This window comes from Centropristis striata, chromosome 21 (assembly GCF_030273125.1).
Source record: "Centropristis striata isolate RG_2023a ecotype Rhode Island chromosome 21, C.striata_1.0, whole genome shotgun sequence".
NCBI classification, from domain to species: Eukaryota; Metazoa; Chordata; class Actinopteri; order Perciformes; family Serranidae; genus Centropristis; species Centropristis striata.
The window spans coordinates 26,852,114-26,924,202 of NC_081537.1; the positions used below are offsets into that span (position 1 = coordinate 26,852,114).

General features: G+C 39.0%; 2 protein-coding genes across 2 annotated transcripts; one reads left to right on the top strand and one right to left on the bottom strand.

The window, feature by feature from the left end:
* The first annotated feature begins 9,782 nt into the window (after window positions 1-9,782).
* Window positions 9,783-26,752, top strand: hs3st3l (heparan sulfate (glucosamine) 3-O-sulfotransferase 3-like). The gene is made up of 3 exons (XM_059324727.1): window positions 9,783-10,495; window positions 23,905-24,134; window positions 25,291-26,752. Exons 1-3 carry the CDS (start codon window positions 10,032-10,034, stop codon window positions 25,677-25,679), a joined length of 1,083 nt encoding a protein of 360 aa, XP_059180710.1. The 5' UTR covers window positions 9,783-10,031; the 3' UTR covers window positions 25,680-26,752.
* Window positions 26,753-28,322: 1,570 nt separating this feature from the next.
* On the bottom strand, window positions 28,323-60,568 carry gsg1l2b (gsg1-like 2b). Its single transcript, XM_059325415.1, has 5 exons — window positions 60,111-60,568; window positions 58,329-58,376; window positions 49,538-49,690; window positions 32,911-33,022; window positions 28,323-31,997 (listed from the first exon to the last, which is right to left on the bottom strand). Exons 1-5 carry the CDS (start codon window positions 60,409-60,411, stop codon window positions 31,697-31,699), a joined length of 915 nt encoding a protein of 304 aa, XP_059181398.1. The 5' UTR covers window positions 60,412-60,568; the 3' UTR covers window positions 28,323-31,696.
* Between the last annotated feature and the right edge of the window lie 11,521 nt (window positions 60,569-72,089).

Here is a 72,089-nt window from a genome sequence, read left to right on the forward strand (position 1 = left end):
AGACATGTTTAGATGCTTTATTGCTCAAAAACACTTTATTTTCTGCACCACCATCACTGCAACCGCTGTGGCCAGATGAATTACTATAATGGAGAATAGCTGCACTTAAATATATGCAATTGAACATGTTCCAGTAGCAACGTGAAAAATTGGGGAGAAATAAGATTACAGGTTTTGCCGAGGTTAGCATGTAGCTACATGTAGCAATTGAAGACTGTAGCTGCACTGTCTGCTGTGAAAAATCCCCATTATTAGCTTCTAAAATCAAAAGCTACACAATCAAACATGTTCTAGTAGGAATGTGATTCAAAATTAGGGAGAAATTAACAACACTGGCAACCAAGATCATGTTTCCCTGACATGTAGCTACATGATGTAGCAGTGGAATAATGGCACTGAAGGCCCCAAAGGCCATGAAAACCAATGACAGCCTAGAAACCATCCTGATGTTAGCATGTTACAAACATATAGTGGAATGGTTCAACACTTTAGTTGTGCCTTCTGCTATAAAAAAAACCCACCAAAAAAAACCCCTTCTAAACCAAAAACTACACAATTGAACATGTTCCAGCAGTAATGTAATCTCAAATTGGGAATCAACAACATCGGCAGCTAGGATTACAGGTTTTCCTGTCCTTAGCATGTAGCTTCATGATGTAGCATTGAAATAACAGCACTGAAGTAGCACTTTCTTCCATGAAAAAAATCCCCAATGCCAGCCTCAAAACCAGTTAACATGTTAACATGTTGGAGACATGTTAACAGAGTTAACATGTCTCCAACCACATCAGTGGAATGCTTCGACACTTTAGCGGCCCCTTTTGCCGTGAAACAATTAGCTAAACCAACCCGAGAAATCTTCTAAACCAAGAACTACACACTAAAAACATGTTCCAGCAGGAATGTGATCTGAGTAGCATGTAGCTACATGTAGCAATGTATGTAATGTTACCATTAGAGAGCATTCAGAATGGTGTTTTTTCTTCACAGGGACATAATATTTATCTCATTATTTTACACTTATATTACAGAACATAAGTCCACTTTTCATAAAAGGGTTGAATCAGACTGAGTGCTTGCAGAATGTATTCCAATATCTGAGAAATTAATATAATAATTCTGTAAGTTTGAAAAGTTCACGAATAAAACCTGCACAGCCTCCAGACTTACTTAATTGAAACAGCTCAAAGGATCATTGGACCATGACCTGTATTTTACAACTACACAATAACCTTATTGCAGCGTCAACATAGAGGGTCAAAGAAGCACCTTGCTCATTAAAACTAAAACCATATACACACGAAAAGGCCTGCAGGCTTACACAAAGGAATTGCTCAAACATACACACACAAACACACTCACGCACATGCATGCGTGCACACACACAAGCGAAGCCCCCTCCAAAGCAGCATAAGTAGAGCTTATCCCTTCTTGGAGTGCTCTGATCTGATCTGGCACCTCTCATCCCTGTTCACCCTATGGGTCAAATGCACACTCACACACACACACAGTCACTCATCATCAGGGCACTGTGTGGTTTCTTTGCCAGCGTGTGAATCAATGACAGGTGGAGAAGGTGCTGGGGGAGCAGGAGGTGCAGGCCTCTGATCTGGGTGTGGTTCTGGCAAGACAAGTCACCCTACAGGCTTCCAATCCAGGGACACAAGCGGGACATCAAGACTCTTCAAGGGAACTGTAGACTGTAATTAGGCCACTACGACACTACCTATTCATACTGGATCCAGTTGAACAGAAGCTTTTTTTTTTAATTTTTTAAACAATTTATTTATTAACATTTTTTCATACAGTTTACAGCATCAGTAATGGCAGTAGAACTTCAAATTCCACCCAAAACCCACCCCCCTTCCAAATCAGGCCCCAAAGGCCAACTGAACAGAAGCTTAAATGACATTACATCTCTCTCTGTCAAACCCAGATGGCCTACCGCTCAGAGTCTGGTACCACTCAAAGTTTCTTCCACCACACTGTCTCTTTAGCATGTTGAAACACTGTTAAAACCCTACATTTTTAAACAATATTGGAAAACACATTTGGGACATCTGGTTGGACTGCCCGGAACGTGCTAATAAATATTTCAGCAGTTAGCGAACAGTGTGATTTTGTCATTGTTTTCATGCCGATCATATGAAACACAGTAGACCTAGACCCCTCCATAATGTAGCCATAATGACATGACAAGACACAAATGTTCCTTTTATATATGTTTTTCTTTTATTACAATAAGGTTCAAAGAAAAACAGCATGGACATATTTGATTGATTTCAAGAATGAAAAATGAATGAGCATAGTCAAAAAAAGCCTAAATATACAACACTGGAAAACAACAGCCAAATAAAGGCTAATTATAAATAATAAAATTACTGAAGGCACTTAACCTAAACCTATACTAGGGCTCTGGAGGGTTAGCCTACTCCGTACCACAAAATGACCTGACAAAGTGAGACTGTCCTCCCCTGAAAAGGACCCATCTATTATTTGTACAGCAGCTTTAAACGGCCCATATACATTTGCATTTAGCAGCCACTTAGTTAACGCACCCTCTTGTGGTTGTAGTAAATAAGAAAGACCCAAATATAGAGATCACAGTGTTTAAAAGCAAAGTCGGAATTGAGGATAAGGGGTGTAAAGAACAACAAGGTCCGCTTTTGATGGGTCAAACAACACAGGGCTTTGACCCAGGAGATTGGTATTGGTGTCAAAAATTTAAAGTTACATAACATTCATACATAGCATAGCTAGTATCTACATCACGTCTAGGTCACACTTTACTTCACCCTTTATGTCAGACCTGGGCATTGGGCGGCCCGTGGGCCACATCCGGCCCGTTGGCTGTCCTTGTCGGCCCGCGTGAGGTTACCCAGAAACTATAAATCAATACAACCGCAGTGCTTTTATTTTGAAGGCCGTTTACGTACCCACCGGCAAAGACTCGACTCTTTGCATGGTGTGTTCACTTGTGTGTAAAAAAGGATGGGTTAAATGCAGAGGTTGAATTTCCCCATTGTGGGATTAATAAAAGTAATTATTCTTAATCTTAATCTTTAACTGATAGTTCACAAAATGTATTTAAAATTGTAGCTCCATGAACATAAAAATAAGACATTCCTTGGTCACCTTGTGAATCCACCGTAAGAGCTAACAAACATTAGCATTAGCACTTGAGCAAACAAGCACTTTTACTATAGTTAAGACAACAAATATAGCCACTAATATATATAATATATCCTGTCAGCCAGCCACTATAGAAGCCTTTTTGATACGTTCGTTTTTAATTTTTATCGTTCTATCTGTTATTTCCAGTCACTACCTTTCAAAATAAAAGCATTTTACACTGGACGACGCCTTTTCAAAATAAAAGCATCACAACATTTTAAAACACCTAGAAAATTTACAAACATGAAAAAACAAGCTATATAATACAAATACACCAATAGGAACCTTGCTAAAGGTAATTTACAGTTATTAATGGAAAAGTGATATATTGATTGGAGTATTAACTACTTTTTACTGCTATATTTGATTTACTCCAAATTAACAGTCTTATCATAACATGTATTCTTTCCAGTAGCAGCTCAAAACCAGATAATTCACTGTATTTTATAAAGTGATTCAATTAATATTAAGCAGAATTTAGTTCCGAGTTTTGGTCCGGCCCCCAGCAACCTTTGTGGTATTGGTCATGTGGCCCCTTGGGAAAATTAATTGCCCACCCCTGCTTTATGTCATGCTTTACATTACATAAATAACTAACTAATGTCCTGTTGTTACATCCATTCATTGACTGTTTTTTTCTATGCATAACCATGTATGTTTTACCACAAACCTTAAAGCAATGAGTATATTTGCCTAAACAGATCCAAACTGTGAATGTTTTACAGCATTAAACACATAGCTGGCAGCAGCTCCTCACAGGACGCTTATTTGCCAAACACATGACTGAACTGCTGGTTGTGTGACTCAAACTCATTACTTGGAGCCTGCAAAGATGGATTTGTAATTTGTGTTATCGCGAGAATAGAATGGGGGGTGATGGGTTGACATCACTGACCTTGCTCTTCCCTCCGCTGCCTAGATTTTCTGTACAGTTTGGCAGACAGAGAAAAACTTGCACACACAAGTTCTTAAAGTTTGCCATCACAGCCTGGCCACCAGAAGGAGCTGCGAGCGAGAGCCTTCATGCAACAGATCTCCCATCTTGTGGCCTTCCAGTAATCTCTTTCAATAAACTGGAGGTATAATGACTCACTGGCCTTGTTCTGTAGACAACTGCTGTCTGTGTATGAAGCAAGGCTGCAGTGCTTCGCCCTGCACCTACAACCCAGAGTCCAAAAAGGTTGTGACACTGTGAAAAACAGAATGCAATCATTTCCATCCACACCTAGCTCTCTCAATGGCTTTTGCACAAACTCCTAGTCCCTCTACAATATCATCATCATTTTATTAATTTAAAACTTCAGAAAAAACCCATTGAGGGAGAACGATGGCATCGCTCGGAAATTGCTAATATCTGCTCTTGTGGTGGCACAGAAAGATTACCAGCATTTTAAAGTAGGTCATGTCAAACGGGATTGATATATATATAAAAAATACCAAGAGCCATGAGTGACAGATTGGTTTTAAAGGGTCACTTCACCCAATTCACAAAATTTCCTCCCAATTTTTGGTATCTGCACAGCTTAAAACCACTAGGGATAAGTAGGACAATATGCTTTTTCAGTAATTTGGGTGAACTGACCCTTTAAGATCCCCACAAACGATCCATGTTGGCTTGGCCTGGTGCTGAGAGAAGTTAATACGGGGTCTTTATGTTTGAAATGGATGGGGGGGATCAGCGGTCAGTGAATGTGGTTCATTAGTTTTTGTGTGTGATTGGCTTCCAGGTATAGGGCTCTCCACTGAGTGACTTATGACTGTAATTTAGCCTTGATTACATACACCATTACTTTAACTCTAATTAGACTGTCACTCAGGAGAGGGATGAAGGATGCACACAAACTCCCTGTAAGAGATTCGTAGATGAAGGGTTGATGACGAATATGTTAATTTTTAAAGAAGGTCAGAGTATTAAAATAGAGAAGCTTCCAAAAATGTATGACATAGACTGGTCATTACAGACAAAAATAATATATGAACCAGGCATTAAAATAAACAAGAAACTGAAGAAAATAAAGAAAAAGGATACACACACACACACACACACACACACACACACACACACACACACACACACACACACACACACACATATATATGTTCATTTTAATGCCTGGTTAAACTAAAGGTACATTCGTTTGTACAAATATAATGATAACAACAAAAATAGATTAAAATAGAAATTTTAGAGCTGATATCTAGACATTTTTCATGGTGTTCTTCATAATAACCAAAATGATCATCAAGAAAACCATGGAAAATATCTAGATATCAGCTCATAAATTAAACTCTTATGAGATATTTTTGTTGTTTTTGTACAAACAAATGTACCTTTTGTTGTACCAGGCATTAAAATTAACAAAAAAATGAAGAATACAAGGTTAGTCTAATATTTTTTCCATGACTGTGTACTTAAAAATACATTAATATTTAAAAATATACACATTTCACAAACCTCCTCATTTCATACATTGTAATGCAGGAGTGTATTAATCAGCTTGATCCGGCCCTGTGTCGGATAATGAATCACTGGCCGGGCTCCGGCCCTGACCCCGGGGTCACGCTTTTATAGACGACCACTTCATCACAGAGCAATCTGCTGGGCGACTGCAGACAAAAGACACACAACCTCACCTGATGACCTTGCTTCATGATCCATGGAGGGAGGTTGGAGAATAAAATAAACAGGAAATAATAAGATATATTTATCATGTGCTTTATTACGTCTGTGTTAAAATTTGGTTCTACCCCAAATAATAAATGTCACAGTGGAATAAAGACATACTTGACGGTGACTTTGGTGGTGAGGTTTATTGAGTAATTGGAAAAAATAACGATTGTCTTATTTCAGGGTCAGTTGAGCACTGCATGGAGGTCTTAGTGGACTGATACTCCAGATTGATAGTTTGGACATTTATCAGTGCTACGTTCACCTATTATATTATACTCCACATATAGTGGGCTTCATCATCTTATTATCAGTAGATTACTAGTAGATTTAACTATTTGGTCACTGCATATGCTTTAAAGCTTCCCCAAATATTTGAAAAATCATACAAATGTATTTTAACTATATAGACAATGGAATATATACTCTTTGAAGTCACTTTGTAGTCAGTTTGTGTCAATTTGTAATTGTTTGGTCTTTTTGTGTCTTTGTATTTTTTGTGTCACTTGTTTTAGTCTTTTTGTAGTCGTTTATGTTGTTGTGATTCTTTTGCCTGTTTGGAATTTTGTTTTGCGTCTCTTAGTTGTTGTTTTGTGTCTATTTTGTGACTTTGTGGTTGTTGTTTCATGTCAATTTGGAATTGTTTTGGTCTTTTTGTAGTCATTTTCAGTCTCTTTGAAGTTGTTTTGAGTCTCTTTGTAGTCATTTTGTGTCAATTTGTAATCATCTTTTTTTATTGTGTCTCTTTGTGTTTTTTTTTGTGGCACTTTGAAGTTGTTTTGGTCTTTTTTGTAGTTGTTTCTTATCTGTGATTGTTTTACCCATTTTGGAATGCTATTTTATGTCTCTTTGAAGTTGTTTTGTGTCTCTTTGTAGTCATTTCTTTCTTTTTGTAGTTGTTTTACGTCTCTTTGTACTTGTATTTGTCTGTTTGTGGTTATTTTGTGTTTTGTGGTGTCTTTGTCGTCTTTTTGTGTCTTATCGTCTTTTTGTGTCTTTGTGGTAAATGTGGAATTTCTCCCTGGTTGCTTTGTCTGACAACAGATTTATCATATTGATAATCGTTTATAATCAGAAAACTGCAGATTCATAAGGCCATATTCAGTTTTGGTAAAACAGTATAAGGAGCATTATCTTAGCCATTAACTAATTTCCCCCCCCAATGGTTAATGGTCTTCAATAACTGAAATGACCTGATGACCCTGATTCTCAAAAATATTATGACATTATGAAAAATGTAATAAAAACAGAATGGTATGATTTGCAAATCTTTTGCAACCCACATTGAATTCAATACAGTTCTAAGACGAGATACGTTATGGTCATATATTATATACACTCTGATGCATTCTGTTTTACACTGTATCCCAACTGTTTTGAGACAGGGTTCTACAGCCAGACCTATCATTATTTTTGTAAGGACTTTGAAACTAAACTAAATAAAAAATTAAATTAGTTGCGAAAATAGGCCACACCCCAATAGCAATTTTTTCTTTTACTACTGCAACTTCCTGAGTGGAAGCCATCTGAAAAAGTCAGGCCTAAAAAATATCTTGTTTCAAACACTAACATAGTTCAAATGTGTGTTTGCCAGTGATTGTCAAACCAGAGAACCAGAGAATTCGGTCGGACAAGAGCCTATTGACCAACCAATGAGAAGACCTAGTTGAATGCCATCATTTTATTCTAGTGACTGGGTTGGCACTGCTTTTTCTCCATTTTTATTGGACTTAACTCTCATGAAATATGTCCAGTCTGATGGCAATAAGGGCAATTGGTGAATAAAATGGTAATGAGACAGGAAACACTATATTGATAGAGGGGCTAATAGAACCCAACATTTTTTAGGAGAGGATAAGTTTATGGACCCCAATTTTAATTTAGCCCCAATGAAAACTAATAAACAGCAAGGACATGCAAATTAATTTCCATTGTCATAAAAACATAATATAGGCCTAGCTTTCATATTGTATTGACAGGTATAGGGTATATCTTACATTATATCTGGTGACTGGTTGTTCTCTGTGTCTATAACAAGTAGACAGGAGTCAAATAACACAAAGTTTTATCTTGTTGTTGAAAATGGATGGCAGATCTCTTTAGTCTCATTGCAGGACAATGCAGTGGTTTTATGGCACGGGTCACATCTGCTATGGGATAATGACAGGGGTAAGCCAAATGGAACATGAAGTATGTGCTTATTTGTGTGTGTGTGTGTGTGTGTGTGAAAGTGAATGTGTGTGTGTGAGTATGTGCGTGCGCTCGTGCATGTGTGGTTGGAAGGGGGAACTAATGAGTCTCCTATGAGCTATTATCGGTACCTTAGCTCCGCACTCTGCAATAATAAAATCCAACATTGCAGAGCTCCCTAACAGGAGACTGCAACACAACACACGCCGCTGCTAATTCAAGTGATAAAGCATCCACTTATGAAGTGCAAACCTCTTGTTGGCTCAAAACAGTAAATCAGCAGATTGCTTTTTAGAATATGTGTCAGAAGTTTAGGAATTATATCATTTTTAAGTTGTTGTTTTTTCAATAAAAAAGAGGGTCTTGGGTGGAATTGTTGATATAATTCTAAGATTATGATACATTTCTACATGATGGTGGCTCACAGAGTGTCCTTTGGGGTCAGGACCAGCAGACTATTGGCAGCTGCACTATACAGTCTAATACTGTCTGACCGCTAAGCCAATTATGTGCTCGGTCTTACAGTGCAGGGTGTCAGGTCAGAATGTGATAAACCCAGTTCCAAGTACCACCAATGACTTGTTTACCTACTGATGATGGCACAAAGCTGGAGAACATACAATGTGTGACAGAATCATGGGCAGACAATGAGAAAATGAGGCCCATGCAAAGGGCCCCATAAGCCCTCCTACATAGTAGCAAGACACGGACTTTATAGTTCTTTAGCCCTTTTTGTTGCTGTTGTTCTGTGTCTCTTTGAAGTCGTTTCACTTCTCTGTGATTTTGTGCCAATTTTGTGGTTATTTTGTGTCCCTTTGTAGTTGTTTTGTGTCCCTTTGTTGTTTTTTTGTAATTTTGAATCTATTTGTAGTTATTTTGTAATTTTGAATCTATTTTTAGTTATTTTGTGTCTTTCTGTGTTTTTTTTCCACCTTTTATAGGTCTCTTTGCATCTCTTTGTTGTTGTGTCATGTCAATTTGTAATATTTTTTATCTTTTTGTAGTCATTTTCAGTCTCTTTGAAGTTGTTTTAAAACTCTCTTTGTGGTAATTTTGTGTCCATTTGTTATTGTTTTGTTTTTTTGTAGTGTTTTGGGACTTTCTTTGACATGCTTTTGTGTCTATTTGTAGTCATTTTCTGTCTCTTTGTAGTTGTTTTGTGTCCCTTTGCCCTTGTTCTGAGTGTCTATGTATTTGCTTTATGTTTCTTTGTTGTTATTTGGCCCTTTCCCCCCTCTCTGTATCTGTTTGCGATTCTTTTGAATGTCATTGTAGTTGTTGGGGTATCTTTGTTGTCCTTTTATGTGTCTTTGTGGTAATTTTGAATTTCTTCCAGGTCACTACATCTGTTTGATTGACATTTTGCACATTAAGGCTCGGAGGGGCCGTGGCACTTTGGCCCCAGGGCCTGTGCTTGGTAGCCCTGTTCAGTAATCCATCCATGAGCAGAATCCAAATCAATCATATATCAGAGTAATAATATAAGGTATGGGACATAACCATCTTCTGCTCACTGGATCCATCCCAGGTTCCCCCAATAAATAATAATGGAATTAAACGTGCCTGAGGCCATGAGCTTCTAATCAAAGGTATCTATGGGGAGAGAGAGAGAGCGAGAGAGAGAGAGAGAGAGAGAGAGAGAGAGAGAGAGAGAGAGAGAGAGAGGCGAATCCCCGTGAGATGAGCCGTGGTGGTGAACGCAGAGTAATCCCGTGGAGTGGAAAGAGAGACAGATCCCTGCAGCAGAGATTTATTTATTAGAGCTTTATTAAGTTGGGTGTCACGCGAAAACTAGTTCTCATTGACTGAGGCTGTCTGCTTGGCTGGTTTTGGGGTGCTCCATGCGCTCCGGACGCGCAACATGACGGAGGAGGAGAGCTGCGGAGCGCGCTGAGAGACTCTCCAGGAGTTAGCGTTGTGTTAACGGCGTTAGAGTATGAAGGGATGTGACCAGAACTTGTGGTAGAATGGCACCTTATCTCACATGGATCTCTGAGGGATGGCAGCTTTTAACCACCACCATCACCACCACCCGAGCGCGGACCTGCGGCGGCTCTTCCACCGGCTCACCATCGCGTCCTCTCTGAGCATCCTCTGCTTCTCCCTGGTTTACCTCCTCACCGGATGCTGCGAGTCGGAGCTGACTGAAACTTCTGACATCAAGCAGCCCGCGCTCCTCGTGTCAGGGTCAGGATGGTCGTACGAGAGGAACGGAACCAGCAAGGAGGTTACCGGCGCGGTTGGCGAAGGCGCGTTCAGCGGTCTTTCCGGGCTGGAGGCGAACAGCTCCGGGAAGGAATGGACCGCCACTCGGAGGTTACCCCAGGCTCTGATCATTGGGGTTAAAAAGGGAGGCACCAGGGCTCTGCTGGAGTTTCTGCGGCTCCACCCGGACATCCGTGCCTTGGGGTCAGAGCCGCACTTCTTCGACCGGCATTACGCACGGGGATTGGACTGGTACAGGTACGCACACATTACGCAGAGAATCCATCTCAGCAGTCATGAATATGCCTCAGTGTCCACTTTCTATTACTTTTTATGATGCCTTTTCTTTTATAAACTTCATATAGTGCATTTAAAGGAAACTCGTTCTTATACTGTCTCTCCTAAAAGCAGATTTTCTCAATCCGTTTGCATTATTTCGCCCTCAGTCTGCTTGGACTTTAACTTGCGTCCTGCTTCCTGTGTGTTGTGCAAGCAGAAGGTGTTCATATCATTGCATCTAAGCCAGAGAGCCACCCAGGAGCCGCCAGCTTCCTCTACTAAAAAAATAGTCATTGTGGTGTTTGCATACCCAAACATATCCACAGCTATTCCGCGGAGGTTTAGGTGACAGTCAAAGAGACTGTGCCATCTGGCTATGCCAATCTGTGCATGTGTGCATGCATGTGTCTGCAGTGCTTGCTGTGGGTGTCTGTGCATGTGTGTGTGTACAGTAGGGAGGGAGGGAAGAGAGGGGCCTTGCAGGATGAGTTCTCACAGAGCAGCAGAGTAATCATCTCTAGAGCCTGAGCCAGATGTTACTGTTGTCATGTGGCTTTGTTCTCAGCCTGTTCCATGAAAACTTGGAAGTACCCAGAACACAGGCACTCATGAGTGAGACGCACGGGGAACCAGATTCAAGTTGCTCAAACTGCTGGAGGATAATTAGGATAGATAATGGGAAGGAAACAGACCCAGGATCTCAGATATCAGGGCTGTATTTTGCTTTTTGTAATTGTGCATGAATCTATAGACCCACAAACTGATCCAAATATGCAAGATTAAAAATGCATCCAAATCTGGACTGTGTGGCGTGCTATTAACCAGCTTATAGTTTATTACTGGGGCTCAATGGTGGCATTGGCTCAGCTCTGGGAGCCTCTTTGGCATGTCAGCAACAATTTAACCTACGACAGAGATAAAGTGAAAGGATGATTTCCACCCCGTATGGTGTTTTTATGTCGATGTGACAGAAATACACCATCATATCAAATCTGTGGGATGTACACAGAGACACAAGCTGCCAGCATGTGCAGCATGTCTGCTGTGTGTGCGACACACCAGGTGATATGAATGTGACACCAGATTGTCACGTCGTCCCCTCGGGCCAGATGGGACTCGCTGCATGTCGAGCCACTTGACATCACTGTCACCTCTGTCAATTGACCTCTGACTCCAGGTCACTTTACGCTGGGAGTTAATAATGTGTTCACACTACTTCATGACAAACAGCACACACCCAGTCTACACAGTCTGACAAAGAAAATGTGGCTTTGTTTTGGTTGCTCAAACAGAAAAGAATACAAAGATTGTTGCAAAATGACTTTAAAATAAAATGTATTTATGAATTCTCAGCATATTTTGGTATGTTATCCTGTTATCCCTGTATCTTAAAGGATAATTCTAGTTTATTGCAACTTGTAGTTTTGTTTGTATGATTTTATTTTTAACCAAGCTGAAAAAAACACAACCAGTCACACAGATTGTTAAAGGATCAATGTGTAGGATTTAGAGGTATCGAGAGGCAATGAGATTTATGTTTTCTTTAGTGAGCCATCACCTGAAACTAACAATCCATTTGTTTTTGATAATTTAGAATGAGCTCTTCATATCTAGATAGTGAATAAATTGTGGAATTACAACTTCTGGGTCTGTCATGTGATGCCAAACAGACCTGTTCCCATATACCCCTTTTCAACCAAGGCAGTTATAGGGCCTGTTCGGAGCTGGTGCCTAATCTTGAACCAGTTCCTCACTTTTTGACAGCCAAAGAACTGGCTCTAGGTCAGGAAAACTGGTTCCAGAGCGGCACCAACTCTTTGCTGGTCTCCAACCATGAACCACTTACATCAGGGGCTTGGGGCGGGATTATTATGGCCAACAAGATTGACTAAAATGTGTAGCATTCATTTTGGTTTATTTGTTTAACTGCAATGTGATTGATATGGGCTAGCGCTAGCGGGCTAGCATTAGCTTACAACAAAGTCTAACATTAACATCTTACGGTCAGTGTTAATAAGAAGGTAATTGCTGTCCATAGCATTCAAGACGAGCAGCACAAATGTGTTGTACATGTCGTGTTAGGATGCCAAAGTAGGCTCGCAAAGCCAGGAGCTGCATTTGTAGAGAGACGATGAAGTTGTTATTATATTTGCTGAGAGAGTGGAGACGTATACAATGATGTAATTACGTGGCTCTTGAGTCTGTGGAAAAGCAAACAGGTTCTGAGATGGTTCCGTTGAACCAATTGTGAACCAGCACCAGCCCAGCAAAAGAACTAGGTCCGCATTGGTTGAAAAGGGGTATTTATGTTCCTCTTCTAGGTGCCCACCATGTTTCTACAGTAGCCCAGAACGGACAAACTAAACACTGGCTCTCACATTTTTATGGTACCTGAGGGCCACTGTAGGTTCTCCACACACTTGAAAAGGGAGGGGTGCAGGAAGTAGTAATCATTTGGTTGAAATCTGCAAAGTCTCACAAAAAGTATATGCCACAAAATCCTTCACACTGCTCCATTTAGAAGACAACAGTTTAGCCCGATGTATTTTCATGAATGGGTTTGAATGGCAAAAACTTTTCGATTCAGTTTGTATGATATCCCACAAAAAATAACTAGACGCTGTTTCAAATATGTGAGGAATATTGTTTGAAACATCATGTCTGGTAGTGATTTTACACCAGACTATCTTTACCTAAGCCTAACCATGCAGTTTTGTTTCCTAAACTTAGTTTTGTTACCTAAATCTAACCACACAGACCATTTTGAATTTAAAAAAGCAACCATGAAGATGAGATTTTTCAGCTTTTTTTGTTTGTGGCAATGAGCTGTGGCCTTTTTACTATGTAATATTCCACACAGACATTCTGGACAGAGTTGGTGGAAATATGAAAGGACAATTCTGTAATATAGAAATCTGAATGTGGCTAACATACGATATGATACCATTAATATGAAAAGTGGGTATAATATCTATTTTTAAGGAAGGTTTGCTTGTTACAACTTTTTATCTATCATAACTTTCTCATTATCATAACTTATGTATGGATGTAGTATTCACTTGTATGCTTTACTGATTACAGATCAACAGGCTAACAAAGTAACTCAAACATAGTTGTAGCGCTCCGTTGAGAGTCTTGTGCGTTAAGTGTTCTTCAATCTGTGTGATTGCCTGATGTTTTTATCTGTGGTCTTTTTAGTCCAGATTTCAACAGTTGACTTTGTAATATGTACAATACCATTAATTGCTAATATGAACTAAGACTAAAAAATATAAAAATAAGTATCAGGTTGTAATAAAAAGGATTTATCCTTCATAGCAATAGTGCACTTGGATACCAAACAGCAAATGGAGGCTCAGCTGTAGTGTTACTATTCAACATTAGATTTCTGTGTAGATTCGTTTTTCCTCCAGAACCCTATCAGGGACAATCAAAGAGGATGAGATAAAGTGTATCTGCCTTGTGAATCACTCCTCCTCTCTCTTAGAGTAGAATAACATTTAGCTTCAGCAGGGCAATTGAGATCAGAGCCCTTGACAAAGATCCACTAATGGTGCTTGGAGCGGAGATTGGATCTGGAACAACGCTGCGATGAGCCCCAAGATGGACTGGAAGTTTCCTCCTTACTGTGTTGTCTGGGATCGATAGCTCTATCTCCTCGCTCTGACCTTGGGTTGACTCCAGCATTAGAGCGGTTAGCGTTGGTCAGCTCGGCTTCTGTTACAATTAGCAGGAAGCTTTATTCTACATTGGCATAATCCCCCCACATAGGCACACAGGGGTCATGTTACATACAGCTTTTTTCAAGCTCTGGAGGAATCCATTAAAATTGCTCAGCTGGAAATTCACATCTCACTCATGATGGTTTGCTCCTGAAAGAGGGCATGACAGGGAGAAAGGGGGAGATAAAATAGAGGGTGAAAAGATAAGGCTCGGGTGGAGCTGGAGGTTAAAGAGTGGAGACAGTGTTACGGTAACCTCACACATCTTTGCTGACCTTTGCTTCAACCCGGGGGACTGTCATCAGAGCTGAGCATTTGTGTGTGTGTGTGTGTGTGTGTGTGTGTGTGTGTGTGTGTGTATTAAGGCAGATTTCTTCAGGTTCTCTCACAGTCTGGAGATCGTTCTGTCCCGAAGACAGCGAGGCAGGTTGTATTTTCTTCTTGAGGTACAGCGAGATTTATCAATAGATTATTGACTTTGAGTTACTGGCACAGCTTTAACCTGATAGGTTGCATTGTCAGTGTTTGCTGTGCTTTCCAAGAAGTCACATTTTTACAAAAAGTAGATAACATGATATGAACAAAGCCGTATATAAATAAAGACGATCTTTATTTGTGTTTAGGTGGAGGACAGTCTATAAACAAGTCCTCAATAAGCTCATCATTGGACATGATACGTAGAATGAGCTGGAGGAAACATACTTTCAGTAGTTTTTAAAAAATGTATAGATTTCTACACCGAAGTAAACAAGAGCAGTTTCTTATTTCTATCTCATAAACATCAATTTTACCAGCTGAAATGCAAATAATCTCAGAGGTAATAATAAGATGTTTTGCTCAGTAAGGTAATCTTTAAAAATGGACTCCACTTTTATGATTTTTGAATCTTAAATGCAATCCCCAGAAATAAAACGCTATCAGACTGAATTTGCCACCACCGCCAACACCTTTTGTTTGGTGAATTGATGTTTGATTTCCCCTACAAATGTCTCATTTAGCTAGCAAAATTTTTCAAGATGTATGAAAGCCTCCAAATTCATAAGGGATGTATGATGTAATTAGGTATTTCATGTAGGAGAACAAAAATCAATTGTCAATTGTCCTAATCCTAAGGTATTTTTCAAAAGTAAGCTGTAACTTTACAAGATAATGTAGTAGCTAGTAACGCTAAGTTACTAGGAAGTAAGCTAGTTAGCTGGGCATGCTAACAGTTGTAGCAAGTACAGATCAATCCTTACACTTTACAAGATTTTGTTTTGTTTTTAAGAAGCTATATTTTGGCTTCATTAAGTCTCATTTTTCACACATCTGTACTTGAAGTTGTTGTTTGTTTTCCTGTCCAAAACCTTTAAATTTAATGAGTAGGATGTTATATCAGCATTCATTTACCTCACCAAGGTTAGTGTTAGCAGAAGTGGCAGTCATTAGATTGGGGATTGTTTTGGCTTGAAAAGATGAAGAGTCTCTTTTCTCCATGGCCCTATGTTGCATTTTGATTAGATTTTTAGAATTCAAGATGTAGCATTACTGGTAAATAAAATATTACTTACCTCTTTCCATTAAATTGATTGTGACAATGTGATTTTTTTGTGACAGATAAATTGTATGTCTTCTCAAAACTTTATTAATCAGTGAAACGAAAATTAACAGAGGATTGTGTCTGAAAACAAAATTATTCCAACTTTATGGGCGACTGTGAAATTCTACAAAAACAGGGAGCTGTCTGGCACTGCAGGTGATTAGGAAGACAAGATGAGGTCAAAACCGGAGCCGGTCAATGTGCTTAATTGGCTCTAGCATTCGCCAGCTCCAGCCAAAAATATGTTGAATTGAAAATTGGCCTAGAAGGCAGAAGTCTGAGCGAAAAAGTTTTATTAACCAAAAAACAGGGGGAGAACAATTAAAATTAAACAAAACAAAGCAAATGAGCTGAAGAAAAAATAAATCAATCTGATATAACACAGCCTCACAGTAAGCTGCTACCAACAACAACTCCACAGTCAATCAATCAATTACATTTTTTATCTTAGTTGGACAGTTTTTCTTTGTAATTTTATAAAACTTGAGGAAAATATTAATATCATGACCAGGGGACTACAGATGAAAACTAGCCTTCTGGCTAACTCTGGCCTTTTTAACCATGTGTAATCATGTGTTTTATGAAATTGCACTGTCCCCTTTTAAATAAACTAATAATAATTAAAAAATAATAATAATCCCACCAGCCTTATCTTTTTTCTCTGTCATTGTGCCTTTTCATTTCCTGCACTACTTTATAAACATACAACATTCCAACATATCAGTATATTATCCTTTATTCTCTTATTGAGGTGGATGTGGTGGTGTTTGTTGTACATTATTGGATGTTAAACCAAATTGATAAGACTTTTTCCCATTTTGGAAATGTTCCCCCCTCATGAATGTTCTGTAGTGGTGTGCAAGTATTCATAAGGATCTCCAAAATCCATTTAAAAAAATTTGTTGTGGGGATTTTTTTGGACAAAATTGTATATTTTTGTACTAGCTGGATGTCCCAAAGCTTTATATATGTTTGAATGTTTTTGCTTTTTGTCAATATTTTTTTAAAGGAAAGGAAATGTATTTTGTGTTCCATCTTTGAGGCAGGTAGTTTAGATTAATTTAGAGACACCACACCTCTCAGGACGTACAATGACTAGAAGGGAGGACTGAAATTACTTCGCTTTTCAGTGTCAGCTGCTCTGATGACACTGATTCATTTGCAATTCATACTGAACTCGTTAAGGGACGCTTTTAAATTCATACCCATACATTGGTGGCTTTGTTCTGCCATGACACAGCACATGGTGCGACTTGTGTTTTTGTGTTTGTACAATGGACATAATTGCCATGCAAATCACAGAAGAATGGCTGCCAAAACATTTGATGTTATGCAGCATTCGGTGGGCGGGAATTAGTAGCAAAACAATTATAGGCAGATTTTCTGATGAATCAGATTTGTTGATCTGCAGGAGGGGAATTTAATCATTTATGTCTTTAGTATCGCAGGTTTTTGCACAATGCTGAAATGTAAAGTGATTGAAGCTATTAGAACAGATTTGGGCTGAGTTTTGTATGCTGTGTGTGTAACTGGGGTTCAGGTGTGGTCTGTCCTGTCCCCATACTGTACTGGAGGTGATCACCATAAGGCCCAGACGGGTGGGGCGATCTGCCCCTCATTAAGGCCCTCTCCTGGGGCTTGGGAAGTAAAAGCGGGGGGGTCTGGGGCCCCTCTATGATGGATGTCTCCTGGAAGTGGACAGAGCACAGCGACAATGGACCGACCCCTTAATGGTCCCCCATACAGAGGAAATGGATGAGCGGCCCCCCAATATCACACAATAACACACTCATGCATGCACACCGTGACGCAAATACACACTTAAATCTCATATCTGACTCACAAATTAGCAGTCAGGTGTGAATAATGAACACAGTCAATACGTTGCTCTTTGATTGGCTATTGTTTCCTCCTTAGATCAAACATCAAAGATAAGCAAACCAGATTTTACATCTTTGATCTAACACCCCCCCCCCCCCCCCCCCAAAAAAAAAAAAAAAAAACCCTGACTTTTGCTGCACTTCTCCTTCTGTGAGTACGATGAACATTGCAATTGCTTTACATTTGTTTACACACACACACACACACACACACACACACACACACACACACACACAAACACACCGGTCACTTTTATTAAATTCAATTAATTTCCCGGAGTCTTACCCTCTTACGCTAACCTAAACTGCTACTCGCCTAAATCCTAACCTTTGCCTAAGCCTAATCTTAACCGAACCCTTAACCAAGTGTTCAACCAAAAGTGTAATCATTCTATGTATCTGGACTTGCATTTTGTCCCCACAAGGAAAGGGAGTCCCCACAATTTGACCATGTAAACAGATTTATGTCCCCACAACATGAGTAATACAGGGACACACACACACACACACACACCCACACACACACACACACACACACACACACACACACACATCACAGCATACTACTGATGGGGCTCCAGAGGGTCCTGGCTCCCCCAGTCTCCACCTGCCACTCTTGGTCCCAGCTGAGGCCCAGAGCTGCATTACCATTCTCAATCCGTCCCCTTACTTTTACACCACCTTCTTGCTTCATACACCCCATCATTCTGCTCTCATCCCAATACACGCAATCCCTACTGTTCCCAGTTGTACACCGTCCACACCCACCTACGCGTAGTTACCCTAAGCCCCCATAGGATCAATAGCCAGTGGCCTTGGCTGCCCCGGGGTTATTCACCAGGGAGGCCTGCTGAAATATTGGGAAATGGACGATAAATGAGAGGTTCCTCAAAGGCAAACAGAGGCTTATTATAAGCTGCTGGATAATCCCTGTGTTCATCATACTGGATGTTTGATCTCACACTCAATAGTAAATGAGCAGTGTAAGGATGTTATGCTAAAACAGGTCTTTTAAACTGCCAATTAATTGAGCTCCTGTTTTTTTAGGGGGGGGATTTCCTCTAACACATGGTGTCGCCAGACGGTTCTATTCACCTGCCAGTGATGGTCTATAATGCTTAGGAGTTTAAAACCCCCGCTGCTCCCCATTCCACTCCCCACTGTGCAGGCACCCAGGCCAACCAGTAGGAGTCACTGGGTAAACAGAGAGGCAATCCAGGCACCCAAATTGTGAGGAAAAAAAACAAAAACAAAAAGTATTTATAATCGTGGCTAAATCATTAAAACATATTTCGTCCACTGTAGGTCTTCGTCAGGGCTCTAAACAAACAGCAGTACAAGTATGGCCTCACCGACATCCATCCATTTTCATCTGATTATTGTGGGACCACAGGCTGAACAAGTCGGGGGCCCACCTACACAGGAAAAGCAGCCAATTATGACATGCCTGATTCAGCTAGCAACAATGGATAAAGAAAGAGGGCATTTTGAATGGAAGTTCAGTGATAAAGTCCTGCCAGATGGGTATGCTGACAAGACCAAAATACAGTTACAGTTTCTGTCTACTCTATGAACCAGTGGATTCCATCTAGTCTTTACTAAGCTAATGAGGTCATTAGCTTGTAAACAAGCTAATTGGCAGTTTAAAAGACCTGTTTACAAGTAACAAAATTAATGAAGTCATTAGCTTAGCACATAGCCAATACAGAAACTTCTGCTAGCAGGCGGTCCTACAAATTCACATTGTGAAGGACGAAGGTCTGCCTGAAATAACCACCGCAATATACTTGTATGAAGACCTCACAAGCAGTGGAGGAGTTAAGACAGAGACTATTGGACTTCTGTCAGCAATCACAGTTACCTGACAGCGCAACAGGCATTACATTTTTCACAATTTTGACGAGTAGTAGTTACTGGATGTAACTCCAATTCTATGAATACATGTGTAGCTCTATTACTACTATGGTGTAAATTGATTTCCAATAATACATCTACAAGCATTTGCATAAAGCAAGCATATTTGTCGACTCCCATGTTGTTAAGAATATTGGATATATCCTCTTAAGGTACAGTGTAACTGGTAAAATATGGACATGTGATTAATCGATTGACCATCCTAACAGCAAGTAACATAGTGTAGTGCAAGGTGCCCCTTACTTTAATCAATGTAACTGAAAACTGTATGAAACACATTGACAGCAGTATATGAGTGGCCATGATTGCCGTGAGGGTGAAAGTGATGCAACACTGGCCAATCAAATGCAAGTTCAACCATTGATGTACAGTAGGCTCCTGAGTGTGGTCAATTATTTAGTTTTCCACTTTTATACTATAAATGTAGAGTTACATTTTAAATTACATTGATCTGACCAACAGGCACCAGAGAGTGGTCTTGAATTAGTCAACACCCAGTGATATAAACACCAAGTATTACACGGTTAGGAAGAAATCCTTAATACAAGCCATAGAATGAAAATTCAACCCTGTCACACGACGTTGGGTTTCTTTTTAGGGTTCTTGCATATCTGGATAAATGCCTCATGTGCTTTTTATACAAAAAATATTTTTATGAATTTAGATTAAAAAATTACATTTCTTTGGCTCCACCCAATGAGAATTAAATCAACCAATGACATTGTCTCTAATTCTGAGCAAATGTTGCATAACTTAAACTCCAGTCAACATTTATTCAGGATGAAATGAACACGAAGGTACAGATGTAGCCTTGAGATTACAAAGTTTTCTATGCCAAAGTAGGATAAGGACATATTATAAAAACTAACAGCTATTATGCCTGTCAATGAGTGTGCCTGTGCAAAGCTCATAGCAGAAGCATATTTTATAATAGATCTTTTGTTTTGATGGTGCTCTTAGGGGCAGCAATTAGCTCTTTGTGCTTAGGTAATGGCATGGGGCTCTTGGCTCTAAGGCTATTCACAGACAGATTGCTAATGGAGGCGCATTTGTATCCACTCCCATCATTCCTTCATCAGTCACCCAGCCCTTTCATTTAAAACACTCTAGCAAATTCACTGACACACATACACACAGTTGGATGAGCACACACACAGTCTTTAAAGGTCTGGTAAAAATCCACCACACCCACTCTTTATGTCTTCCATGTTTGTGTGTGTATAATTTGGAATTTTTTAAATGTGTCGTTTTTGTGTGTGCTGGGATTGGTGAGGTCCATTGGGAGGCCAGTGGCATGATAGCAAATGCTTGACTAATGACTGAATAATGAGTGTATGTTTGTGTTTTGCATTGTGTGTGTGCATGTGCCCATGTGCATCCTGCGTGTGTGTGTGTGTGTGTGTAACAGACTGGTCGGCTCCTCCTGCGCAGGGTATTGGAGTTAAAAGGGAAGTCTTCAGGCTAAGTGGCGGTAAGCGCTGCCTCACACCGATCAGATCAACTCAAATCACCATGTGGGGGGGCAGGGGGTGTATTGACAGGAGGTCGTGTTGCAGGAGCATCTGAAACCCGAGTCGATACCAGAGGACAGAGTCAGAGCATCCTGTCCTCGCTGTATCTGCTGTGTGTCCCCTCTGGTCTCTTTTTGTTCATCCTGCTTTGATTAATGTCTCATTTATGACTGCTTTAGAACATTTTTATTGACAGGCTTTTTTGAGACTGCTAGCTAAAATTGTGTGTTTCCTGGACAGAGAACAAAAAACATGTTTTTTGGCAAAAGGGTGTCCAGATGAAATTTTGAGGTGGTTGGAAATGTTATTCCAATAGTCTTGGGTCATCATAGCCTGCATTTCACTGGGGTACTGAGCTAAAAAAAAAGAAGAAGTAAAACAATGGCTGAACAGTAGCGATTATTTTCCATTAGCAAACTTATATGCTATCCATCTACGTGTTTTGAACATGATCACATTATCACATGCCTGAATGAATGTTATCAACAGCTTTCATTCCCAAGAGTATGGGTGAGGTGAGGCCTTCTCGACCTTCCAGCAGGTCCAGTAGGTTGTTATCAGCCCATTCAATGGCCACTTGCCGAAAACTAAGCCGTTATGTTTAATAAAAGGCTTCAGATTCATTATGTCTGTGCCACAAAACTACTTCTGGCAAAAAGTTCCAGTTTTTAAAGTTACCAGTTCCTGGTATGTCGTTAAAAAGATTTAAAAAAGTAAAATGAATGCATGTTAATGCTGGAATTGAAATTGTAATGAGGATTACGTGAATACTAGAAGATACCTAGTTATGTTGGTAACGTAAAAACTTAATGCAGGGAAGTTAAGTGGCGTTACTTCTTAATATTGTTGACTTTTGTTTTCAGGTAGGACATTAATCTCTTGGGTGAAAGTCCAGGTTTGTTTGACCCATCCACCTGCCTTGCCGCCAGCCGAGGGCGACTTTCCGTATTTCCGCGACATTCTCTTGCTTCCCCATTTGCTTTTACACTCTGTTACGTCCCAGCCCATTAAATTAGCTGATAACAACTTCCTGGACCTACTAGAAGGACTTGCCCATAATGATAACAGCAAAATTGGGTGATCCACCAAAGTAAACACCTGAAGTCTGAATTAATTTTTGTCAAAGTTACAGTGGAATGTAAAAAAAACAAACACACAATGCAGACTTGATATCAAACAAATTTTAAAAACCTTTACTTTTAAAAATCTTTATTGTATGGAAATGAATGAAACTATCTAGAAAAAGGTCTCTGTATAACAACATATACATTATTATAAAATTATTTGTAGTTAAAGAGATATGACTTGTAAACTCACTGGTACGGGCCTTTGAGCTCCGTTTATCCAGAGCTGTGTGTGATCATGCTTTGTGTGTTTGGTCAGTCAGTCAGGTGTGTGGCAGGTGTGTTGCCAGATGTCCCTGAGTCCCCAGCCGGTCCTGTGGGCCCTCTGGAGTCATTTATCTCTAAATGAGTCCCATCTGCTTCTGATCGGCTTCATGTGTGGAGTTAGAGGTGAGCCGAGCGAGACACATTCAAGGAACAACTCCTGTGTTTATGTAGCACTGCTGTCACCTGCCTGTGTGTCTGGATCACTGGAGACATACTCTATGGACACTCTGTCACTGTCTGTAAGAGTGTGATATCTGTCAGAGTGACTAATGGGGGATTGTGTTATGGAGTGTGTGTGTTTCTGATCGCTGAAAGAACTGCTGAGGCATCATGGAGGCAAATATCTGTTTGCATCCTTACCTCTTCTTGCTCTCTAAATTCTGCCATAGTTAGCTGTCAAGTGTGTCAAGTTTTAAAGCAGCAGCTTGACATTTTAGAAAATACACTTATTCACTTTCTTGGTGTGAGTAAGATGAGAAAATCAATAGCACTCACAGAGGTGGTAGTGCTAGAGGAGCCACAAACTGTACACAAGTTATAGTACTGCTGTCAAGCCAGAGGCTTCAGACCTTTTGTTCAGGCTGTTTTCCAATATTAGTTCTATCTTTGTTCCAGTTTGTTCTTATATCCAAAGGATTGTGCTTTTCTAGGTTTTGGGTTCACAGTTAGTTGTCAAGTTTCCTTTTGAACTCTGGTTTTCATATATTATTTATCATTAGTGACCTCTGTTAGTATATATAGTTAATTCATTTTCAGTTATCATGAAGCGTTTGTTTTCTAGTTGTTGGATTCTCTTGTTTTATTTTGTAAATGATGTTCCTCTTGTATTATCCGTCTTTGTTCTGTTTTCCCTCCAGTGTGACAGTCTGCTCTGCCCTGATTGGTTTCACCTCCATTACCCTGGGTATTTAGTCTGTGTGCAAAGATAGGTGATTTATTATTCCATAGCTCTGACCGAACTAGATCTAACTGTTAACACAACATAAACAAAGACCTTTTCTGTGTCTCATTACATCAGGAAAAACTTCACAAACATACTGTGGCTTAGATAAAGTATTTTGTCTCTGAATTCATAACAAATGCTTTGACATAATCAGTCAAATCGGACATTGTATGTGTACTTAATATGTGTTTATTTGCGGATCAAAAAGCAACATTACTTTACATCACTTTTCCTCTGTACATCACAGTCAGGGAATAAAAAGTGTCAGTGGGGTTCTCTGTTGTACTCAGACCACTACTGGGGGCCTCCTGTACGGTCTACTGTTAATTTGTCTGTTTTTAACTTGTTTTCATTGACTTATTATTCTTTTATATAACCTTTAATTTGTTTTATGATTTTTATCTTTGGCAATAATTTGTCTTAACAAGATCATTTTTTGTACTTACAGAAGTATGATGCCCAAAGCCCTGGACGGTCAGATTGTAATGGAGAAGACACCCCGTTACTTTGTAACCGTGGAAACGCCAGCACGAGTCCATGCCATGTCGCAGGATGTGAAGTTGATTGTGGTGGTCCGTGACCCTGTGACCAGAGCCATATCTGACTACACACAGATCATCTCCAAGACCCCCGACATCCCTCCCTTTGAGAGCCTGGCCTTCAAGAACCGCACCACAGGTACTGATCCAACAGAAACACATCATACTGATCAGATACTGAATTATCACTGATAGCATGACACAACTCAACAACCTTAGGCTACAAACTTTATCAGACTTCGAAAAACCCTGGACTAGACCCTTAGTATTAGTCTTTAAAAACCCCTGGACTAGACCCTAAGTATTAGTTTTTAAAAACCCCTGGACTAGACCCTAAGTATTTGTTTTTAAAAACCCCTGGACTAGGCCCCCTAGTGTCAGGATTCAACCCCCCTGGACTCCTGGACTAGGCCCCCCTCAGTATGAGTCTTTGAAAACCCCTGGACTAGACCCTTGGTTTTGGGCTATGAAAACCCCTGGACTAGACCCTTAGTGTTGGACTATGAGAACCCCTGGACTAGACCCTTAGTGTTGGACTATGAGAACCCCTGGACTAGAGCCTTAGTGTTGGACTATGAGAACCCCTGGACTAGAGCCTTAGTGTTGGGCTATGAAAACCCCTGGACTAGACCCTTAGTGTTGGACTATGAGAACCCCTGGACTAGAGCCTTAGTGTTGGGCTATGAAAACCCCTGGACTAGACCCTTAGTGTTGGGCTATGAAAACCCCTGGACTAGACCCTTAGTGTTGGGCTATGAAAACCCCTGGACTAGACCCTTAGTGTTGGACTATGAGAACCCCTGGACTAGAGCCTTAGTGTTGGGCTATGAAAACCCCTGGACTAGACCCTTAGTGTTGGACTATGAGAACCCCTGGACTAGAGCCTTAGTGTTGGGCTATGAAAACCCCTGGACTTGACCCTCAGTATCAGTCTTTGAAAACCTCTGGACTAGACCCTCAGTATCAGTCTTTGAAAACCCCTGGACTAGACCCTTAGTGTTGGACTATGAGAACCCCTAGAACCTCAGTATCAGTCTTTGAAAACCCCTGGACCAGGCCCTGAGTGTCAGTCTTTGAAAAACCCCTGAACCAGACCCCCAGTATCGGACTTTGACAACCCCTGGACTAGATCCTAGGGTCAGACATTGAAATGACCTGGATAAGGCCCTTAGTGTCTACCTTAGAAACTCCCTGAACTAGGCCAATATTTTATAATCGATTTCATCTTAAAAATAAAAGTTGGTTGAGAGAAAAGAAAGAGAATGATACATGGTATATCTGTGTGTTGTCTCTAGGTCAAATTGACTCTCTGTGGAGCCCGCTGTGGATCGGTCTGTACGCCCAGCACCTGGAGCGCTGGCTGGCTTGGTTCCCCAGGACTCAGATCCATCTGGTCAGCGGAGAGAGGCTCATCTCCGACCCGGCTGGAGAACTGGGCAAAGTCCAGGACTTTCTGGGTCTCCAGAGGATCGTCACGGACAAGCACTTCTACTTCAACAAAACGAAAGGCTTCCCCTGCCTGAAGAAGCCCGAGGGCAGCAGTAAACCTCACTGCCTGGGGAAGACGAAAGGGAGGACACATGCCTCCATTGACCCAGAGGTGCTGCAGAGACTGAGGGATTTTTACAAGCCGCATAACCAGCGCTTTTATCAGATGGCGGGCCAGGACTTTGGATGGCAATGACCCTTTGATTGTGTGCAACCAGTCTTTTGTTGGCATCACACTTCTTGGGTAGAAGCCTGAGTAATTCTTCCATCTGACTGAAACAGATGGAGTGTATAAGATTCAGAGAACAGAGCCAATTATCCGCTTCTGACCAGCAGAGGGACATCTCAGAGACTTAATAATGAACATCCAGTGTCAATACATGTACCCATATCAATCATTCATCTTGTTCAAGTGTTTGGAAGACCGCTGTGTCATTTTATCTATTATAGATGTTCAGTAAAAGATGTACTTTTGTGGTATTAAGCAAGGGTGTGTCCTCGCACCTTTCTCATTTGGTAGGCTACTTATTCCTACTCCAAGTGGTTCAATCAACAATTGTATGGTCATGAGACAGTGGTCGCTTTAGGTTACAGCTGTAAAAAGTTAAATGGTGAAGAAAACAGTGTAGCTTTTAGTGTCTCTGGTTTGCAGTTTAATCCTGATGCTCTAGTTGGTAGGCTTTAGTGGCACAGTGAACCCAGAACAGGTGCATTTTCACACTTCTGAATTTCCATAACTTTCTTTTTCTAACTGTTTGCTCTTCAGTCTCAGTGGTTAAGAATTTAAGGGCAATCAATGCATACATATTGGATATCGTCCTCCAAGCATTGTTTCCTAAAAAGGGGGGATGAATCTTTTATGTGGCAAGCAGCGGAGGGGTGAGAAAGAGAATCTTTATATGAGCTGAGATTGGATGAGTGGTTTTGTATTCTTAAATAATGAATGTGGATAAATGGATGTAGCGGAACTGGTGTGGATCACTTGCTTCCTCGCCTATTGGCACATTTATGTGCTTGGCTTAGGTAAGCATCCGATTGCAAAACTACCCTACTGTACGCTGAGAGAAGCAAAGGGACCTCCTGGAGGACAACCAAAACAAGACCAGGTCAAATCAATGAGAAGTCAACCTACTGTATCAACGGCCATTTCTCTCCATGTGATGTATGAAGCTTTCGGGCTCTGCTGTGTTACTGTGAGAAGGCCTGCTTACAGGGTCTGTTTTCAGTTTGCATGTATTTGCACTAGTTTGAAAGCATTAAAATAAAACTATTTTTAAGCAAAAGAATTGCAGTGGTTTGATTTAATCGTTTTCACATATTTTCCTCATCGTCTGCCATCAATTGCTGTTGTTATAAGGTTTAATTGAGGCTTAATCAGTACCTGTTCCATGTGAGCACAGACAACATTTGTGTAGCTACTTTGCAAATACATACCTGTTTACTTCAGAGACGTAGGCCCCAGTGTTCCTTTTGTTAATGAAAACGTTGACAAATATCAACAACCTTTTTTCGATGACGAAGAAAAGACGATAATGAGACGGCATCAAAAAAAATCTCCTTCTATCATCTTTCCTTTTCTCTTTCTCCGTCTCTCTCTTTCGGGTTCTGTTGGATCTCAAGTTGACCAGGTGGGTGACATCACTAATGAACACAGTCAGGAGGACTCGGGGAAACTGCAAAGCGGCGTTCTTAATAATTCTACCTGTGTTTTTTTTTAAACAGATAATGACAAAATAAAATATTGAAATGTGTGGAAATAATGTAAAAAATGTTTTTGGCTTGACTACATTGAAATGTTTAAGACTGGGGGCAACTGTAACATACAAACTTCCTCCAATCAGAAACAAGCTAGAGTGATGACACTAAAGCCTAAATATGATAAAAACTAATATTGACATTTGACACAGGAGTAATACTAAGACTTTAAGGAAAAAAACAATAGCTGAAAAAAATTGTTTATAGAGATGAAACATTTAGACTAAAATGTGACTTTTTGTTAAAAAACTGAAATAAATTATTTTGCATTGTCATCGACTAAAACTAGTCCAAAACTCTGAAGGATAAAAATGACTCAAATGTGTTGGAACTAATAAACATTTTTGTCCAAAGAATAAATAGCTGCCAAATTAACACTGGCAGGGCCTATAAATTATCTTTTTGATGAGATGCAAAAAGGTCCTGTAATAATGCTAATTACATTTCTGAGTTATACTGTTGATTCAAATTTTAAAGTGGTAAATTACAATAAAATTTTAAATTGAACATAACACATTCTGGTATTTTCAGTTCTATAAGTCTGTAAACACATTGCTGAGTTAAAGATGAAAACCAGAGTAATCTCATCAGAAAAACTGAAAGCTTAAGCATAATGAAAAATGACATTGTGCTAATATTAGAGTAAGTCAACACTGCCATCTTGTGGATAATAAAGGACGTGATCAAGAGTGTTCGAAAAATAGCCCACTAGAAAACATGGTAAAAAAAAAGAAGTTGCTTCTTTATTATGTTCTTCCCTCCTTTAAATAGTATCTTTTCATATAAATGTATTCTTATTAATATATTAGGTTGCAATAATCATCCACAAAATTTAAAATAAAGAACACTACACAAAAAGTGCCACTGTAAATAAGTCTGACATACACAAAAACACAATAATTCATGCGTCAGCATATATTGCAACCCAGGGCAACAAAATTTAAAATGAACCAGAATTCATCTTTAAAGACATACTATGCAGGAATTCTCACTTACTGTTTGTAAACACAACATTCAAACTTGACCCCTCCTCCTCCTCCTCCTCCTCCTCCTCCTCCTCCTCCTCCTCCTCCTCCTCCTCCTCCTCCTCAGTGCAATGAAAATTAAAGCAAACCCCAGAATCAATTTAATTTTGGAACAAACTTTGTCGGCTTCAAATTTTGCCTCGGTATATTTGTGTTTTTCAGCGATATGTCTGCTCTTTTGGTAGCTTTTTTACCAAAGAATAACGCCCAACAACACCGTAAACATAGTCAAAGTCAAAACAAGAGAAAATGACCCGGCACACACTTCTAGTGGGTCATAAGTGATGACTGAAAGGGATTACTTTTGATTGAGGCCATACGTATTCACATTTTTAGTAAATCCTGCACAGTATACATTTAGGTTGTCTACAATACACTTCACTTTGAACTGAACAAATAAATTAAATACATAATATATAATATACATTTTCAAATGCACTTAAAACAACTGTAAATAACAACAATCCTGGTCTGTGTTTTCCATTAATAAATTTGTCTAAATACATAAGAAAACTAACCCATCAAGTACATATTACACACAGAGCTTCAAAAGAGGCGCGCTCCTCTCACTGATGAGGAGTTTTGGCAGTTTGCACAGACAGCTACATGTTTTCTCTAAAGCAGTTTTTTTGTCGGAGAAAAAGCATCACCTTTGTTAAAATGTGGTGAGCACAGAGCTGTTTGATCAGAGGCATGCTTCTGTAAATCAAGGCACTCAGCATGGCCTATTGGCATCCCCTGCAGCCATGTGACACTCAGTCTTTACGTTCTTACTTAATCCTGTGTGGGTGACGCAGCAGTCTTCAGGTCCGGCTTCTGTTACTTTCTCGTTCCAAAGCAAGACAATTAACACCAAAGATTAACACCCGGTGAGGTGTGTTTTAAGCTACTTAATGTTATTTGGTTCACATATTGGTTGGGAGGCAGTTTATAATCACTGTGTCACATTGGAATCAATATGTGGAGCTCCTCATCACTGGGCTGTCTAGCCATGTGTATTTATAGCTGCAGGAGCCACACAGAGTCATGGGCATAATACTTCAGCGACGTTTGTATATTTTCCTCAATGAATAAAATCCAAAGAAAGCAAGCCAAGAGGCTTGAGAGTCATTAAAGTGTGCGAGTTGTAAATAGAAGAGTGTCTGCTGTTTGAGTTGGCTCTGGGTATGTCCTCAGCTTCACTCTCCGTTTTACTCAAAGGGTTTAAGCAGTGAACGTTCATAGCAGTATTGCTTGGACAGAGGTATACTGTAAGTTCACACCGACTAACACAACTGTAGAGTTGATCAGCACTGGTCCTTAAAGGTGCAACATGTAACATTTAGGCATCAGTACATCATCGCCACATCAGTTCTGAGACATTAGTATGGTTTCTGTAAACAACTGAGACCACTGCTGCTGAACAGCAATTTAAATGTAATGAGGTGAGGTACTTGTAGGAGTACTTTGCAACAGCAATAGAAGAATTTATGTTTACTGTAATGATGGTGCAAGTTAAAGGCTGCTGGAAAAATCACCTCCATTCTTTAGTCTTCTTTGGAAAGTTAAGTTCTCACCAGGGCCGTAACCAAGCCTATAGGAACAGACATTACAACTTTTATTTTGCCTGTTCTGATTTCAATAATGAATAAATAATAATAATAATAATATAAATAAAATATAATTCAATAATCTCAACTCTTTGGCAGCTGGCTCACACAGGGTCACAGAGCATTTTTCAGGAATACAATCTGACGAACAAAGCTAAATTTGAATTTTGAATTTTTTATATTTTGTCTTTTTTGTGCTGCCACAACAGAATTCTGAATTTTAAACTATGGTAATTAGGCAATTATCAATGCCTTAACAAAATAAATATAAATATAAATAAAATAAATTTGTGCTCTGTGTTACCACCAGACTATTGTGGTAATCTAGCTTGATAACATGTTGCTAGCTAGCAACTGACTCTTGCAACCATCAAGCTAACAGGTTAAGCTAGTAAACCACTTTCTTAACTTGGCTAGCTAATGTAAGTGAAAACTGTGACAGAACTTTAAGGGGTGACAAGCATGTTAATATCCAATTGTATCAGTAGCTGGTCATAATGCATCTTTCTGCTAATCTACTAATAAAGAAACAGCACGTAAACAGTCAGTGTAGAGAGCAAAAGAGGCAAACTGGTCAAAATGTAATCTTGGAACCTATCAGCTATCATTTGATAAATATTTAAGTTTTTATTAGCTTAGCTAACTAAGCTAACCTCTAGGTCTGAATATCCATTAACCAGATGTCTTCTGGCTTCACCAGAACCACAAAAAAAATGTCCATTTTCCCCAGAGACTAATGGTTGTCAGACCAATGCCAGCGGGTTTAAAGATTGGGTCTTTAGCTGCAAAGAAGTTAGCATAAAATCTTAGCTTCTTGGAATGATCAAATTAGCTAACAGGCTGTTTCCTTCAATTCATGTTACTGAATATGTTGATAGTCCAATTGTGTAAATTAGGGCTGCACAATTAATCAAATTTTAATCATGATCACGATTTTGGCCACCACGATTAAATTAACCTGATCGTCGGCGATATTTCCATTTTAAAATGCTGCTCTCTTGCATATGTAATCAAGCACTTTCTACACCAGTAGTCCACCAACCACCAGGGGGCGACGCATAGTTAAGATTTCATGTAGCTGCCTAAATAAATAACTAGCGAGCGCTAAGCAGGATGTGATGTAGTACTCTACAAGACGACAACACACGCCATTTGTAAAAGCTGGTGAAGCTGCTTTTCTGGTGTTATTGGAGACTTGTTCTTACTCTTCTTAACGAGCCTCTGGCCTGCAGCAGTCTTTCCCAGCTGCAGAGCCAGAGGGGATGTTAGCCCCTTAGCGTCCAGTCTGTGTATAGTGCTGCTTACCGATCTCTGTTTGTTTACAACAAGCACCGGACACTCTGTGCACACACTAAAAACTGTTCCTATTGTTTGTTTAAAAGTAGTGCAATAAAAATACAGATGTTTTCCCTAACACGATGAATAATCGTGATTAATAATCGTAATTACAATATTGATCAAAATAATCGTGATTATCAATTTGGCCATAATCGTGCAGCCCTAGTGTAAATGTATGATTAAAAAGAAAGTAGTTCAGCTAGTTTACCACATTACAATTTGAGTAATGGTATTGCAGTAAAATATGATAAGACCCAATCATAATTGTCAGGAGTTGTGTGAATATGAGGTGGCTAGAAACATAACTCTAAATGATTTTAAGAGTAATGTGGTTAGCATAACATGTTAGTTACATGATAGTATGTCAATGTGTGTGATATTTAGCTTTTTGTGGTGTTATGAAGTTTTTAACGATGGTCTTATTTTGTTTACAGTAATTATATTATTGTACCACATTTAACATGATGATGACCTGCTGATGTTTGTAAATGCTACACGCTGCTCCTCTAGCAGTACTCCTCTCCCTGTGGGTCGGGCAGGTCGTTGAGGTCCAGGAAGATGGAGGTGTTGGACAGTTTGCGACCATTAGTTGACAGATCCAGCAACTCCTCGGCAGTGCTCGGCACCGAGCTGATGTACATGTCCCACACCTGCTCCGGAGAGTCCAACTCCAGCAGCTTCTGCTTGATCTTCAGGTTCTTCTCAATGTTCCTGCGCTTGTGCTTAAACTCCAGGATAGTTTTGGTGTAGCGGTTGATGGTGGTGACTGAGGACGCCATGCAGGCTGTAAAGGAGCTCCACGCCAAACTAGAGGAAAGAGACACAAACAGTTTAAGTGTTTTTCATTCAAACTTGACATTTTTTATGTAGATCTATAAGATGATATTGTTAAGAATATTTGCTGAATAATGTATTTATTTAGGGGTGTAACAAAAAGGTGACAAAGATATAATTAATGTGGTTCTCCCTTATAGCTATTAAAACCGCTGTTCGATCAATTAAAATACAGGGCTAAGATAAGATGTTTAAATTGATTTTTCAATTTTCTTCCTCATAAGAATTTATCAGGCTTAACAGTCCCAAATTTCAAAAACTCACCAGTTCTGCAAAAATCAAACAAAACCACAAATTTGGCCGAAAAGTTTCCATCCCTGTAAGCGCTAAGATGTAATAGGTCCATGACTACCCATTGTCTCGACTTCATATTGTTTTGAAGGCCGATAGTCTGAAACATGTACCATTATACCGAAATCCCATTTGTGTGATAGCTACTTATTCTAAAAACAAAAACCCAATGCTCGGATGTCCATACAATCTAATAAAATACATACTTGAGTTGTTGATGTTCAGTTACTGGGTTAAAATGATCAAATGAAATATTCAACTAAAAATGAAGGGAATAACATTCAAGGGAGAATGTGTATTTTCCGGGTAACGGGCCATCAGAGTAATGGGCTCTTTCTTCAAGGATAACTGGCCCAAATAATGTTTTTTTTTTTTAGACAATTGCATGTTTCCAACTTTATGTCAACAGTTTGTGTTCGGTCCTTTCCAGATTCAATCTGACAATACCAAAAATCCCACTGAAAAACAGCCAACTTAATATGTCTAATAATGGAATGAATAAAGTGATTAGAGTTGTTTTGTAACATTCTGTCATCCACTGGTACCACAGTCTGCGCTGCAAGTATCTGCATTTTGCTAAATGCTGCAAACTTACATGTATGACCAGCTGTAGTCCCACGTTTGAGGTTTCCAGTCCTCTGGACCCAGACTAACAGTCAGCTGGAAAGCTGTGGTGAACATCATGTGGGCCACCATACCCAACAGACCTGCCACACAGAGACAAGAAAGGAAAAAGAGTGAAATTATTGTAAAGGATGTGATTTTCTGAGACCAATCAGTGCATTTCTCTTCAGCCACCACTTGGTGGCAGTGTTATATAATGCTAGACTGAATACCCATTGAAACGGCACAGTAAACCTTCCTTCTGTGGGTGCCATGGAAGATATGGACAAACTAATGAAAAGATATACCACATTTCCTACTATATACCACATCAAAGCCCCTATTGTCTGACAGGTGTTCTAATAAGTTTCTCTCTTTTCTTTGACCTTTGCTTGCCATTAAATTCTACAACACTACATTTGGGCTTAGTTACTGCCAGTGATGGAGGACTGCTTGGTACATTTATTGAAGTCCTATATTTAAAGGCATTCAAATCTGGCCCCTAGTCTTTGGCTTAACATAAGTGAAAACAAATCGCAGATCCGCTCTCGTTTTGGAGTTGAGCGTCCCTATATTTACGTTTCTTTGGTGCTGTAGATACAGACACCTCTACACAAGTCATACGTTGATTGAGAAGGATTATTATTAGTCGATACATTGTTTTGCTTTTAAAGGACAATCCTGCATAGTGTATCTTTAAGTGAAATTCTGATGAACCTAAATTATAATAGAGCTTTTTTATTTTTTATTTTGACATTTTTTGCCCTAATTGAACAGATGAAGGGTATAGTGGCGGACTAGAAATGGGGGGTGAGATAGTTATGACATACAGCAAATGCCCAATGGTTAGAATCCAGCTGAGGATGTTATGGTTACCATTCAGCTATTCCACGAAAGTGGAGTATTGTTACATTGTGTTGCTTACTTAAGAAAATGAGTAAATGCTCTCCCCCCACTGCTTTTTACTGTCAGTGACAGGTCCAATTTGTATTTAATTCTGAAGATGCAGTTTATTAAACAAGGTTCAGGAACAGAGACCACGCCTCAAAAACATCCCACTTCTGCACAAGCAGGCTACTTAAGCACACCAGACTCATCACCGTTGTTACTATCCCTCCCCCCAAATCCCCCCCCCTTTTTTTTATCTCTCAGAGTTCATTCACCTCTCTCTGTTTCATTACAGGAACCACTGGGGGGCACCATCCATATGTGTGCATGAAGAGAACCCTTGGTTCCCTTACGTCTCCACTCCTCTGGCCGACCCGAATCGTAGCCGCTCTCTACCATCCAACCGTCCACAAACCCGGCGTCTCCCCACATCCCTTCGTCTCATCTTCCCTTCCACCATCGCCCCTCAATCCTCCATCATCCCACCCTCATCCCTTCATCCAGTACCTCGATCTCCCCCAACTATTCACATGCATTAAATCTTTTCTAAACTCAAATCTCAAATTCTAAGTGAAATTGTAACTGAGTTGGCTTCCTGTTTGGACCTGATTTCATCAGCTGACCATGATCAGACATCTATATAAACAACACAGAAAAAACACACTGCACAAGAAAGTTATTGCAGCAGAATCCCACATTGAGGTTATTCTATGCGATTATAATTTGATAATCTAATAACTGATGTTATATTTTTTCTCTCCCATTCACTGAGCCCCCTGGTGAGGCATGCCTCCCACTTTGAAAACATCTATGTGAGAACATTCTTATATAATTAGGACCTAAGAATTTTGCAGTAAATTTGCAGTCAGTATACAACAATGAAGATACATTATTTGCTTTTGCTTGCATGCCAAGCCTCTGTCAGTGACTTACAAAGAGGATCAACTGGTGCAATAGAAGATGCAAAGGGATACATATGGCCATCATCCAATCTCTGTGCTTTTGTTTGTGAGATAAAAAGAGTCAAAGAGAGGCAGAACTGACTGGCTGATAAGCTCCATCCCCTGCAGTTTCTGTTGCTTCCCATGCCAAGCTTTCTGTTCTTGTACAGTGCATATGCAGTTTATAGTGATCACCCAAAGTTCATCGTAATTGTTGAAACAATTGGTTCTTTATTTCATGACTGTCAGATATAGATTATATCAGCTGTAGTTAGTTATTGTTGGGCAATTATCAAAGGCTAACTCTATGGTGTTGCAGACGATTTCTTTTTCTGACATTTTGTGAAACCAGAAACTTGAAAACATGTGCAAATTGGACACCGGCTCAGATCTTCTCTGCAGGCGTTACATGATGAGCTGGACGACCTCAGAGCCCGCTTCAGTTTCCAACGTGATATCAGGAGCTTTTATGTCCTTTTTTTCACCCAAACATGGTTAAAATCAGGAATACTGGACAGAGGCATTCAATCAGGTTTCTCACTGACAGAACAGGCTTTAAAAAACGGAGACGGATGAGGAAGAGGTGTGTGCACTGCAAATTATTTGTTTCTTACCAAGATTTAAAAAAAATAGATTTAGAAGTGTTTGATAATTTATCTTGTTTTTAGAGTTAATTTCTTAATTTAAGTTTTCAACATGCTTATTCCTAGATTTAATAATCTGAATTTAAGAAATCTTGTCAAGTGAAATTATCGGTCCATGCAGCAAGATAATTTCCCTCATATTCAGTGTTTTTATCTTGTTTTTAGACATCCCTTTATTGCAGTGTGCTTTATGGTGAATAATGCACAAATTGAATGGATTGCATTTCACTGGAATTGTGCTGCAGTGTAGCGACCCTGACCTTTGATCATTAAAATCAAATCAGTTCATCTTTGAGTCCAAGTGGATGTTTGGGCCAAATATGAAGGAATTCCCTTCAGGCATTCCTGAGTTATAGTGTTCACGAGAAATAAACGGTTGTTAGGTCACAGTGACTTTGTCCTTTGATGGTAAAAAAAATCTAATCAGTTCATCCTTGAGTCCAAGTGGATATTTGTGCCAAATTTGAAGAAACTTCCTGAGATATCGTGTTCACGAGAATGGGATGGACGGACAACCTGACTACATATTGCCTCCAGACATGGCACAGAGGCATAACAAAAATGTGAAAAAAAATCCTTTAACCGTTCTTTGTTTCACACAAACATGGTTAAAATACAGGAACAATGGACTGAGCCATTCAATCAGATTTCTCACTGACAGAACAGGCTTTAAAAAACGGAGAGGGATGAGGAGGAGGTGTGTGCTTTATGGTGAATAATGCACAAATTGAATGGATTACATTTCACTGGAATTGTGCTGCAGTGCAGCGACACTGACCTTTGATCATTAAAATCAAATCAGTTCATCTTTGAGTCCAAGTGGATGTTTGGGCCAAATATGAAGACATTCCTTACAAGCATTCCTGAGTTATAGTGTTCACGAGAAATAAACGGTTGTTAGGTCACAGTGACTTAGTCCTTTGACGGTAAAAAAATCTAATCAGTTCATCCTTGAGTCCAAGTGGATATTTGTGCCAAATTTGAAGAAACTTCCTGAGATATAGTGTTCACGAGAATGGGATGGATGGACAACCTGACTACATATTGCCTCCAGCCATGGCACAGAGGCATAAAAAAAAAATTGGAAAAAAAATCCTTTAACTGTTCTTTGTTTCACACAAACATAGTTAAAATACAGGAATACTGGACAGAGCCATTCAATCAGGTTTCTCACTAACAGAACAGGCTTTAAAAAATGGAGAGGGATGAGGAGGAGGTGTGTGCTTTATGGTGAATAATGCACAAATTGAAGGGATTGCATTTCACTGGAGTTGTGCCTCATATGATTTCACGAGACAAATAAAATTGACTGATACATTTTCATGCGGAGAGATCAAAAACATGACAGGCCTGCTGTTTGTAACGCTACAGATTAGCTGATTTAAGAATACTGCAGCTGGTTCTCTTTCACCCCTTCAATCAGTGCTACTCACTGTTCTTTTCCAAGTACACTTCTTCTTGTCTCATCTTCTTTCTTCTCTCCTAATCATTTATTTTTTTCTTTGTGTCTGCATTTTTTTTTCTCTGTGGTGTGCCAGATTTTATCATTCGAAGCACAGGCTCTGGCTCTCTTAACACCGGACTTCTCAGCGCCTATAAAATAGAACAGGAATAAAAACCAAGATGTGTAGCCAACCAATCCGATTACCACATAAGCCTCCCAAATCCCTGGATGGAACAAGAGCGCACCAGATTCAGCACCAAACACCTAAATTCCCATCTCATCCCTATCAGTGCTCATGTTTATTCCTAAAGATATCCCAGTGCAGTATTATCATAATGTTATGCAGATCAGAGGCAGCTTTGTGTCAGGATGAGTGGAACAAATCTAAGATCTGAGTCTTGGCACGTTCTGTGATGTGAAAATTATGCGTGCTCTGTTCACATAAGGTCAGTCAGGTTATTCCGTACAAAGTATTAAGTGTCAATCCAGGTTGTTTATTTTTAGTACCAAAGTGCTTAACAAGGACATACTGTACAGCAGCATAGTCTTCTTGTTCCATACGCTGTTCAGCTCTATTAGAGAAAGCAGTTTAGTGTCATCAGGAAATATTGTCAAACCATAATGGCCACTAGAGGGTGGTACGGTTCACCATCACCATCAAAGAAAGAATAAATTAACGAATAAGAGCAACATTCTCAATTGAGGTATGATTTATTTATATATGAATACCACAACCTTCCATTGCTACTTTTTCTCTTTTTCAGTTTTTTGAAGGAATGTTATGCATAAGCCTTCATAATCCTGAAAAAATAAAAGTAGGGATTCTGTTTGTATTGTAATTATTTGTTCAAGAATTAAGATTGACAAAAGGTATAAAGGGTAGTTGAGACTATATTTCCCAAACTATGGTACGAACTACCACATGTGGCTTCAAAAAATAAATCTGATTGGTGATCAACAGGACATTGTAAAACACAGATTCCTGCTATATTCAGTTACCTGGATTTTTTTTTTTTTAAAACTTATAAACTATAATTACAGCCTGACCATTGTATTAAAGGTTCATCCTTGAGTCCAAATGGACATTTTTAACAATTGTGGCAAAATTCCCCCCAATTGTTCCTGGGATATTGCGTTCGTGAGAATGGGATGGTGGTTTGGTTGCAGTGCAGCGACCTTGACCCTTGATCATTAAAATCAAATCAGTTCATCCTTGAGTCAAAGTGGATGTTTGTGCCAAATTTGAAGAAATTTCCTTTAGTTGTTCCTGAGATACCGTGTTTACATGGATTGGATGAATGGACAACCTGACTTACATCATGCCTCATGTGGTCATGGCTGCTGCCCGCACAGAGGCATAAAGAACATTTGAAAAAAAATCCCTGAACTGGTCACATTTGCAAGCGACTGATAACAAGGCATCAGAAATAGTTTTATCTGCCTCGGTATTTATGCCTTTTAGTGTATACTCATCTTTTTACCAATACCTTTTTCAACACCACCCTCTGCTTTTCTGCCTCTCATTTTACAACATGCAGTGCATCAAAGATAGAGTAGATGACTCTTAAAGTTGTCTACTATTTCAACTCACTGTAAGTTCATATCCCTCATTTTTAAGGCCACTGTGCTGAGATATAACAGGGATCCTGCAGAGGCAATGTTTGAGATGGGTTTGATCTTTATCCTGAGCAGTGTGAGACTGTGAGAGATTTTTGGGCATGTCAGATTGTCAGATGTATAAATTATATACTGATTATAAGATCTATAAATGGACAGTTTGGATTTTTTAAAGTGGGGTTGTATGATGTACTTTGGAGAACCAGACATTCATTCGTTTCCTGCCTGGAGCGCGTCTGGTTCTCCAAACTGGGAACGCACAGACCATCATCTACTGCCGGTAATAGATTGACTGTGGGTAAGTACCTCATACAACCCCACTTCAAAAAATCCAAACTAACTTTATGGGAACAAAAGCCAACGCCAAAAGCCTGGAAACCACTGATCTATTTCCATTTGACAAAACATTGTTCATTGTCATTATTATAAGCGAAAAACATTCAAATACTATACAGTTTAGGTGGCTTTGTAAACAGCTGACTTTTGTGTGCTTAGAGCTGTTAAAAACTATAGAAACTGCTGTTTGTACAGAATGAAAAAAAATTAATCACCCCCACTGGAACAACAACAAAAGGATCTCTTTGTCTGTCTACCGCACACAATGCTTTTCTTATACTCAAACACATTCACCCTCATCATTCCCCAGATGATTGACAGCTATAATAAAGGTTAATCTGGTCCCTTGTATTGTTTCCCTGGACCTCATTACCATAACCACTCTCAATCTATTCATTAAAAACAGGAGCAACTTTGAAATGTCTTTCTTAATTTAAACATTTTACATGCACACTAAACCCTTGTTATTAAGCTTGTGGAGCTGGTAATAAGCCAGCAGGTTGCAACAGATGCTACAAAAAATTGTGAAAATGAACATCTTTTTGACAAGGATAAAAACAACATTCTGATTGAACTTTACAAGGTTCAAATCCCCGTTTAGGAAGACAGCTCGCTCCTCTAGACAGTGAGTCACGCATAAATAAAACATTGAACATGTAGATGGGGCTGAGAGGATCACTTACTGTCGGACTGAAAGTTAAAATGCTGCAGCAAGGCCATGAAAAAATAACTCAGTCAAGCTTGAGTTTTGAGGCTTCAGCAGCAGCAGGAGAGCTTGCTGAGTTCAACTCCTGTCAGGTTAAAAATAAAAACATGTGGACACCCTGACTGGATGGTCAGCAGATCATTTTTGTTGTGATACACAGATACCGGAGAAGCTGTGAACTGCAAAAGCTCTGGGCTGCCCCTGCCAGATAGAAAATACACAGCCCAAATATTTTTTCTGGCAATATTTCTACCTATCAAGGTGGGAAGAGGCGCTGGAGCGGATTATTCCTTAAGGGAATTAGCGCTTGGTTGACACAGCCCTTGTTAAGACTTCTAGAAGGGCTGAAAAGACAAGTGGAGATAGTGAGGATAAATTCCACCTAGTTGTCTTGTTCCTGTGTAGATGCCAAAAACAGTTTGGGCTTCTTTCTTTTTCACAACCACAAACTTAGAGATCTAGGGCTTTCAGAGGATGGATGGCTTTCCTGAGTATATTGACAATAAGGGTGTTTCTCAGCAGCTTGAAGAGCTAGAAGTGCTCGCCATCCAATTGCCCAAAAATGCAATTGCTGAAGAATCTCGAACTACAACGCATTGGTTTTTTCTATGATGGGTTTTTAACCATTTTTATCAATAGTCGGGTGGTTAAAGTGGTTAAATTCAGCACTGAATCTGTGTAACAAATGGTATCAACACAAAAATGCTGAAACAACTTCTGAGACATGATGGACAATGGAATGACACCATATACCAGGGGTGGGCAACCTTTACTAACTAAAGAGCCACAAAAAAAGACAGAAAATCACGGAATGGAGCCACAAACCTTATACTGAGCCTAAAATGAAAATTAAACAGCCTAATAAGTCTAAATTAGCCTACCAACATTATTAATAGTCATATTGAGCATTTATTAATATGATTTTGAAAACTAGTCTATCTAGGGGAACTCAAAACTAAACTCAAAGTTGACAAAACTTAAAGGTTAAGGCGCTTTTGTAAGCTATGAAGCATCATTTTAGTTGACTTAAATGCCAAAACTTTTTTAATATGCTGTAAAAAGGCTATACAATTTTACAATTGAAGAATACATAGTTTTTGGTCTACACCATTGATAAATTAAAATTTTAATGTAAAAATATATAAATATAATTTTTTTTGTCTCAGCCACGGGGAGCCCCTTCAGGCGGCCTAAAGAGCCACATGAGGCTCTGGAGCCACAGGTTGACCACCCCTGCCATATACCATCATGTTTTAAGCCCTAATCCACAATTTATTTTAACCTGTTATTAATAATTTTTATTTCTGATTAATGAGTAGACAATATTCAGGTACCAACTTTCAGATTATATACACAACTTCTGTGTGGCATCTACTGTTGACCTGCTATCTCCCCCTGAACAACCTGTCACACCTCTGAGACAGATGCAGAATGGTAGGAGGTGAAGGAATATGTGACAAGTGTGAATAAAAAAGATTAAAAATAACTTAAGTGACAACAGATGGATATGCTAATGAGACACAGGGTTAGTTTAGCCATATGTGAATATGCACACTGAACAATTTCCCAATTAAGTGTTCCCATTTAGCTTTGGGTCAAATGCTAAATGACACATTGTAAATGGACTGGACTTACAGTATATATAAAGCATTTGTGCAGAACACCCTACAGTGGTCACATCCACCCACCAGAGAGCCAGAGATGCCTGGCAAGCTGCTCGCCTGCTCATATGTTCTTGCCAAAGGTTGTCTTCATCATACAACACATTAAGAAAGCATTGATGGTGGAAAACAGGCTTTTACATTTTTTAACTGATCAAAAAGCAAAGGGTTTCACTAGTTTTTTTTTTGTAAATTTTATTTATGCAAAGTTTTGGCACATATATATACAGACACATACAGTACAAGAAACATAGAAAAAACCCAACAGAGAAAAAATAAAAATAAAATAAAAGTAAACAAACAGATAAAACAAAACAGAAGCAACAGACAGCCAGCCACCACTTAATCATTAACGTGAAAAGAAAATGTGCACAAAAACATGTCGGTCCAACAAAATGCCCCCAATTGTCCGCTCATATGAAAAGGGCCAGAGATTGAGTCCAGGAGGCCCAAGCCAGAGGGGAACAGCAAAGTCTCATAACATATCAAGAAAAAATATATAATATATATAACATATATTTATATACAATATAATATAATAATAATAAAAAAATACTTAATAAAATAAAAATAAGAAAGTAGTGTATGTATGTATTCAATAAAAGGTCCCCAGATCTTTTTAACCCTATCATGAGAGTTAGACATAGAAAATCGAACCTCCTCGAGGTATAAACAGGAAACCATATCAAGGGTTTCACTAGTTAACTTGTGTGGCGACAGTAGCTTATAATGGAACTCTATCTCAGCTGGTCTGGGTTTGGGACCCCGCTACCCAACATTTTCAACTTCTCAAATATGTAGAATGAAAAGATGGTGCAGTTTGAACCTGAGATAGTACTGAAGGTAAGGTCCTCTGCAAAAGTGTGGGGCTTCTTTAACTTAGTAATATTATGTGCCACCTGGTAAGATGCCTGTTGTTGCTTTAAGCACGAAGAAGTAAGACACTTTTGTGTGTCCTCAGGTCTTGAAGTCGTCTTTGAAAGTGCTCAACAGGTTTATCTTTGAGAGAAGGGTGTTTTGTTTCCAAATGCCGCTTCAGTTTTGACGCCTTCATGCTTTCAACACCTCGCTGCACAAAACACACTGAGGGTTTTGCCCTCTTTTGTCTTCAATATAAGAAAATCCATATCTTGTGTAGTCGGTGTTGCGTTTCGCCATGCTCAATTAGCATATGTAAACAAACTTTTCACGCGTTTTCAACTATGCTGTGAAATGGCGGGTGGGTACATTAGCATTACAGGACATTATCGGGTAACACTTTACAATAACCATTATTTATAAATGGTAAACAAATAGTTTATTAATGTTTAATCATCATTTATAAACCGTATATAGGCCATTTAGAATGGTAAATACATATTTTATTAATGTTTAACTAACTACATCATTTATAAATAACAAATAGATCGTATATTAATGTAAGTTTATAGTAACTTTACCATTAACAAACAATTAAATTATAATTAATAGTTTAGCAATGGTTTTAGTTGCACTCAATATAACATTTTTAACACCATATTAAGTATGTTAATGATATTGAAATGATTCATATACCTTTAAGAAATTGGTCTAAAACATTTAAAGATTAAATATGTATAGAACTTTGTAAATGGTTAATTATTGGTTTATAAACCATCTATAAACATAATTTAGTTGTTATTGTAAAGTGTTACCCATTATCGCCACCTACTGTTAAGGAGTGTGAATAGACATACTCAGTTGCATAAAAAATCCCGTTCAGAATAACACCACAGGATTTTTTTGCCCAAGCAAAGGCCCGTGACCCACTGAAAATCGGTCCGCAACCCAAATCCACCAGTTGAGAATAACTGCTATAGAGGTACCTTTTTGATGGCATAAATAATAAAAAAAAAATCACAAATATATAATTTCATTTTTCTAAATGTAAAAAGTGTAATGTGTAATTTCCTAAAACAGCTGGGCACTTGTTTTACCAAAAGTTGCTTGAACACGGGCGAAAAAAAAAGTGCATTGTTGGGAACTATTTTTAGTGCAGATGAAAACACATGTCCCCCTTCATATTTCCAGATATCTGCATCATTTCACAGTTTTTCTTTGAATTTCAGTTGTAGTTGTTTTAAGTTGCTGCTGTCAAAAAACTCAACACTTCTTGATTTTGCAGCAGCATAAGTTTAAGTTTATGTTTATCCACCTTTTGACAGTTGCTCCTTTCTCCACTATCCACTTTAACCACAACGTCAAGCGTTTTAAAGAGCGTTGTTACCCGCACATCTCACGCAGCAGATACGTTCTCATTTTAACTCATGCAGCTGTCTGCACCGACTGTGCTGCTTGTGTCTCACGGATGTAAATGTGACATTTATTTACACTTCAGGTGTATTTTTGTAACGACACTTGCAATAAATGGCAAAAAAAAGCCACTGAATATCTACATTTGGCGAGCCAGGCGTAGCAGAATGTGCTGTCTCTGCACAGAGCCAGAGAGTAGCACACTCTGCTCCGGTTTGTAATCACACAGACTCTCCCGTCACTTTGGCCCAGCAGCTGGGAAGGTAGACACAGGAACTTCTTTTGTTTGGAGGAGCTGCAGTGTTTATTCATGAGCAACCTGTAACCTACATGCTGCATTTACTGCCACAGATGCCACAGAAGGTTTGGCTGCTCCTTTGCTGCTTGACGCTTTTAAATTCTCAAACAAGACAGAACCAGAATCGGCACTCGAAAGCCGTTGTCATGTGAGCGGGACGTTGACGTTCCGGGTCTAGATACGGGGTGAGACACTGCTTCAAGTGCATAGAAAGCTTGATTTGAGCTGCTACTGGTAAGAATACATGTTATGTTGAGTGGAGTAAGTCAAATATAGCAGTAAAAAACACTAAATAACGCCAATCATTAACTCACTTTTCCAATAATGTTAAACACAACATACATTCAAACCACAAAAACAATATAGAGCATTATGATATGCAGTAAACCAGCAATTGATTAACTGTATGCAAAAAGCAATAAGTGTTTTGACAAGGTAACAAAAGAACTCCATGTTTTTTGTGCAACATAGTTTCAAAAGCCTTCAAAATAAAAGCACTGCGGTTGTGTTGATTTCTAATTTCCAGGTAACCTCATGCGGGCCGGACAGGGACAGCTAACAGGCCGGATGTGGCCCGCGGGCCGCCTAATGCCCAGGTTTGGGCTATGTCGTGAAATGGCTAGTTTTGCTAATCTGTGCATATGTTGCTAATGGCGTACTGCTAAAACTTTCTCTTGCGCTTATGAACTTTGGCGCCATATTTCATGCATCAATCCACATACAGTAAATTCTGCAACAACCGGACCATGACCCTTGTATCCTGACACTTTCTTTCATAATTTCCTGACGTCATTAAAGAAGAAATGTCATATCCACTTCACTGTACGACAACAACAGATAAATGTCTCATGACACTAATGAGGCACCAAGCAGTTTGAAGGGTATTTATCCAGCAGGACGAGTCTCTTCATTGCATCACATGCCAACCAGATCAAAGGGGTCTTCGCTGACTCTGTACTTAGTCTAAAATCAAAGCATTAGTCAGACTAGGAGAACCCCGTCTCCAATGCCAAACTGATCAATATGCAGCTTCATGCTAATCAGGGTTTAAATGCCATGTTTCTAAAAAGAGTTTCTCCAGATCTTTGTCAAAGAGGTCAGAAGCTTTGTTTGCTGATCGGGGCATTTCTTTTCAGACATTGTGCTGGATGCTTCAACGAAGATAAAACTTGCTGATCTCAAGATAGTAAAGATCGCAATATGATACTGGCTTAAGTCTTTTAATTTAATTTGTACTTTACTCTCCTTACCCAAACCCAACAACGACAAAGAGATAGCTTGGCATCACCAGAATGATCCACAAAAGCATATTAGTCTGGAACCCCTCAGTTCATTCTTAATTTCCAAGGGGTATTATCAACAGGTGCCTCTGAATAAACCTTCAACCAATCAGAGAAACGATACATGACCCCCAAACAACCGGAGCAACAGAGCACATGATGTAGCGCTGAGTGACACATGCAGGTTTGGTGGACGGTGCTTGGTCCGTCACATGGCGGCCTGGTCACAAACTTTCTAAAATTACAGCTAACGCTATAATGCGTTTCGGAAAAGATTTGAGTCGAAATAGTTACAGAATCTTGATTCATATTTGATCATAGAGACACAAAAAGACTACAAGGGGACCAAAACAACTACACAGAGACCACAGAGACACTCACAACAACTCTGAACAGGAGCAAAACCACCACAAAGAGACTCAAAACAACTACAAAAAGGCACTTAATGACTACAAATTGGTAAAAATCAAGATATAGATAATCAGATATGGATAAATAAAAGAACTACAAACAACTACAAAGAGACACAGAATGACCACAATTAAATACAAAATCGCAGAGAGATGAGTAAAGATTACAAAGAGGCACAAAGTAACAACAACAACAACAACAAGAGGATAAACAAGAGGATAAACAACTACAAAATCTGTGAGAGGTTATGGGGCCTTTTGCCTTGGGGCCCATTGTCTAATAATCCACCCATGCGTATGCTGAAAGGAAGTCTGTTGAGTTTAAGACATGTATGGAGCTGCTACTCATCATGTGCATGAGGACAACAAAAACAGTCCTATCAATGTTGTCACATTATTCCACTGATCAGCAGGTACCATGACAAGATATGCTGCAACAACAGAGGCAGGGAAAAACAAGGCTGCAAGCTAGCAAACATGGGCATATGCAATACAGGTCTTAAAAAAAGAAGCTAATTGCAGATGTTTTATAGGGAAGGATATCCACTTGACTCATTTTTTAGAGCTCAATGAAACACACAATGTGTTTTAATGTATAATTGATTGGGTATTGCTTGAAATAGCATTTGTTTGTTTACAAGAAAACTCCACAGGGCAGCTTTTAATTTAAGTTTTGGTAAAAGATGGAATCGGCTCATACTTCTTGCCCCAGTCCATACTACCACACTATTTATTATTCCAGAAAAAGAGTTAGTCCCAATACAAATTATGTCAAAAGCAGTGCCAAAAATACCAATGCCTTGTCCTACTGCATAATATTGCAAGCCAACATGCTTTTCTGGCTTTTCTGACCAACAATACAGTTCGTCACATCAACGGAGCCACAGAGAGACCTCAGACATATAATAGAAATGACAATGAATATACGAGCAAGATGGGCAAAGTTCAATGACAAAGTAGTATGTCCCAACTGTGTGCATGCTGGCTGCTACAGTACGTGCTTAGTAAGGGAAGCATGTTTGTGAATGCAGGTTTTTTTCCAAATCTGTACGATCCAGACTGAGTGTAAAATAGTGCCAATATATTAAGTATAATTGTCATATTTTCCTTTACAAATAGTTCTACATTTTGAAAAATATGCTAATTTGCTGTCTTTGAGTGAGATGAGAAGATCGATACCACTCTCCTGTCTGAGTTAAGCTAGACTAATAGCTTGGCTAATAGCCTAGCTAACGGACTACCAAAGAAGCAGAGGAAACAGCTAATGAATACAGCTCAGGACAGGGTTCTTTCTTCATAATAATGGTGAAAAATAATGGTGAAAAAGTTTTCTTCAAACTGTGTTGTTTTATTTTGCACTAAAATTCTTAATTAAATGAGAAAATACTCATTATTTATTATTATTATTATTATTATTATTATTATTATTATTATTTATTTGTATGTAAGTATGGGATTTATTCCACAAAGGAGTATACAAATATTATTATGCATATTATTACAGATATGAAATGACCTATATACCAGGGTAGAAGATTTCGGCCATATTGCCCAGCCCTAGTAAAAGAAAGACCATATCTGTGATTTTGATTCAGCCCCAACTGCCTGTCTTCTACTCTGTCAATAATCAAGCCAAACAGCCAATCAAATGTCATAGTCAGTATTCAAAGTGACCAATCAAAGGTGTAGTTGACAGTGCATAGAGAAGGTTGTGCATGCCGGAACGCAATTGTGCAGACCTAGCAGAAATGCTGCTCACAAGGATGGTTTTCTGCTCACAGCTACTTCTTTGTGTGCTCATATCACTTGCAAGCGCCTGGTTTTTATATCCGCCAGTTTTGAGATGAACTAAACACCAAATGCAAGTCTTTGGGCATTGAATCAGCAGTAAAAGATACTCTGCTCAACAGCAGAGTGTGGTCATTTTCACAGAGTGGATTATAGAGAAGGTCACGCACAACACACTACAAACTGTCTGGAAGTCTGCAGCTGGCCTGAATATGTGATTGGTCCAATGCCAGTGTGGAAACAAAACTAAGTGTTCAATTGCTTTACCGTTTAACTGAAATCAAAATGTATATTTGTTCCAAAATCAGTATGTCCAGTAACCTGTTTTGGACTTATGTACTTGTTCAAAAATCTCTTTCTCATGCAAAGAATAAATGTAAATCATAGTTTCCTGTAGTGACAACACCCATAACATTGTTGACCTCCTTTTCTCTCAATATAAAACTGCTGTTTTTGTCAATGTAGTCTGGTGGCTTTGAAGAAAGCGATACAACCGCTTCAGTTCCCCACTGGATAGGCCTGTCTGTCACCAACGTAAAGCTGTGAAAATATTCACCAAATATAGTGTACACTTAGACTGACATAGATTTTTTGTGTGACTTTCGGTCTTAGATCTGAACTGATCTGTCATCCACAGCAGTTCATGCTTTCATCCCAGTAGTCTGCTTCTCCAAACTGGAAGCATACCAACCACCAACCAAAGATATAGTATATCGTTAGCCTAATAGCATAGTTGCCTAAGTCATATTTAAATGTTTTCGGAAATCAAGAAAAAACTAAATTTTTAGCAAGCACATTGTTGATGATGATGTCATCATCAAGAAACCTATGTCAAATCACAGTTAAGAAAACTAGCATTTGGTGCTAAAATATACATCATCATCATAATAATCCGTAGCCAAGTGGCTGTAGGTGCAATATGATGTTTTCACCAGTTCTTTCCATTTTGATCGATCTTCTGCAGTTCTTGTTGCATTATACAATGTCATATTCGTCCAACTTGCAATATTCGAGAGCTAGTTCTTTTTAGGTCTTCCTCTTCCTTGTTTTCAAGGAATCATCCATCTCAGTAAAGCTATATGGTTTCCACTTTTCTGTACAATTTCATCTTTAACACTTTCATTAGTTCAGTGTGCTGCATATGGTATGAGCAAGATCTTTCTGAAGCACTTCATTTAAAACGCATTCACTCGTCTTTCAGTATCTGCGTCCAATGTCCATTATTCACAACCATATGTATAGTTGGTATCACAATGGCCATCATAAACCGTATCTTTGTCTTGGCTGTGATAGCTTTACTAACCAAAATGTTTGATTTGAAAACATAAGGAACACTACTGGGAAGCTACAGAATGAAAGAAAACCAGAATAAAACAAAAACAAATGAACCCTTTATCAGTAAGTTAAGTGTTGACTGTATGAATGACTTAAATCACTAACTGACCATTTTGGTTTATTGAATCAGAATTGTAAGCTATACAGGGCTATAACTTTCTCCAGTTAGTAGCACACAACAGAAAGTAAATAAAAAGTTGGCTCTCAAATGTCACCCGCACGGGGACCTGAAGCCGAGACACACTGTTCCCACAAACATACGAAATTTACATTTTTATCCTCCTTTGTAAACTGGAAAAAACAATATGCAAAGTTTATATTTCCTCATATAAAACGGAGGAGATTATCTGCATGCATCTAAATCAGGGGTGTCAAACTCAAATACACAATGGGCCAAAATGTAAAACTTGAATAAAATCGCGGGCCAACATTGAACAAATAAACCTTTTAATATATACCAAACATGTTTTGCTTTAACACTGAATATAGAACCAGCAATGCTTATAAACATACAGTATATAACTAAATAGTGCAGACATGCAAATCAAATTTCAAATAAAAAACACATCAATGTCATTAATTTATTAAATAAAAATCGTATGCCTCTTTTCTATTTGCATCCTTCTGATTTAAATATCAAAATAAACTTTTTCAACAGGTTAACAAATTCTGCCTTTCTTTTCGGGAATTTTTTGGAAGGGGTAGCTCTGAGACAGCTCTAGCTTGAGGTTGCTATGACGACTGGAGCGCGTTTCTGGGTCCTGTCCTGATTGACGCGCCCAAACAACATCAGGGCATTGTGGGATTTGTAGTATAAGCGGTAAATGCGCCGTATAATACCGGCGGGTCAGCTTTTATAGTACAATAATAAGATAATAATTTGGTATTGCCTCGCGGGCCAGAGTTTGACACCCCTGATCTAAATTAAACATTTTGATTTGATTCATTTAACTGCACTCAATTTCATGGCAAAGATGGCAAATATCATGATGCTACTCACCTGAGAGCACAGTGAATATGGCAGCGAAGGCGTTGAGCTTGAGGCCGTCGATCACATTACCAAAGTGACACACCTCTATTGACATGAGGATGCCCCCGGTGGCCAGCAGGAGGATGTACAGGCACTCCGCAACAATGCACAGCCACAGCACTCCTATGGAGAGAATTGATTATGGCAAAGGAATAGCAAAGAGGAAGAAAAATCTATTCATATTGTGGGGGTGGGGGTGAACACAGCCGAGTGAGAGATGAAGGGGGTGCAGTGATAGGAATTGAAAGAGGAGAGGGATGGGGGATGGGGAATTGAGGACGAATATGGGTAAGTAAGGTCGAAAGGAGAGGATAGGGACTGGAGAAGGAGGATGGGGAAAAGAACAAGATGGAGAAGGTGGACCAGTGACCCCCTCACCCATATCATTAACCTTCACAGTCAGAGAGAAAAGATATATGGTCTACCGAGGGACGCACGACATCCTGAGCTCAGGCCGGAGTGAGACGTAGGACAAAATATCAACAGATTTAAACACCGGTACATGTAAGCTGTGGTGTAATTACATATATCACCCAAGGGCAAGTAGTTATTGTGTGGTGAATTAATCACAAGGTGGACTAAAGTAATATGCCTGTTACCCAAAATATCTCAGCATGAATTATACATGGAGTTACATCCCTCAGCTTAAAAGGTCTTTTTACCTGCTCTAAATTGAATTCCACACAAAGATTTCTTTAATTACATTCATAGGAGGGGGGTGGAGAAGATTAAGGAAATGTTATTAGAGGACATTTAAAAGCCTAAAAAACAGGCAGCAATTAAGTGCATTTAGCAAAATTTCGTCCTGTCATTTTGCTATGATATATATATTATTTTAATTATATGATACCAGCATGTTGTAGACATTGGAGCTGAAGGAAAAGAGACGTTTTATTATTAAAATGTAAATAGGGTTGAGGGATGACAGGACTTAATGCTGTCTATACACACTGGTATCCAAGCTCTCATTTCAATAACATGTTATGGTAATGATACATGAGTTATCATGAATTCATACATGACTTAATGGATGAACGGGACAAAAAACTGACGAGTCACAGCAGTGTCCATGTATTGTGTTCAATGAGTGTTGTAATCATGATAAATGACACATCACTTTTCCATGACTCCATCATTATGTGGTCCTTCAATTAAAGCGATGACACTGATAATTAACGTATGATTAATGGTGGTGAAGTTATATGTGTCAGAGCCCGACTGATATTTAAGTCAGCCGATATTTTTGGCTGATATTGGACTATCAAAAATATAGGTGTTGGTGTTAATGCTTTCCAATATGCACTGATGTGAAAACTTTTTTTTCCATTTACAAAATATAATGAAGAAAAAGAACCTTTATTTAGAAATGGTGTCATGACATAGTTCATCCAGCAGGGGGCGCTACAACATACAATCGACAAGTAGCCCAGAATCGGAGAAAAAGAGATGCTCCAATCGATGTTAACGAGAGCCCACTAATACAGGACTTTTTGGGGCTGATATTAGGGAGTAAAAAGTTTTGATACCGATATATCGGCCAATAATCATATATAGCTTTAACCATTAGTGAGGTAGCTGTTACATATCTTTACCACATACTGTATATACAGTCATGGGAAAAGTTATTAGACCACCCTTGTTTTCTTCAGTTTCTTGTTCATTTTAATGCCTGGTACAACTAAAGGTACATTTGGTTGGACAAATATAATGATAACAACAAAAATAGCAGATAAGAGTTTAATTTATGAGCTGATATCTAGACATTTTCCATGTTTTTCTTGATAATGATTTTGTTTATTATCAATAAAACCATGGAAAATGGCTAGATATCAGCTGGACGTATAGTCACGGTGACGTCACCCATTGTTTGTGGACTTGAAGCATCAAGCTCAGCATTACGGCTGTCGCCATCTTTGTTTTTTGAAACCAGGAGAGACCATATTTATCTGGTGAGGAGCAAGGACAGGTGTATCTAAAAATAAACTCTGAAGGTCTTGGAGTGTCTTTGAACAAATGAACAAAATGTTCAAATTAACTTGAGATCCCTTAGTTATGTACATTTCTGATATTTTAGTACTGCATGAATTAATTCAGGCCTCAGGTTGATAATTAATGCACCCTTCCCATAAAGTGTTATCGATCTCTTTATTTCAGGGTCACTGTCTGGCTTTCTTTAAGGAGAGGCAAACACTGAGCAAGCAGCTTTCAGACCTGTAAATCTAGAATGTTCTCAGCTATTAACACGTCTGGTGCCAACCAAACAGCACTTTCAGACGCAGGCCATAAAGAAGATTCCCCATTGTGCCGGCTTTGCTTTTTTACACTGAACCAAACAACACTGGCCTAAAGCCGCCCCGGAGTGTGATTTTAGATACCAGCAAAAGAGGTGTGACATGTCCGTGTCTAGTGTGTGTGCATGCCAGCTGTCCCTTTGATACAGATGTTGATTCTGCCCTGTTACTACCTCCGCTGCCAGCTTAACAGTGGAACGGCCCTGTGTAAAAAGGTTTGTGGGCAGGATTAAAGGATAAAGTGTTATTCTATATTTTTCTTTTTGGCAACAAATCCCATGAAAAGCAAACAATTTGTGACTTCCCTGGCCTCTCTATGGCTCTCAGCTCCCACGAAAGAAGGGAAATCCTTTAAAAACAACATAAAAGCTAGGCAAGAATCATTGGCTTTCTTTTTTTACTTTTTTACCCTTTTATTTGTCTTTTTTTTAAATCTCTAACTCTGTTTTGGATTGAGTTTTTATTACTATTTTATGCTATTTTATTTTATTGTTTTAAGTATTTTATTGTTTTCATTGTTTTTATTCATACCTATTTGTGTGTGATTTATTCTATTTTAATAACTGTACAGCACTTTGGTCAACTGAGGTTGTTTTTAAATGTGCTCTATAAATAAACTTTGACTTGACTTGACTTGACAAAAAAATATAAATTCATACTTGAAAATGCCTAGTCATTTCATAAAACAGCTGGGTACTTTTGTTCTTTGGAAACATTACTCGAACAGGAGGGAATAGTACATTTATTGGGCACTAGTTTCAGCGGTGCATTCATTCACATCAGGTGCTCTCCTGGATTTTTACAGCAGCAGGACACTGATTGGGGATTGATTTATGAAAGAAGCGTATCACCCAAAGCAATGGTGTGGCTTATTAGTGGTTTTAGTCTCATGGTAGCATTTCAATACCTTGTTCTGTAACCACAAACCCTCATATTTAATTATATTCCTGTCAGCCTCTGCTGTACTTTGCATAATGTACTGGATCAACTATAAGAAAGCTCTTCTCATTGCTCATGTAATAACTGGAAGTATGGTCATGGAAAAAAATATTAGACCACCCTTTTTCTTCAATTTCTTGTTCATTTTAATGCCTGGTATGCCATAACTAAAGGTACATTTGTTTGGACGGATATAATGATAACAACAAAAATAGCTGATAAGAGTTTAATTTAAGAGCTGATATCGAGACATTTTCCATGGTTTTCTTGATAATAACCAAAATCATTATCAATAAAACCATGTAAAATGACTAGATATCAGCTTTTCCATGACTGTATTTTCAGGCAAACAAAAAATGGTCAATGGACAATAATAGAGCTCAATGACACAAAGGAACAAGATATGTTCGGAAATAGCTTTGCACTTGTTAGTAAGGTACTTTCACTGTGGTTGTTTTATTCCTCTCTCGTGGGTTTCATTCTCGACAATAAGAAAAATATTAGATATGACCCAGCCTTATCCTGTAAGCACAGGGAAATCATCTCCCTGTGCCAGGCCACAAAGATGTTTACAGAAACATTGCCTAGAAAATTGTGACAAGTATGGATGAGATCTGTGCAGCTACTGTGTACCTTGTTCTAAGCTGACTTACAAAAATAACACCTTTTAAATGAATAATACTTTGACCAACAAACTCTTCTTGGCAACCTTGGCAACCCAGCTTTCATGTAGACTGTAAATGAAATGAGTGGGATGCATGATGTATTTTTGTAGGCCAACCCAGACTTTAGCATCTTGCCAATGGGATTTTTCCATTGTTTTTTTGAATATTGAAGAAAAAACACCCTGTGGCTTAATAATTATACAATTTGTACAATTACAACAGTCCATTTATGAATTTCGCATAGTTGCTCACAGTGTGGCCTTCAGGAACATTTTTTGCAGCTGCCAAAACGTTATCCTTGTTCCATTTAAATTCTTTCACTTTCACAAGCCTACATTTAATAGACTACTCTGCTATAACTGTGCCATTCTAACAAGTGTCTGGCAAGTTAGGAACTTATAGAACGCTATAGAGAGCAAACATAAATGACGTATTTTTGTAGGCCAACCTGGAAGTAGCATCCATGCTACCATGGGGTCTATTGAGAATTCACCTATGGGATTTTTGCATTGGATTTTGGATCATTGTAGAAAATAAGCTGTGTGGCAAACACACGTTTAAGAACTCATTCCTGTGGCACGGTATTGGAATCAGAATAGAACTGCCAGTGCTGTTAGATAAAGTTAGCCAATTTACTGGAAAACTCAGCAGTTTAATGTGGAGGTGAGATGAAAAAGCCACCATGGGGAAAAAAAGCTGTTGGCTCGGGAGAAAATTAGGTTTTTGGAAAAATGTACCAACTCTTACTTCATTGGATGTTGGCAGACAGATTGTGGATCTGGGACAGAAACTGGTCTGCTTTATCTAACAGGTGAACCTGGTGGAATTTACTGTTAAAGCCATTATAATCCCCAATAACAACTCCTTCATGGCTTTCCACACTACATTCTCAATAAGGTTGGTTTCTCAGCAGGAAACACAAGTGCTCAACAGACAATTGCTGGAAAATGACAAAAATTAACAAATCATTTTCTGTTAAATTCTTGCAGAAATCTCAGTGAAACCAAATGACGGCGTGGATTTTTCTGGAGGGATTTTGCTCATTTTTTTCAATTCTCAGGTAAAAGAAAAATATCGAATTAAGCACTTCATTTGTAACAAATGATATCAACCCAAATGCTGTTTCCAAACATAATTGAGCATCAGAATGGTCCTCATTTGTTTTAAACCCTTAAAAACTTAAAGCTTTTCATCCAGTGCTATAATCAGGTTAAAATATTCAACACTCACCCCTGACTTGGTGCTCTCTATGAGTGAAGATCGCTAACATACATCTATAGAGTTTCAGAGACACAACAGTCAGTCTTCACAAATCTTAGTGCAAAATATAAGTGCAAGACAGGCAAGCTATGTGGTATCTCACAAAAATGTTTACAATTCTGCAATTTCACAATGTCATTAATCCTTTGATGCACAACATGGGTCCAAAATGACCCGCATTCATTTCCCATTTTTTTATTACAAGAGATCATTATATCCATTTTTCCTTTCATATTTTATGAAGAAAAATATTTTTTGTATTATTGCATCAAGTTTACACACATGGGTCAAAAATGACCTTGTAGTGATAAAATAAAGGGTTTTTATTCAAAAAGTAAGAAATGAAAACAAAAAATTAGGATGTATGATGATCAAAAACAAGTTATTTGAGGAAAACCTGGAATATTAGAATGATGAAATGAATTTATTGCAAAGATATAGAATATAAAAACTTATTGGAGTCACTTTAGACCAGACCTGGGCATTGGGCGGCCCAGAAATGAGAAATTAATACAATCGCAATGCTTTTATTTTGGAGGCGATTTATGTATATCTGAGTTACCCTAGTTACCGAGGTACCTTGTGAATCCACCGTAAGAGCTAACAAACATTAGCATTAGCACTTGAGCAAACAAGTACTTTTACTATAGTTAAGACAACAAATATAACCACTAATATATATGACAGAAGAAAATAAACTTTAACAAACATTGTTCCTGTCAGCCAGCCACTATAGAAGCCTTTTTCGTACTTAATATCAACTTTATATGAGTTGCGGCGCACTCGTTATTATTTACCGTTCGTTTTTCATTTAACCGTTCCACCTGTTATTTCCTGTCACAACCTTTCAAAATTAAAGCACCCGTTTCACACTGGACGGCACCTTTTCAAAATAAAAGCATCACAACATTGTATATTTTCTAGGTGTTTTACAAACATAACATGTATTCCTATCAGTAGCAGCTCAAAACCAGATAATTAACTGTATTTTATAAAGCAATTAAATTAATATTGAGCAGAATTTAGTTCAGAATTTTGGTCCGGCCTCAGCAACCTTCGTGGTATTGGTCATGTGGCCCTTTGGGAAAATTAATTGCCCACCCCTGCTTAAGACCCATGTTGTGCATCAAAGGGTTAAGCATATGCTTTTATCTAAAGTGACGTACATTTGTTGACTGATGGAGAGTTCATGCAGGACTGCTTGGTAAAAGTGGCAACTCTTTTATTGTGCGGCCCTTTGCTGGCTCTAAATGGCCACTCAGTCACTAAAACTCTGTACACCCCTGCTATAAACGGATCACAGCACGATAGAATTACTTCAATGTCACCACCAAGCTGACAATGATGTTTAATGTCTGAGAGAAACCTGTCGTCTCAAAGAAACTTTTAGCAACCGCAACGTAAAAGCTCCGCCGGTGGGGTATTTACTGACATATTTAATGTCGTAGAACCATAGGTGAAAATCTCTTAAACTTGTATTAACCACAGATCTTTTTTCAGGCAGCTTAACAAAAACCCATTAAAAAACACCATTGACTTCGTGACAAGGGAACTGGACGTGCAAAAATGCTGACTCATTTCTGAGTTTTAGGACTCATTCCTGCAGCACTCTATAACAATGCCTGCCTTACAGAAAAATAACTAACATGAACACAGTGTCACACTGAATAATGAAGTGAAACAAAATGACAACTCAGTTTGATTATCAGGCTAATCACTGAGTAGGAGCAGGTTCCAGCACAAGACAAAGGCTAAGGGAACAGATTAGAGATGGAAGTGATTGATTTGTTGGAACACCACTCTACTTATTACCTGACAGTTAATCCACAGCTCTGTGGTGCTATTGATTTGACCAAAACACTGTAATACCCTTGGTGTAATGTTGTTCACTTGATGAAATTTGCTGTAAGTAAGGTTAATTTATTTGAGGCAGGGATACTATAGGCTAATGCCTCTGTATAACATGATCAATACTTTTATTACAAGCCACCAGCAGTAAGCCTAGTGATGTGGCTCCAAATCTAGCTTTACAGATAAAATAAATGTGGCTCTTGGTGGCTGACAGATATTCTAATGACTGATTGGTACGGGTATTGCCAGTGTTTCATCACAGTGACAAAGGATCTTAACTCCCTTTCCCAAAATGTCAGTCCAATGGTCACCACAGTGATAAGCAGCTTACTAATGGTGATCTGATCAGAATGCAACACTTACGTTGAGCCAAAGATTTCGGGTGTCTCATGACTCTTAAAACTATGTGAGCAGAAAAGTACACTTTTCATTAGATTGCTTGTTGCGTGTTGTTTTGTGGCTGAATTTTGCAAACATCTTTTAAAAAATTGCAGCGTGGTTAGGTTTATGCAACAAAACCACTTGGTTGAGTTTAGGAAGCAAAACTACATGGGTACCCTTAAAAAAGACGGATATATATATATATATATATATATATATATATATATATATATATATATATATTCTCTCTCTCTATATATATACATCTTTTTTAAGGGTACCCATGTAGTTTTGCTTCCTAAACTTAACCAAGTGGTTCTATATATATATATATATATATATATATATATATATATATATATATATATATATATATATATATATATATATATAGTTAGGGAAAAACAGATAAAGGGTTCGGCTTGAATAACATTTTTTCTGGACATAACTTCCAACAACAGAACACATGTCTCCTGGTTGAAAGTCCTGGGTTCGTTTGGGCTATCCTCCTCAACTCCAGCCCGCTTTAAATGGGACCTACATGGTTAATTTTAGCATTACATTACTTCATCAGCAGACAAAATTTCTAGGGATAAAATTCCAATGCATTACTTTGCATAGAAATCATTCCCAATGTGACATTAAATGTGACCTAGAACAAGACATTGACTCTTGGTTTCACTGGGGACATGAACATCCACCCACCCTATATGGACATTGTCGTTCTTTATACTCCGTATCCTCACCTCCGCCTTTGCTTCTACTACAGCCACTAGAGGGCGCCACTTTTCACAAAATGTATTGATGAATTAGTGATGGGGTATGTTGTATGCCTTAGGGCTGGGCGATATGAACCAAAAGTCATATCCGATATATTTAGACTGAATATCGATATACGATATATATCCCGATATTTTTTTATCGCAAAGTGAGAGCAAATGTTCAGTCAAAGTCAAATGTGACATGTCACAAGTGATTTTATTGAAAGCATTTATATAAGTGAAAATAAATACTGTATAACAGGAGTACCTTTAAAAAAAAAAAATCAAAGCTCCATAAAGTGCACATTTAAAAAAAAAAAAAAAACCTAAATAAAAATAGCCTATGAAATAAAATAAGCCAATCTTTTTCTGAATTAAATATATTTATATGAGAAAAGAATGATAAACATTACAAAAGAACTAAATATGACAAGCCCTAGAAAGGGCAGCATTTATATAGAAAGAAATATATATTTTTTAAACTATATCGACATATGTGATATGGTCTAATTCCATATCACATTTAAAAATTATATCGATATATTTTTTATATTGATATATCGCCCAGCCCTAGTATGCCTGTCAGTGATAATATCTTAAAACATATACGTACCTCTTTCATTTGAAGGTGCAACATAAAGGAAACTTCTGCAGTTTTCACCTGGAAAAGATGAATATAGACATGTAATTGACAATCAGCGACAGTGTAACCACTGCTGGAGCATGCTGATAGGTGAGACAGGAAGTTAATCTGTATTCCATCAATTTCCCAGATTGAGATAGTCACAGGTAGCCTATTTAATTTTGTGTGACAGATAAAGCTGTGATGTAAAATAAAAAACAACTACTTGATCCAATCTGTGAAGGGATTTCCTTTGTGTGTTTGTGCAATAACAATAGCTTCCACTTCCCCCAGCATGTGCAAATCTCCTTCCTCAAACCCAGCTTGTAGCAGTTCTGGCCAAAACAATTCCAGCAGAGAATGCGGAGACAGACACAGTTACTTGGGAAACATTTCCTGGATCCTAAACTGGGGGACCATGCAGTGTTTGGCTGGTTTATCTGGATCTAGCCATTGAATCAGTTCCATTGCATTTGCATTTTATGTTTCTGCAAACCACTCATATGTTGACAAGTACAAATATATTAGATGTTAACATTTTTGGAGCCACTGCAAAGCCATGCCTATTGTGACAAGTGGCACTGCTCATTAAAAGACGCTGCAAACACAACTGCAACATGTTGTTAATATTTGACAATTTTAAGCACTTTCTAAACATAATAAAAACACTTCATTATTATCATTATTACAGTTATTATTAGGTAAAAATAGGCTTATAAAAACTTCCAGACAAATCTTACTAAGTAAGATTTGATTTTTCTGCTAGTCAAGTCATTACGTTTGTGGTTGAGATGTTTTAAAAAATGTATCTGCTGATTTACAGACGTCTCTTTCCCAATGAAAGTCTGCGGGAATTGTAATTCCACCATTTGGCCACTATGTCAAATTAGTTTTAGAGCCCGGTGCTCTTCCTGTGGGCTTGGTTGATTCCCTGGATCCTATCAAGGTACAATGGTATAGCCATCAGTGCCAAATTTCTTTTTGAAAAAACAACAACAAATTGACAAATGACAATTTCAAAGTGAGACTAACTGGCATGGCCACTTTCAGTGGGGTCCCTTGACATCTGACCTCTAGAAATCTGAATAGAAACGGATCATACGGTTCTACGGGTACCCAAAGGTCTCCCCTTGATAGACAAATATCCATTATTGTAAGCATTGATTTTAAGAAGAAAAAAAATATTCAAGGTTAATCACAACAAATAGTGTAATTAAATTTTTTTTAATTGATTGACAGTTCTGTTTGAGTTGAAATTTAAATGAGATCATTAACTTAAATCGAAAATGTAAAGGGATGGTGGATATAGCAGAAAATTAATCAGAAGCTATACTTGGAGTTTTTTTCTTTTTAATCAAAATGACCAATATCTGGTGTCAGCTTCTCACATATTAATAACATCATAATAATCATAATTATTTATTATTATTTCTATTTCTTATTATCTGACATTAATGTACAATGCAATCTTATTCTCAGTTGACTAAAACCTCGTGATGAAAGTCGATAAAAAACAGTTTTTGTATTAAATACCATTAAAAAAAACATTTCTAATATTTTTTACGTAACTTAAAAAAAAATCTCATATTGCTCAGGATGTCTAAACATGGTTATTATTATTATTATTTTTTATGATGGAGGATATTACTGGAAGCAGGACTTATTTTTATGGGTAACTGGATCGTGTTTCTCCGTGACGCACAGCCCGCGCGCCCCGCTGCGCTCCGGTCCCACCATCAGCTCCGGTACCTTTCTTTTCTCTAATAAACTTACTGGTCATGTTGATGTTCTGCTCACAGGAGAACCAGATGCCGGTGTGAAACTTCCTCATCACGTACTTATCCTCGCCGGTCTCCCAGATGTACTGCACCAGCCGCGTGTCGTTGATGTTGGAGCTGTTGAACCTGATGCAGAAGGACTGCTTGGTGGTCCCCGGGCCGGTACAGAACGGCTTCACCACTTTCCGCGTCCCCTCGCACCAGTAGCTGGTGGTGAGAGCCGACACTGCCAGGAACAAAGCGAGGAAGTTCAAGGTGAGAGCCAGCGACGCTCTCCGGCGCCGGTCTATCCCCATAACGGCGACCGGAGGAGTAAAGACGCTTAACTTAATCCCTCGCCTTGTACAACAAAGGATTCTGGCGGTTTCTCCTCCTCAAATATTCATAATCCGGTTATTCCCGTTAATATAAGCGCGGCTAATTATCGCGGCGCGTCTGGCCCCGACACTGTGCCTGTCACTTCTGCTCCTCCAGTGCTGCTCACTCTCATTTTGTAGGTACACCCCCCCCCAACACACACACACACACACACACACACACACACACACACACACACACACACACACACCTCTTCTCAGCCCCATGTCTCTGAGGAGATGAGCTCATGTGGTCCTCCAAGGGTTCTTGATGGAATTTCACTACTTCAAAATCATCATTTAACACTCAACAGAAATATACCATTAACAAATGTAGCTTTTTAAAAAAAAATCTTTCTTTCGTCAGAGGTCTTACGTCCTCGTAAGTCCTGTTGTTTCCAACGCAGCTGCTTTTATTTTAGGAATGTTTTATGCCTCAGAACCTTGAAACAAAGCAGAATGATGCAGCTCATCACTCACATGCGTCAGGGCAAGTGACTCTTACATAGGCTGGGGTACAAGACACTACAGGACATAATTGGTGTTCTCCAGGGCTTTTAGCTTTAATTTTATTGTTTAACACAATGGCAACAGGTCGCTTTAACAGTAGGCTGTTGAGTCATTTTAGCAGGGCCGGAGCCACATGTTGTAAACATTTGGTAGCTTAGCCCATATCTGGAGGGGTGGGGTTTACCATAAAACATTATATTGGAAGAGCAAATAGTATTTTTTATTCAAACTCAAAATTAAATGGACATTTCCATTGGAAAATGTAGATAATATGTGCAGACTGAACATTTAACAACGTGGCAAGCACTTCATTAAATAGTTAATGTATGCTGAAAACAACATTTATTATTCTGAGAGCATATTTATTATTACAACATATTTGCCACTGACAACTAGTAATACATAAAGACCGTCTGGCTGAGTAAGAGCAAATCTGTGAATTAAACAGAAAATAATTATAAAAATAATATAATCTGTATATTAAAAAACATATTAAGCATTAAAGCTGGAGTAGGCATTTTATTTTTTTGGCACCACTGTGCAAATATTCCATAATAACCTTTTAGCATATTGTAATTAGGGTGGTTGGAGAGAAAACTAGACTTTAACACTTTTTCTTGACTCTTTTTTCAGGCTTAATGTAGCATCGTCTGTTCTGCACACGTGCTGGTTGCAATAAACCAAGATGCCAACAGAGAAAATTTCAGTCTTAAGGCTTCAAAAAAGGAGTTCACAAGGAAATGGTTCATGTCACAGTGGCTTTAATTTTAAAAAAAATGTAATCTATGAGTATACTGCACACCCTAGCTCACAACATTTGAATTACACATATATATATTATATATACTTATATATTATATATCCCAATGATACCAAGACAAACTGCTTACTTCCACTTTAATAATTTAAATCCAAATTATACAATAAATGACCTGAGTCCAATAAATGTAGCTCTATAGGATTCATGATGTGACTGAAACTGGAATAAGAGGTTGCAACAAATATCCCATACAATACAATATAAACAAAAGGTTACATTATGTAACTCAATTATTAATATATATGTATATATTCAATATGTGAACCCACAAACCTCAGCAAATATTTGTAAAAAATCCTGCATAAATACATAACTTATCTTTTACGTCATAACATCTGAGACCTCTTGCAGACTGCTGACAGCTAAAGTTTATCACTCGACAAACAGACCCTAACCACCTCCACACAATGGCTACCCGGGGAATAGCTGTGCTGGTGTTGGGGCAGGTCAGGGTGGGCAGGACGGCTTTCAATCAGGGACAGGGATCGAGTGAAATCTATGGTCAAATTGCTGGAAGTGTGGAAATATCGTATACCGAAATATATCGTCTTGGGTTTTAATCTTTATGCAATTATTCAGCTTGTCTGATGACATTCGGCACGTGGTGATTTCCATCAGCAAATTCCTCCGGCTTCATGCAGTAGATATGAATAAGGGTGCGAAAAATTGCTATGTGTGTGTATGTGAGTGTTGGTGTGACATGGGGTGTGTGTGGGTTAGAAGGAGGCTGTCGGGGAATTGCAAACGTTTGTCCCGTGAGATTAAAAGCCATCATTCTCTCCTCCTTGCCCTCCCCCTTCTTCTGACCTACACCACCCTATTACACACACACACACACACACACACACACACACTGCATCACGGCAGCAGTTTCATGCTGCTGTACCCCTTGAAGCGATACAATACGGTCGGTCAATTTCAGCCCCCTTCTCATTCTTCCCGGCGTTGAACTATAATCATCATAATTAATATCAGTGATGTATGCACTGCCTCTGCTTCCCATCACTCCCACAGGGCACCAGGGATAATCAATAGTGGGTAGCAGTGTCCACTGTGTATGGATGTGACATGCACACTGTTTGATCCTGCCTCCTCAGGCCTGTTAGCCTGATTCACGGCAGGCTGAGAAATCTCCCGCTCGCTCTCTGTCACCTTCAGGTTGATCTATACTGTTACTGTAGAGGAGGGAGGGCTCCGTCTCTCGCTGAGGGCTAATGCTTTGCTCTTTTTGTGCCCCAAAGCCAAAGAAGAAAAACTCCAAGGACGGCCGGTGCCATACATCCTCATCACAGGTGACCTTGCGGGGCACTGACATGAATATGTGTAGAAGCAATAGAGGCCGAAAGATAAATATTGGAGATGTTTCATGTGTGCGGGTTTGCATAGTGGGCTCAGGTGATGGACTGTCAGAGGAAAGGTCGCTGCTTGCCAGTGAGGTCAACGTGTGCTCAATAGGAGAGTCATCACTTTGTCTTTTCTAGTATCATCAGCATCATAAACATTGGACTCATTTGTATACATTTAAATTCTTATCTCTTTCATTGGATGATGTGTTGGTTTCTGGCAAACACCAACTAACATCCGACTTTTGTCTTCGGTTAGAAAGGTTACAAACATTCATTCCCAAGACAAATGACTGTGCAGTATGTATCCATTCTAGATCCTATCAGAGTCGCAAGGATCAAATGGTATCATATAGTAAAGTACACTGTGGTGAATATACAGTAGTGTTCAAAATAATATAAGTCCAATGTGACTAACCAGATTAATCCAGGTTTTTAGTATATTTTTTATTGCTACATGGCAAACAAGGTACCAGTAGGTGAAGTAAATTCTCAGAAAACCAACAAGACCCAGCATTTGTGATATGCAGCTCTTAAGGCTGTGCAATTGGGCAATTAGTTGAAAGGGGTGTGTTCAAAAAAATAGCAGTGTGGCATTCAATCAGTGAGGTCATCAATTTTGTGAAAAAACAGGTGTGAATCAGGTGGCCTCTATTTAAGGATGAAGCCAGCACTTGTTGAACATGCATTTCTCTTTGAAAGAGGAAAATGGGTCGTTCATGACATTGTTCAGAAGAACAGCATACATTGATTAAAAAGTTGATTGGGGAGGGGAAAACTTATAAAGAGGTGCAAACAATTATAGGCTGTTCAGCTAAAATGATCTCCCAATGCTTTAAAATGGAGAGAAAAACCAGAGACACGTGGCAGAAAACGTAAGACAACCATCAAAATGGATGGAAGAACACGCAGAATGGTAAAGGCTCAGCCAATGATCAGCTCCAGGATGATCAGAGACAGTCTGGAGTTACCTGGAAGTGCTGTGACGGTTAGAAGACGTCTGTGTGAGGCTAATCTATTTACAAGAATCCCCCGCAAAGTCCCTCTGTTAAAAAAAAGGCATGTGCAGAAGAGGTTACAATCTGCCAAAGGACACATCAACTGGCCTAAAGAGAAATGGAGGAACATTTTGTGGACTGATGAGAGTAAAAGTGTTCTTTTTGGGTCCAAGGGCCGCAGACAGTTTATGAGACGAGCCCCAAACGCTGAATTCAAGCCACAGTACACAGTGAAGACAGTGAAGCATCATGATATGGGCATGTTTCTCCTACTATGGTGTTGGGCCTATTTATCTCATACCAGGGATCATGGATCAGTTTGCAAATGTCAAAATACTTGAAGAGGTCATGTTGCCGTATGCTGAAGAGGACAAGCCCTTGACATGGGTGTTTCAACAAGACAATGACCCCAAACACAGTAAAGTAAACGAGCAAAATCTTGGTTCCAAACCAACAACATTGATGTTATGGAAATACATCCCTATGATATAGTAATAATATACATACCTTAATCCAATTGAGAACTTGTGGGGTGACATCAAAAATGCTGTTTCTGAAGCAAAACCAAGAAATGTAAATGAATTGTGGAATGTTGTTAAAGAATCTTGGAGTGGAATAACAGCTGAAAGGTTCTATTGACTCCATGCCACACAGATGTGAAGCAGTTATAAAAAACTGTGGTCAAACAAATAAATATTAGTTTAGTGATTGACAGGATTGCTAAATCCTAGAAACAAAACAGTTTGTACAAAATAGTTTTCAGTTTGTAAAGTCAACAGCAGAAACTGCTGTTTTTTTTAAACACACCCCTTTCAACTAATTGCCCAATTACACAGCCTAACAGTGTGCATATCACGAATGCTGGGTCTTGTTGGTTTTCTGAGAATCTACTGCACCTACTGGTACCTTGTTTGCCATGTAGCAATAAAAAATATACTAAAAACCTGGATTAATCTGGTTAGTCACATTGGACTTATATTATTTTGAACACCACTGTATGTGGTGTGTTTCTAATATGGTGATGAATGCAGGTTGAAAGGCCCCCCCCCTTTTTTTTTTTTTTTTGCCTAATGGCCACTAAGGCCATTGATTGGTTTGACCCAACCCCCTTCCTGCCCATACTACAGGCAACCGATGTGATTTGCATGGCAACATCACTTTTCATGACAACAGCCTGAAACATGGGAATACTTTCTATCTTTACCATCTATCCCATATGAGGCGAACACAGCATAAATCACAGCCTGCAGGCCAGCTGGTTAATGGAGCATTCAGGTGATACTCCTCAACTCATTAAGTTGGGAAATTTCATGTCAAATTTGTGTTCAAGTGGTCATCAGTCATTGGTGCACTTTAGTACACACGGCAAGAAACTACACCGTTTTCTACTCCATTATTTCCACTACAGTATGGGAATAATGGAAGTAAGGTATGAACACTGCTGCTCTGCCTATATAAAGACTGTTTATGATAACCCCATGTCCCTTCCAGTTACATCATATTGAACAAGTCCAAGTCATATGATTTATATCTAATGGCAACTTTATGGCAATGCAGAAAGTAGTGTGCAATTTATGCAGCAAGGTGAAAAGCAATGGTGCTAAGGTTATAGCGGTCTGACTTTCATGCAGGAGCCTGGATCCATATCTTAGACCTGCAATTAATGCTTACGCTTTTATTACTCTAACCATGATCTTCTCCTAAGCTTTACTAAGTGTTCTAGGGTGCTTTCACAACCCTAAGTTTAATCCGCTTCAATAGAACTCTGATAGGGTTAAATCCTTGTTACGGTTTGTTTGGTCGCTTGTGAACGCTCTAATCGTAATGTGGTGGGGGAAAAAATCGGGACAGCATAGTATTGCAATGTTTTGCGTGGCAATATTATATCGATTCATTGTCGATAAGTATCGATATTTAGCGTTCCGACGACTGATGGGCCGGCATTATTTTCGACGTTTTTTTTCTTTTCCGGAGGCTGTGGCGGGCTCACTTTAACGAATATACTAGAGATACTGGTATCATTTTAAACTGGAAGATCTAAGGAATCTATGGGCACCATGTGCGCCATAGCATAGAAGTTGCGAGAAGTTGTCGAAATAATGCTGCAAAGTTACAATGGTTTTAGCTACATGCTAAGGACACTTCAACCCAGGTACGTAACTCTGTTGCGAGGTTATTTTACAGACACAGCCGTATTGAAGCTATACAGAGCTTTGAAGCTTAAAGTCGAGGAAAGTTTGATAAAATGCTGCAGTTGTTGTCGTCCATACATGTTTGATATCAGTTTGACTGAATACTTTGTTGGTCGGTCTGTGGGTTTGACTCTCATTGTGAAGAAATAAAAAGACTGGAGTGAGATGAACAGACTGAGAATTTTCTCTTATTTGACAAAACAATTCTTGATAAATGTAATTTTGAGGACACAAAATGCAGTTAAACGGTTAAATCGCAATATATTGTATCCCAATACTCACCATATCGCAAAAGGCTTAAAATCGCAATAATATCGTATTGTGACACAAGTATCAGGATGAAATCGTATCGTGGGGCCTCTGCTGACTCCCGCCTCTACCAAACCTACTCTGGTGCATTCCAAAACAAACGGTCCGAAACCACTTGAGGTGATGCAAAGTTTTAATGGCGGATGTCATTGGACAGGTCTTAGTAATGGCGGACTTACACCCAGGAGAACGGGTTTGTGTCCCGCTTGAATAAAAAACAAAACAACTTTTTACATAACTTCCTTGGTTCCTGGTTTGTGAGGGATTTTCTTTTACATAACTTCCTAGGTGAGTGGTTTTGTAGCATAAATTCACAGAAACTGCAGCCTTTTTTACAACCGCAAACCAAACGTGTATGTATAATGATGTGTGTGCTATTTTTAGAGCCACGAAATGATCATTTTGACAAACGCTAATTTGTGTCGTTATGGGTGGTTTCGACAAACGGTTCATTCTGTCGTTTAGGGTGGAGATCTTGTTACAAGATCTACAAGATTATAATTTTTTGTAATAAGGGTTGTAAAAGGGTTAGATTTAACACACTACTAATCAACTCACTTCCTGCCTCATTCCAACCGCTCCTGTTGTAATTACTACAGTTGTATGACAACAAATAAGCAGCACCTCTTGCCTCACAGTTACATTGGTTTTCTGTTCACTTCTGTGCATACGTTTTCATAAATACTCTAACAAATGCTGGATGATAATAGCCTGCATATGGAAATCAATAGGCTCTTGGGCAGGCTAATAAAGGGAAAAAATGGAAATAATGGAAATGATTACATAAAAAGCGATGTAACATTTTATTGATGGTTAATTAGAATTTTATAGACCACTTTTATTGCAGTATCTGACTGGTTCTTTCTAACACAAATCATAACTGAGGCTGATTGATTTATGCAATAAAGACAATAACCGAGAAAGCAATAATATTTTATAGTCAGGGGTATGGCAGTATTCTGGACATATTTTTCTTAAATTATATAACTAGTCTCGAATGCCAGACCTTTCTCCACAGAGCTGTGTCAGCACTGGAGAATGGTCTGGCTGCATCTATTATCATCGTTCTATAGGGGAAAAAACGCTCCAGCTTCCTTATTATTTCTTTAAACTAATCACAATCGGCTTGGGCAGCACTAACTCCAGAAAGCGGTGATGGTGGCCTTGCAGAAAAGAAAGCGGTGATCACGGGAGGGGAAAACTGCTGCCTGAAATATGCGGCCAATAGTGGGCTCGTACCTACAGTCTACATGTGGTGAGTCATCTGAATATTGTCTAACAGGCTCATTTAAATAAAGACGCACAGTTTATGTCACCATAAAATATCTTAAGGTTCATTACGCTGATAGAATTTGCATACATTATTCACTTATGCATGCTGGGGTGTGATTTGCAAAACAAATTTTCACAATAAATTTGAAGAAGTCTGATTAAAAGTGCCTGACAGGCCTCACATATGCTTCTTGGTGCGTATGCAAGAGGAGAAAATGTAAAGGTGAGTCACTTCCAGACCTCGGGTTTCTCTCCTTCTCTTTCCCCTTTCCCCCTCTCTCTGCAGTCTCTAGGTCCCTCTGTCTTTGTTGATTCATGCCTGTGCTGAATGAGTCGGAGCTGAAGCAAACAGACAGACTGTGACGGAGGCTGGCAGGCGACTCATCCCACTAACTCCTCACATTCAGCCATTTGCATAATTGTGCTCTCTCCGCTCGCTGTGGCCATATATACACATGTATAGAGTACATATACATACACCTCACGTTTACATCGTTCACATACAGAACAATAAAGTATGCGTTAGGAATGGCAGGGCTGTCATGAAGCTATGTCATGAATGTCGTCATGCTGGAAAGTCCTCATTGTCGCTGTGGAGTTTTTATGTTTCTGACAGAACAGTCAGTATGTGATGGGTTATTCAGCTGAGGTTTAAGAGGTTTAAGCTTATAACGCTGGTAGACTTTAACGTATAATATGTTACATTACCGCATTAAAATGTCACCTGTCAATGGCTTTGCACGTGTGTGAGTGGTGTGCTTGTCTGCTGGAAGTTGAAATTGACTTTTATCCAGTTTAAAGCCACACTTTTATGATAAACTTTTTAAATATTGGTTGTTTCTAACTATATTTTTTTTTACCATATGAAAGATTTTAGTCATCGGACATCTTGATCTAAAGTTATCAAAGAAACAAGCTTGTCCACCCAATGTATTCTCATCCCGACTTATCAGACACCAACATACATGTCTGCAGGAAATGGGTAACATTGGGCAATAAAACCACATAACTAAAGTTAGGGTAAAATACCAATTTCTCAACTCTGACTGAAAAAAAAGCATTTTCTCTTGGTTTCACACGTGAAATGAGCATTGGACTCCTGGGCTTGTTTGTCCCATCTACCTCAACTCCCTGGTTTACATGCGTCTAAAATCCAATGCATGCGCTGAGGGCAGTGAGCCAACAATGTAACATGAAACTACTTTCCCCCCATTTTTACTCATTTAAAGGACCAATATATTGGTCCGCCAATACTGGCCTATCATAGATACACTCACCGGCCACTTTATTAGCTTGCAAGGTGTACCTAATAAAGTGGTAGTGTGGTCTGCATCTGCTTCAAGGTTGGACGTGTTGTGGTTCTGAGATGGTCTTCTGCAGACCTGGGCTGTAACGAGTGGTGATTTGAGTTACTGTTGAACCAGTCTCCATTCTCCTCTGACCTCTGGCATCTAGGCTCTCTGGACTTTTTCTCTTTTTGGGACCATTCTCTGTAAACCCTAGAGATGGTTGTTAGATCAGCAGTTTGTGAAATACTTAGACCAACAACCATATCACATGTCAAAGTCACTTAAATCACCTTTCTTCCTCATTCTGATGCTCACTTTTACTTTCAGCAGCTCGTTTTCACCATGTCTACAGGCCTGAATGTATTGAGTTGCTGCCATGTGATTGGCTGATTAGATATTTGCATTAATGGGCAGTTGCACATGTGTACCTTATAAAGTCTATTGGTAACAATTCTTGAGGTGATTTAGTTGGCCAAATAAAATGCTGGCTGGCTGGCTGGCTGGCTGGCTGGCTGGCTGGATGGCTGGATGGATGGATGGATGGATGGATGGATGGATAGATAGATAGATAGATAGATAGATAGATAGATAGATAGATAGATGGACAGACAGATAGGAACTTTATTAATTCCTCGGGAGGGTTCTCTCAAGACATTGCACTTTCAGCAACAGCACAACACTAATACAATAAAATAGAATAGAATAAAGTTAAAAACTAGTATGAATGTGCAAAATTAGAGAATGCAAGACAAATAGAGACGAACAATATGCAAGGAAATAATATACAAGAAGAAATACTGTACGATATTGCCTTTGTCACCTACAGAAGGCTGAAAAAAGTGACAGCATTTATAATTATGTACAATGATGTTAAATAAGAAATATTATGATTTTTTTTCATTTTAGAAGGCAGTCTTCTGAGTTCCTTGCAGAGTCATAGCTGTGCAATATCAAAAATGTTTCCCCTCTAAAATCTGTATCGGTCTAAAATTGAAACAAATGAAATAAACAGAAACCAGTTTGCTGCCAATAAAAGTGGGACTCTGTGGAAAATCTGAAGAAACCAGTTAAAGAGCAGCCTCAGGTCACCTGTTTGCCAAAAGGTGAAGGACTCACATACAGACACTCATTTGGCCTGCATCCTGTGCCCCAAAAGTATATGCATTTCCATGGAAATGAAATAAATACTACTTTTAATGAATGCTGACAGGCTACCAGGAGTACTCAAATTAGAGGAATAGACCTTTGCATTGTATTTATGATATTACGAGATGGTTTATAATTGATTTACTGCCATTACTGCATTTTCTGCCCCCAAATTTCCCGACACATGATGTCAATGATGTCATCTCCTTCTCCAGGCTGCTCGCTTTCCTGTTCACCTCTTTGACCTGTGTGCTCCATCGACCTGCTGTCTCAATTTTCTGCTTTGTGGACACGGACCATGGACACACTGCTCCCCTCACACACAGTGGTCCTCTGTCTCTGCTCAATGAAGAGGACACGGCTCATCACATCCAGTCTACCTTCAGCCCTCTGCCATGCATCGCGTTGCTTGGCCACTGAGGTCGTCCTCATATCAATTCCCCCCTCCAGACCCTTGTTAGCTCATCTCCTCCGTGTTTCCCAACACTGATGGTGTCGCCTCACTCCGGCTGATTATGAGCTCCTGTAATGACTCACAGCTCTAATGCCTCTCATTTGGTGAATGGACAATCCTTTTCAAGGTTGAGAAAGTGCATTTCCAGTGAAAGCTTGTTTGTGAGCGTGTGTGTGTGTGTGTGTGTGTGTGTGTGAATATGCTCCATAAATATCAACATGAGTGTACGAGTTGTAACAGGACGCATACCTGGCTGCGTGTCAGTCTCTCACTCTGTCATTGCTGAATGTCAGAGCTTCTCTCCCTAATAAACTAATCCCACCTCAGGTAGAAACTCATCCTCCCTTAAATGAGATTTACGGCTGACAATAATGTTCAAAGTGCATCACTGACACTTACCTCCCTGGCTAATGAAGACGCGTGCTGCTGTCTTCCTCTGAGCCAGTTCGTGGGAGTCATTATTCCTTTTGCCCCTGCCCAGGCTCTTAGAGCTGCAGTTCAACACGTATCATTAATCAATCTGAAACATGCTGTATTAACAGCTCTGGCAGGGAAATCAGCACCTATGATGTGTTTATTGGCCAGAAAGCTTACCTATAATTGTTCCTTTGAGGCAAACTAATACCCAGTAGCCACAATTTACATATTTTACAGGAATAATGAGGAACAAAGAAGCCTGTGTCCTAGAAATTAGACACTTGGTGAAACAACCATAACCAGGCACGGCCTGCATGTCAAGCTTTGTACAACCCCAATTCCCCAAAAAGAGGATTAGACTGTGTTAATCTGTTCCAAGGTCCTTTTTGGTCATGGACCTCAATCGTCAAATTCACAGTATTCAACAGCAAAGCAAAGCCAATTAACGCATCAAAAGTTGATTAAAAAAACATATTTAACTATCTGGGGTCTGAGCCTATTTGCCCTTTATATACCACATACAAAATGTTTACTATACCCATGTTTGGTATCTGTTTTTTCAGCACAACTTCACCATGATCTGACTTAACATATTGAGCCCAAAAATACACAAAAATCATGAAATCTGAAATAAAACTATACTATTAATTACAATAAAAACCACAAATATGCTCAGTGAATTGTTTTGGACCTGTACATGTAAACATAGGTTGCAAATATGAACATATAAAGATGAAATTCAAATATAATACAACCATATACAATAAATTCCCATAAAAACATGTATATCTATAGGAATAGTGTTAGCTGATTCAACCACTTTTTTTTTTTTACCATTTTGTAAAATGCACTGCCTGCCTCGTCCCAT

What these genes read in the sequence shown, in the direction of transcription:
- gsg1l2b (XM_059325415.1), bottom strand. Translation starts at nt 60,411, where the DNA reads ATGGGGATAGACCGGCGCCGGAGAGCGTCGCTGGCTCTCACCTTGAAC. An exon ending in CATATTCACTGTGCTCTCAG is followed by an intron (nt 33,023 to 49,537) that starts GTGAGTAGCATC and finishes TCTGTGTGGCAG; the next exon opens with GTCTGTTGGGTATGGTGGCC. An exon ending in GACTACAGCTGGTCATACAT is followed by an intron (nt 31,998 to 32,910) that starts GTAAGTTTGCAG and finishes TCTTTCCTCTAG; the next exon opens with TTTGGCGTGGAGCTCCTTTA.
- hs3st3l (XM_059324727.1), top strand. Translation starts at nt 10,032, where the DNA reads ATGGCAGCTTTTAACCACCACCATCACCACCACCCGAGCGCGGACCTG. An exon ending in CGGGGATTGGACTGGTACAG is followed by an intron (nt 10,496 to 23,904) that starts GTACGCACACAT and finishes TTGTACTTACAG; the next exon opens with AAGTATGATGCCCAAAGCCC. An exon ending in CTTCAAGAACCGCACCACAG is followed by an intron (nt 24,135 to 25,290) that starts GTACTGATCCAA and finishes TGTTGTCTCTAG; the next exon opens with GTCAAATTGACTCTCTGTGG.